This window comes from Lycium ferocissimum, chromosome 6, assembly GCF_029784015.1.
Source record: "Lycium ferocissimum isolate CSIRO_LF1 chromosome 6, AGI_CSIRO_Lferr_CH_V1, whole genome shotgun sequence".
Taxonomy (NCBI): domain Eukaryota; kingdom Viridiplantae; phylum Streptophyta; class Magnoliopsida; order Solanales; family Solanaceae; genus Lycium; species Lycium ferocissimum.
In genome coordinates this window covers 960857-1032945 of record NC_081347.1, presented here as the reverse complement: position 1 = coordinate 1032945, position 72089 = coordinate 960857, and the positions used below count along the sequence as shown (strand labels likewise).

Here is a 72089-nt window from a genome sequence, read left to right as displayed (position 1 = left end):
ACGATATGACCCCACTTCATATTCTTATATTCTGAAATTATGTTTGAATTATCGTGGAAACCAACGGAAATTCTTCAACGCGTGAGGAGCGTCATTAATGACATTATCAATTAAAAATTATTACCGCTAAAAATATATTTCTCATGATTCAATAAGCTCTTTTGACATAAATTAAAAGTAGAAACAACAAAGAGTCTGTTATCGTAGAAAAACCAACAAATTGAAATAGTGAAGAACAAGTTTGTTTATATATCTCTGAAGAGAGAAAACAAAACCTGGATATATAGGTAGAGGTAACTACTGTGTTGTAATAGCTAGAATATATAACAACTGTAACACCAATTTGTATTAATGGATTTAACGGTTAGGAAAAAATAATTTCCATTAAATTGTATGAATGTGGACATATTCTTTTATAAGCATGTCTCTGGACAGTTTTTGATAGACTCAAAATGACAAAAATAATTTTCACCAAAACAAGATTTGAATTGGGTCTTACGTATATAAATTCATTAGTTTTGCCTTCAGATTCATTTCTCACGTATGTGAACCCAATTCCTTTTACTATTTTTTTACATACAAATCTAAATAAAAGACAGCTCATGATTATAAAGCAAAAAAGAGTGTTATTCCCGACTAACGAGGGATCTTTTCTATTGAAATAGCAATCACATTTTTCCTAACATTTATGGCAGTATACTATCAAAATTTACTTAATCCAACTCTTCACAGAAAACTAGATTGCCTTGGTCATATCCAAAATATAAAAATTAAAACTCTTTCCAAGAAACCAGATCTCCTTGATCATGTGCAAAATTTCTTTCCTAATACATATCCTAAATTACAACAGCCTAATTATTTTATGTGAAACATGCCATCTTTCCCCAACCCCACTACCACATGCTACCTAAGTCAACAATATTAATATATATACTCTTCAACAAAAAATAATAGGTTTCTATTAATTCCATCAATCTTTCAAGAAGAAGATACAGAGAAGAAATGGAAGGGGAGATCCACAATTTCATTGTTGTATGGGTTATTGTCTTAGCAAGTTTATGTTACTCTCACACCATAGCCAAATTCCTTCCAAAAGGCAAATCAAGATTTGTGGCTATAATTCCAATAGTTTGTCTATTTTTCATTCTACCTCTTTATCTGACTTCCATTAATCTTGGTGGCAATACTTCATTCTTCATTGCATGGTTAGCCAATTTCAAGCTTCTTCTTTTTGCATTTGGTAAAGGCCCTTTGTCATCAACACCACCCCTCTCACTTTCAACATTCATTCCCTTGGCTTGTTTGCCTATAAAGTTTCAACAATATTCAACTAGTCATGTTGAAACCACCAAAAAGACCACAAATTCAACTTTGAATATTGTTACCAAGATTTCTCTTTTAGCCATGTTGATAAGGGTGTATAGCTATAAAGACTATTTGCATCCAAGAATCATTCTCTTCTTCTATTGCCTACACATCTACTTCATGCTAGAGATCATATTGACTATGGTTAGCGCCACGGTTCGAGGGGTGAGTCGAGTCGAGCTCGAGCCACCCTTCGACGAGCCTTACCTGGCTACCTCGCTCCAGGATTTCTGGGGCAGGAGGTGGAACCTCATGGTAACTAATATACTTCGTCCGACCGTTTATGATCCTGTCCGTTCGATGGTGGCAAACAGGATCTCGAGGAAGTGGGCTCCACTTCCTGCCGTGCTCGCCACGTTTTCCGTCTCGGGGCTAATGCATGAGCTGATTTTCTACTACATTGGAAGATTGAAACCTAGTGGTGAAGTCATGATGTTCTTTCTCATTCATGGGGTGGCTTTGAGTCTTGAAATTGTCATCAAGAAAGTTTTCAATGGCAAGTTTTTGGTTCCTAGGATTATTTCAGGTCCATTAGCACTAGCTTTTATAATTTTCACTAGCTTTTGGCTGTTTTTTCCTCCATTTTTGAGGGGTAACACAGAGCTTAAAGCATGTACTGAATCTCTTGCTTTCTTAGAATTTATTAAGTATGGTAAATTAATTAGTCCAATCAATATCACATGTCCACTCCTGTAAGATTTATTCATAGTGAACTCCTTGTCTAGCTAAATTTCACATGTATGATTGTTCTTCTCCTTAACATTAAGGTTGTAAGAGTTGTGATAGACTTAATTTGAATGCCATGTGAGATTTCATAGTATTTTTCTGGTACATTGGAAAGGCCTAAAAAGGTAATTAACTTACGGTCTTTCAAAAGCCGTAGCTTAAGTCTACCGGGAGAAAAAATTCCATATCCTTAAGAGCTTTCCCGTATTATTAAATAATCATCATGCATGTCCCCTTCTTTTGCCAGAAAGTCAGCAGATCGATCGTCTCTTCAGATGTGTTTAATAGAGGCCTTGTTGACATTTAACAAATATCGACAGTCTTCAATAAATACACCAAGAGGAGTACGTTGGATGTCAACACCATCTGTTATTCACGACGTGTTGATAGGTTCAATAACAATGTAAAAATGTTGGTCACTAGTCCATTCTCCTAAACTTGAAATCACTCCACTAGTGTGACTATTCTGAATTCGCAGCGCATAGGGCTCATTAAGAGAGAAACACTCCATATCATGATTTTCTTTATTCCGGGGTCGCAGCTCAGACCCTGATTAAGTGTGAAGTGATTCTATCCATCTCACCACACCCATCGGTGATATCGGCTATCTTTTCTTGAAAAGTAACATTATGAAAATAAGTCTACTACGACTGCTTATGAGTTTAAGAATTTATGTATATCATTTAAAACTATGATAATGAAGTAAATATTCCTTCAAAGTTCAAGCATGTTTATCTATAACAACTAGACGTCCTAGGCCCGTGCTGCGCACGGACCCAACACTTTAAATTACAGTGCATCTATGTGTATGTAATTGTCTTTGAATAGTGATTATATATATATAGACTATATATTATGTTCAAAACACGATTAATATAACATTGTAATTTGTGCTCCGTATCTAAAATTTTATTATATTAATGTTTGCTACGAATACAAAATCGGCAAATTTATTAATATTTTTTAAAAGAGAAGACTTGTTTAAAAGGAAACTATTTTCCTCTCTTTGAAATAAAACAATAGCAATATTTAAGCATCGAGATATTTTCAATTTTAATTCGATTAATTTAAAGGTGTAAAATACTTATTATTTTTTATCAAATTTTGATTTGGATAATTCTAATTCAAATTATTAAATTAATTTTACATGTTTAAAACGAAACAAAATAGAAATTGATTTTCTATTTAAATGATGAAATACTATTTTTTAATTTTTGATAAATATTCTCGGTTTAGCTCATTTTACTTGTCATGTTGTCTTTTGCATGGTTTTTTAAGAAAACGTCGATTAGAATTATAATTTGACTAATTTACTTTATTCATTATTTGATGTCTATTTGATTTTTTTTTACGACATTAATCTCTTTTCACATTATTATATCTTATTTTAAAATATAAATATTTTAAGTATATTTATTTTAGTGAACATAACAAATAAATGACATGGCGGAATAGCAAATACGACGGTTTAATATTTAGATTAGATCTCGGGCTAATATAAAAAAAAAAAGCGTATGGTTTGACTTTAACTTTTTGAAGAAAAGCGATTTCATTTGCTCCCACTAATGGATTAATACGCACGTGGCAATAAATCCATCATTATTGACTTAATGAGATACTTTGGAAATTAGTGTTTACTACGAAAACAAAGTCCTTTTTTTTTTGGACATTTTTTTTTTTTTTTAATATGGGGTTCACTCTTTTTTTTTTTTTGATATTCTTGATTTTGTTAATATGGGGTCCATTTTTTATATTGCTTGGTGTTGTTTAGTATAGGGCCCACCCTTTTGGACATTATTAGTTTGCACTATTTTTATGCATATAATATATATATATATATATATATATATACACACACTATGTTCAAAACACGATTAATATAACATTGTATTTGTGCTATATCTAAAACTTTATTATATTATTTGCTACGAATACAAAATCTATTTTTTTTGACATTGTTTGTTTTTTTAATATGGGATTCACTTATTTTTTTTTATATTGCTTGATTTTATTAATATGGGATCTACTTTTTTTTTCCCCGTGAGTTTGGAGATAGTGAGTTCCACCTTTTTTACTTTATTTTTTTTAATGTTCAAAACACGATTAATATAACATTGTAGTTTGTGATCCGTATATAAAACTTTATTATATTAGTATTTGTTACGAATACAAAATTTGCACCTTTTTTTTGACATTGTTTGTTTTTTAATATGGGATTCACTTTTTTTTTATGTTGCTTGATTTTGTTAATATGGGGTCCACTTTTTTTTTGCCCGTGAGTTTGGAGACGGTGGGTTGCACTTTTTTTACCTTTTTTTTTTTTTTTTAATATTGGTTGGTTTGTGTTTAATATGTGGGCCCACAACTAAATTGTAGTTTATGTTCCGTATCTAAAACTTTATTATATTAGTGTTTGCTACGAATACAAAATCTGCACTTTTTTTAATGTTCAAAACACGATTAATATAACATTGTAGTTTGTGATCCGTATATAAAACTTTATTATATTAGTGTTTGTTACGAATACAAAATTTGCACCTTTTTTTTGACATTGTTTGTTTTTTAATATGGGATTCACTTTTTTTTTTATGTTGCTTGATTTTGTTAATATGGGGTCCACTTTTTTTTTGCCCGTGAGTTTGGAGACGGTGGGTTGCACTTTTTTTACCTTTTTTTTTTTTTTTTTAATATTGGTTGGTTTGTGTTTAATATGTGGGCCCACAACTAAATTGTAGTTTATGTTCCGTATCTAAAACTTTATTATATTAGTGTTTGCTACGAATACAAAATCTGCACGTTTTTTTTGACATTGTTTATTTTTTTAATATTGGTTGGTTTGTGTTTAATATGGGGACCTAATTTTTTTTTTTTTTTAAAATATTAGTTGATTTGTGTTTAATAATATGTGGGCCCACAAATTTTTTTTGGGGGCCCACAGACGGACGACCAAAAAGTGCACCAAAGTGGTGCTTCTATATAGTAGTAAAGTATTGTTTGTTTTTTTAATATGGGATTCACTTTTTTTTTTATGTTGCTTGATTTTGTTAATATGGGGTCCACTTTTTTTTTGCCCGTGAGTTTGGAGACGGTAGGTTGCACTTTTTTTACCTTTTTTTTTTTTTTTTTTTTAATATTGGTTGGTTTGTGTTTAATATGTGGGCCCACAACTAAATTGTAGTTTATGTTCCGTATCTAAAACTTTATTATATTAGTGTTTGCTACGAATACAAAATCGCACGTTTTTTTTTTGACATTGTTTATTTTTTTAATATTGGTTGGTTTGTGTTTAATATGGGGACCTAATTTTTTTTTTTTTTTTTTAAATATTAGTTGATTTGTGTTTAATAATATGTGGGCCCACAAATTTTTTTTGGGGGCCCACAGACGGACGACCAAAAAGTGCACCAAAGTGGTGCTTCTATATAGTAGTAATTTATGGGTTTTTGACATATATATACATCTTAAGGAGAAATATTTACGAAACGTGACGATAGTTTTATATTTACAAAACATAACATTACAATACATCTTAAGGAGAAATATTTACGAAACGTGACGATAGTTTTATATTTACAAAACATAACATTACAAATCCTATACAAAACATGCTTTATATTTAAAAAAAAAAAATAATAAATTATTTTTTATTTTTTAAAAATCATTTTTTAAAAAATATTTTTTTATTTTTTTAAAAAATATTTTTTTTAAAATTTATTTTTATTTTTAAAAAAAATTAATATATTTTTTTTTGCTCAAAAACTTATGTATGAAAGTTGTATGAAATGTGTATATCTCGCTTAAGACTTAAAAAGTTTGCTCAAAATTTAGTGTATGAAAAATGTATGAAATGTGTATATCTCGTTCAAGGCTTAAAAAATCCGCTCAAAATTGTGTGTATGAAAACAATATGAAATTTGTATCTTGCTCATGTCTTAAAATTTCGCTCACATTTTCATGTATAAAGTTCATGTTGTTAGATTTCTGTAAAATTAATACAACTACAACAACATTGTATATAACTTTGATACAACATTCAAGACTTAAAATAATCGCTCAAATTTTTGTGTATGAAATGTGTATATCTTGCTCAAGGCTTAAAAAGTTCGCTCAAATTTTATGTATGAAGAACGTATGAAATGTGTATATCTTGATCAAGGCTTAAACATTATGCTTAAAATTTTATGCATGAGAATGGTATGAAATGTGTATATCTTCCTCAAGACTTAGAATTTCATTCACATTGTTTGTATATAAATTTCATATTAGGTTTCGGAAAATTAATACAACTACAACAACATTGTAACAATTTTCATACAATATTCAAGGCTTAAAGTTTTCGCTCAAAATTTTGTATATGAAAATTATATTAAAAATTTTGCTCACACATACACATTTCATACAACTTTCATACATAGAAATATGAGGTAATTTTTTAAGCCATTGAGCAAAAAAAAAAAAAAAAAATTAATATTTAAAAAATATATATAAAAATTATTTTTAAAAAAAATAAAAATATTTTTTAAAAAAAAAAATATTTTTTTTATAAAAAATATATATATTTTCTGGAAAAAAAAATAAAAAAACGAAAAATATATGAAAATCCGTCATGTTTTATAATATATCGTTATGTTTTGTAAATAAGGAAAACTATCGTTACGTTTCGTAAATATTTCTCCTTAACATGTATATATACGTAGTTTACCCTTTTAAATATTAGTTGATTTGTGTTTAATAATATGTGGGCCCACAAATTTTTTTGAGGGCCACATGTTGACGGACGACAAAAAGTGCACCAAAGTGGTGCTTCTATATAGTAGTAAAGTATTGTTTGTTTTTTTAATATAGGATTCACTTTTTTTTTATGTTGCTTGATTTTGTTAATATGGGACCACTTTTTTTTTTGCTCCGTGAGTTTGGAGACAGTAGGTTGCACTTTTTTTACCTTTTTTTTTTTTTTTTTTTTTTAATATTGGTTGGTTTGTGTTTAATATGTGGGCCCACAACTAAATTGTAGTTTATGTTAAAATGTCTAAAACTTTATTATATTAGTGTTTGCTACGAATACAAAATCGCACGTTTTTTTGACATTGTTTATTTTTTTAATATTGGTTGGTTTGTGTTTAATATGGGGCCCTAATTTTTTTTTTTTTTTTTTAAATATTAGTTGATTTGTGTTTAATAATATGTGGGCCCACAAATTTTTTTTGGGGGCCCACAGACGGACGACCAAAAAGTGCACCAAAGTGGTGCTTCTATATAGTAGCAAAATAAAAAATAATGGTTATTAGCTGCATATGTTACATTTTATAGTGTATAATACATCATCAAGATCCACAAGGGATTATATAAAAACAGAAGACTTCTTGAACCGCTGACCAATATTGACAATAATACATCTATTATAAAAATAAAAAACAGAATTTATATATATTATGTATTTTTTAACTAATTTGTTCAAATAATGGCACATGAAAAATATATATATATATATATATATATATATATATATATATATATATATATATATATATATATATATATATATATATATTGTAAAGCACCCCTCAAAGTCAAATTCACATTTTCTTCTAAAGTAAGCCAACTTAGGAGAGACTTTTTCTTGTTTTGCTTTTATGTGATCATACACGTTGATTGTGTGAAATATTTGTAAGCTATTATCAATATAGTTTAATCTGTAATCGCTAGCTATTTACATTCTTTCCTGCATTACCGATAAACATCAGTATACAAAATTATTAGTAAATTTAGGCGTTTGGACATGAATCGGGTTAAATTTGAAAAAAAAAAAAAAAAAAAAATTTGAAGTTAAGTTAAAAAGGATATTCAAAATTGAAGTAGTCTTTGTACATGAAAACACAGTTGAGGCTTTTGTTAGTGAAAGCATGAAAAAACTTGAAAAACTTTTAGAACCTATTTTTAAAATTTTACATTTCGTATTTCAAATTCGGAGTTTTTAAATAATTAGCCAATTTGAAAACAAATCTTTATTTTAAACAATCTTCAAATATTATACAAACGGGACCTTATAATAATCTAATAATGAAAAACTTCTTTACACATATTAGATCCTTTTTGTATCCTACTGTCATTTGACATTAGCATCCGGCACCATTATAGTGGGGCGAAAGAAATTACTTTATCTTTATCTTTAACTATAAGTTTCGGATTCAAGTTCTGAGAATGAAAAAACTCTTGGTAGAGAGTAGGCTCTCTTTAATTGTACACCACGAAGGATTTGGATTAATCGAGCCAATAAACTCTAAATATTAAATAATTATAAGCCCAAAAAAAATGAGAAAACATATAAATTTTGAAATTAAAAGTTATACAATTTGAGACCGCTTTATTTCAGTGTGAATAATTACCTAGTCTTACAAGAATGGACACGTGATGTAAGCAGGACTAACTAGTTTACCATACCTCACAAATTCTAAAAAAGCAAGACATTCAGTACATCCTTTAACATCTGGCTGACCCCTCAACAAAGGTGGAAAAAACAACCAAAAACTGGTCAAAATAATAAATCCTAATGCTAATGGACCTGAAATAATCCTAGGAACCCAAATTTTGTCATTCAACAATTTCTTGATCATAATTTCAAGACTCAAAGCCACCCCATGAATGATAAAGAAGCATGTGACTTCCCAACTAGACTTCACTCTTGAAATGTAGTAAAAAATCAGTTCATGCATTATCCCCGAGATGAAAAACGTCGCGAGTATGGCAGGAAGTGGGGCCCACTTCCTTGTGATCATGTTCGTCATCATTGACCTTACAGGATCATAAACGGTTGGACGAAGTATATTAGTTACCATAAGGTTCCACCTCCTTACCCCAGAAATCTTGAAGCGAGCTAGTCTTGTAAGGCTCATCAAAAGGAGGCTCAAGCTCGACTCGACTCACAACTCGAACCATATTGCTAACCATGGTCAGTGTGATTTCTAAGAACAAATAAATGTGGAGGCAATAACAAAAGAGAATGAATTTTGGATACAAATGGTTATTATAATTATACACCCTTATCAAAATGGCTAGGAGTGGAATTTTGGTGACAAGATTGAAAGTTAAATTTGTGTTCTTTTTTGTGGTTTCAACATCACTAGTTGAATATTTTTGAAATTTTATAGGCAAACAAGCCAAGGGTATGAATGTTGAAAGTGGTAGAGGTGGGGTTGATGACAAAGGACCTTTACCCAAAGCAAAAAGAAGAAGCTTGAAATTGGCTAGCCATGCAATGAAGAAAGAAGTAGTAGCACCAAGATTAATGGAGGTGAGATAAAGAGGAAGAATGAAAAATAGACAAATTATTGGAATTATAGCCACAAATCTTGATTTGCCTTTGGGAAAGAATTTGACAATTGTGTGAGAATAACATAAACTTGTTAAGATAATAGCCCATACCACTATGAAATTGTGGATCTCGCCTTCCATTTCTTTGTTTCTTCGTCTTCTTCTTGGTAGATGATTTTGGAATTAAGAGACACTTTTATTATTTTTCTGATAGGAAAAAAGAAAAAGAACACATTTAATGATGATGGGCATAGGGGAATCTCGAAGTGGGGTTGGGGAGGGTTCACATAATTAAATTAGTCTTCATCATAGATACATTTAATTATTAGGACAGAGCTGTATTTCACATATAAAGAGGTATATTATTATACTGACAATTCAATATGAACAAGTTTGAAGAAATTGCACGATTTGTCCTTCAAATGAGTTGGTCTTTAATTTTTACCCTTCAAATTGAATTCAACTTTTAACTTTTCGCCTTTAAATAATCATATAAGATGCTAGTGAGATATAATTAATTTAAGAACGATATTATTATTAAAAATATAAATTTATGTCCAGCAAAAAAATATTTGCCTCGAAGAGCAAAATTTAAAGACCAGCACAAAATAGGGGAAAAAGTGCAAATGACCTAACAAGTTTTTACTTTTTGGTCCAAATGTAATCAAGCTATTGAAAAACCAACCATATATTGGTAATCTTCTATGGATTCAACAAAAATCACATCATTGGTATGAAGAGTTTTTACATTATTAATGTATTCTAACACATTCTAACATGTATTTTGCCTGATTTCAACTTACTACATCCAAATTTATGAATGACAACGGCGATAGTTATCTTTTTATGCTTTTAGTGTATAGAAATTAAACTCATCTTCTGTATATTGTAAGTATCGATCAGTAAACCGTAATAACTTACTATAATATGTTAAACAATCAAATCTCTCTATAACAATCATCGATATATTTCACTGTAATAGTCTATTTTTCTATGGAACCAATTTTCAGTTTAAGTTATATTTTATGTTTTTTTTAACAACGGAAAAGGCTCATAAATACCCCTAACCTTCTATGGAACCAATTTTCATTTTAAGTTATATTTTATGTGTTTTTAACAATATTTGTTGTAGCAGTTAAAAATATTTAAACAAACAATATTAGTACTTGTTGTTCCAACTTCTTCCTTAATCATGAAAATCTTGTGAGATTGCTAAACTTTTCAACTTTTTGTTATGCATGACGTGTTTGTTGGATCCAAAATTAGTGTGCAATAAAAGCAACGTCAGTCTAATTTGGAAGTTTGTTTTTTCTGCTTTATATTCTTCGCCTGAATTTGGGGTCCGCCGCCTTTTCTTGAAATTGACCATAAGTCTGACGATCATCAAAGCGGCAACATTTTTGTATTCATGTGATTCCAATATCAGCACACCAAATTCATTCTTGACTTTCTCCCCACAAGATAATTTCAACTTCAATATAATTCTGCATCCCTCCAAGCAACTCTTCCATCAGCTAATGGTTGTTGAATATTACATTTAACTTTCTTCACCTTTTCCAGTAAATTTAAAATGTTTTCAATTTACATGAATTAACCTCATTGTTCTTAAAGACTTCTTCCATTTTTCCTTACACATGTTTTGTTATATATATATATATATATATATATATATATATATATCTTATATAATGAGTGGATATAATAATATATAAAAGGGCCATTTAGAATAATATTAGAAAAATGTGCCATTTCGGGTAAATATTTTCTCAAAATAAACATAGAGTGTTATTTTCCCTATCTTGTATTCTTATATTGTACTATATGTAATCTAAAAAACTCTCATTGGTATTTTTTACATTATTAATGTATTCTAACACATGCTAAAATTTTAATCCAAATTTTATGAATGGCTATGGCGATAGTTATCATAGATATCATGATAGTGTAATTTTTATTTTTATTTTGCTTTTAGTGTATTGAAATTAAATTTGTCTTCTATATTATATTGTCGATGAATATTGTATGTTAGCTTTGGCAAAATAAAACTCAAGGTCCATTTTCTGAAGATGATCCTTTTTATATTTTTTAAGTTTATTCTAATGTATTGTTTATATATCAGTAGAATAATTTTTGATAGTTTTGAAGATCGAATTTTCAATTGATTAATTTTTTTTCTCTCCTTTATATTCTTCCCCTAATTTTTTTTCTTGAAATAAAATGTCACGTCATCAAATATAATTTTACTATAGTATCCAATAAAAGAGTATATTTTATTCTTATATTGTATATCATTTCTGGTTTCTCATACCCTTCAAATAGAGGAACATAAATCTTTGACCTCTTACAAATATCAATTAAGAATAATTATGTCCAAACAACTATATAACATGTTAGCTTAGGCAAAATAAAATCTACTCCATAAAAATGATTTATTTTATTTTCTTAAAAAACTATTCTAATGTATTTTTTATATATTAGTAGAATAATTTTTTGATAGTTTTGAAGATCAATTTTTCAACCTCAGTCTAGAACTTTAATTATTTTTTTCAGTAAAATGGACATGTGATATTCATTTTTCAACTTCAAATTTATTTCCCCCCTTCAAATATCACTTGATTAATGTGCCATTCCTAATAAATTCTAAAAAAGCAAGAGATTCTGTACATGCTTTAATTTCTGCTTTAGTTATCAAAAATGGTGGAAAAAACAACCAAAAGCTTGTGTAAATAAATGTGAGTACTATTTAATACCGCTAATCAAATATAGTACTATATTAATTATGTACAAGTGATTATTTTCATTATGCATCTTACCAAATAATGTATTATCTTATGTAAAATGCTCGGTTGAGATTAATACAATCAGCCAAACGATGCCTTAAGGGGCCATTTGGTTTGGATACACGTTATGCATGGATTGTAATGTAGAAATTATTTCTTATGAATATTTGGTTTGATATATGTACAAATTAGTATATACAGTGTATAATTTAAAATATTGTTTATCTGTTAACAAAATAAACGTTTGTTGACTAAAATGGAGGTGACATCCTAATTTTATTTCACTTAACCAGATTTCCATGCCCTTTTATATGAATGTTTTACAACGTACTTCACGGTACGTTTATGGGTAAGAAGTAAACAACTTATGGTATACTAGTTAATATTTGTACATGTTTAATGAATTTTTTAATACAAATAAAAGTGAATTTGTTTCGCTAGATGAGCTAGGCTTCAAAAATTAACCCATAAAAACATACAAGTGTATGACGTTTATGCCTAATCAAATAAAAGTGAATTTGTTTCAAAGGTAGGGGTGGCAAAGTTAGCCCATAAAACATGTCCCGACTAATCATCCAAGTTTGGGTGGGTTAATGACCCGTCCATTTTGACCCATCCAAATTTAATCCATTTGACACCCCTACTTAGATGGATTATCTCAAAAATGTTGATTTCACAGCCTTGGTGATATCCTTAAAGAATGCACCAATAGCTTCATACTCTCCAAATGCACTAACATCAGAATTACACCTTAACAACTGTGGAAAAAACAACCAGAAACCCGTGATCATAACAAATCCAACGGTCAAGATCGTCCCGATTATCCGTGGCAGCTTAAACCTGCCATTAATCACCTTCTTAACACATATCTCAATGTTTAAACACACCCCATGTAGCAAAAAGAACCAGGTGATTTCCCAAGTGGGCTTGACCCGACCCAAATAGTAAAATATCAGCTCGTGCATTAGGCCCGATACTACGAATGTAGCCATCAGGGCAGGAAGTGGGGTCCACTTCCCGCCCAAAATGTTCGTGGAGAGGCTTAGAGTTGGCTTGTATACAGTGGGCCGAAGGATTTGAGAGACGATGAGATTCCAACGCCGGCCCCAGAAATCTTGTAATGAGGTAGATAAATATGGTTCATTGAACTGTGGTTCGAGCTGAAGCCTGAAAAGCCCACGGGCCAAGCCCGAAATAATAGCTAGAATGATTTCTAAGGAAAGGTATATGTGGAAGCAATAGATGACCAATATGATATGGGGATGTATATATTCACTATAGTCATAAACTCTAATAATTAAAGCAAAAGGAAGTGTCTTTATGCCATAATTTAGTTTCTGGCCTTTGTTGGACTTTGCATAAGATAGATATAGGCTTTCTTGAAAGTGGTCATTTTGTGCAAAGTCCCTTCCCATTTGCACGCTAGAGCCTTTTTCAGATGATTTTCGAGACAGGATTTCATGAAAATGTCCATCTTGAAAAGGGTTGTTTTCAGTTTTATCAATTGAACTTGGAAATGGGATTTCTTGAAAATGGCCATTTTTTGCAAAACCCTTTCCACTTTGCACACTAGAACCTTTTTCAGCTAAAATTGGAGATGGGATTTCATGAAAATGTCCATCTTGAAAAAGGTTGTTTTCAGTTTTATCAACTGAGTTTGGAAATGAAGTTTCATGAAAATGGTCATTTTTTGAAAAACAATTTCCACTTTGTACACTAGAAACTTTTTCAGCTGAATTTGGACATGGAGTTTCTTGAAAATAACCATTTTGATGAAATTTACCTCTGTTAACCCCATTTTGCACATAAATTTCAATTTTTTCTGGACATTTTTGCTGAATCTTGATGGGTAGGCAAGCAAGGATTAGAAATTTAGTAATAGAAAGTGAAGAATCAGAAAGTGGACCTTGGTCAAAAGCAAGTAAAAAAAGCTTAAAATTACAAAGCCAAGAAATAAAAAAACCAGTGTTACCACAAAGATGAACAGAATTAATTTTGAGAGGGACATAGAGGAAAAAACATATCACAGGGAGAAAAGATAAGAGACTAAATGAACCCTTTGGAAGAATTTTGGATGCTAAATAGCAATAGCATAGTGATGCATAAATTAATAACCATACCTTAATAAAAGTTTCAATTTCTCCTTCTATCCAATATTTGATCACATTCTTGATATTTCCCTCCATATTACAACTCTGTTCTTTATTTCTATTTTTTTTTTTTTCTACCTTTTATTCCTTATGGTTTGGATGACAAAATGTGAAGATAAAAAGAATAGCACAAAAAAGTTGTATGAAGGAGACATTTGATAAAATTCTCTGCCTTAACTTCTTTTAATCAGTCCACAAAATTAGAATATACTGTTTGTAGGAAAACCAATCGATTATCGACACGTGTCATTGGCAGTATTGTGTTCCAATTTAAATTCCTTAATGTCGTCAGAATGTTTTGGAATAATAATTTTCAACGTTTGGCACACTATTACATTTATTTTGAGCCGATGGTCTATCGGAAACAATCTCTGAATTCCATAAATAGGGGTGGGCATGGTACGGTATGATACGGTATTTGAAACTTCTGTATGGTAATTTCGATTTTCGATTTCTAAAAATACTATATCATTACCATACCAAATTAATTCGGTATGGTTCGGTATTTTACGGTACGGTAAATCGGTAACCAAAGTTTGTTCGACTTTGACGAACATATAATCATATCTTAGAAATTATCTTAATTATATCGTATCACATATGAAAAATTCAAAAGAAATTATAATCAATATCTTCGTAAATCAATTACACCAATAAAAACATTTCAATCAATAAAGAGTAGTCAAAGTTCAAACGTCTAAACAATTAGTTTTGTACACTAGTTAAATATTTGTTAGTATTATAATATATATACTAATATATTATATATGTACATATATTCGCTGTCTTTTCGTTTTCTTTTTTCAATTGAAAAAATACCGCACCAAATACCATAATACCGGTTTCGATTTCGGTATGGTAATCGGTATATACCATACCATACCCAGGAAATCCAAGTTTGAATGTTGACTTGAATAGGATAACTTCTTCAAAACTGGTGGCATAAGAGAACACAGATAAAAAAATTCACTTAGTGTTCTTACATCTACTACACAAACGTCTTTGTTGTTCATTTTTCAATTGAAAAGTTGGTAAGGGGAAACTCCAGAGAAAAATTACTTTCAATTCCTTTTCAAACAAGTATTCCAAAGTTTGAATGTTGACTTGAATAGGATAACTTTCTTCAAAACTGGTCGGATAAAAGAATAAGCTGTGATAAATTATCAACCCACCAACCCCACTCTAATGATCATTATTAAATTCGAACTAAATTATTCTACATAACGACCAATTAATTTTACCTTATTCTTTTTCAGTAGAATGTATGTAAGAACAACCCAATAGTCATTAGACCGTGACAGAAATCCAATCTGCCTCATGTCGTTAGTTGCAGGAAGAGTTTAATTAATATACAGTGATAGTTTAAATAATATATCGTTATCAAGTGATCACTAAAAGTAAATGTCCATATAAAGGGAGATAAAAAACCTGCAAAATAAGAAAAGTTATCCGCTAAATATACTGATAGCATAAAAGTTATTTATACTGTCAGTATATGTAAGTTAAATCCCGATGAATAACCTATTCTATGAATATTGAAATTAGTGGAATGCCCACTGCCATTGGAAGAAGCAAACCAAGTGGTCTCCATTTTGGTTGTTGGTACTGAACTATCAACCTCAAAATTTTCTTTTTGACTATTTTATTCTGCGATTCTTTAAATATTTTGCTAAAACAACCTACACATCACATGTTGCACTATTACCACTAGACCAAAGCCTTGAAAGCTAACATTTTTCTTATAACAAGAAATTCCTGAGACCAATGGCCCACAATTTGAAGCTCGGTGGATAATGAGTCTGCCCTTCTACCCTTTTCCACTTAGAGGCTTTTGTCTACGGTGTGGTTCGAGCCCGATCTTGGAGGGGAACATTCAAATCATGAGCAAACATGCCAATGCATAAATGTCAAGTTCAATTATGGGGAAAAAGAAAGTGGGAGAAGTGGTTGAGAAAGCCAAACGAATATAACAAAGTGACTAAAGTCAAGGGAGAAAAGTAGCTAAAGAACCTAACTTTGACAAACTTTGGTTTTAAGGTAAGTAAAAGGAAGACATATCATAATTGAGAAAATGGAAGAAAAAAATAAGGAATTTGATGAACAAAATCTCTAGATTCTTGAAAAGATTACTTCACAGTTTTACAACATTCAAAAAGCACACCTATGCACATGAAACTTGATTGAGAGAAGGGCAAAAAGAGAGCTTTGATCACACAATCAATTGTAGCAGGTTGTTTTCTCTTTTCCCCCTCCTTTTTCTCTTCTATAAAACTAAAAGACTCAGATAATTACGAAGAATGGAAACAAGAATTAGTATGGAAGCAACGATTCATGTCATGGCGTCTTTGTTCATTTTTCCTGCCATTCTTTCTTGATTTCAAATGTATAGTTGATCTCCAGATAGCACTTGTTATCATCATCAAGAAACTGCAGACAAAGCAAACAAGAAGAAAAAGGACTTAATTTGGTATGCTTAGAAACTCTGTTCACTTTCTCACTGAAGCGTGAACGGAAAAGTTAATCAAGAGAAAATCATAGCTATTATTAGATGTTCCACTCGTTTAAGAATACTCATACAGTCTAATAAACTAATATGCACTTTTTAGCTATGTCTTATCTACTAGGACCAAAAGGATATAAATTTGAAAGCGTCCATCAACGTAAAAATTCCAGCCAGGGTGATTGCTTCAATGCAAATATTAGGTACAAAACTCTAACCAATCTAATAACTTTGCTTCATTTAGTATTTTAATGTAGTGGTCCTTCAAGACAAGACTTAAAACTAGTAAAAAACAAAAGATAAAAGAAGAATGAAAGGAAACAAAAAGCGGTCCCCTTGCATTAGATGTAGGACCATATGCAAAGTTCTGCAACCTCACTATCAGTCTATCAGAGGTTCCAAATACTTTTCACTTTACTTGGATATATGAAGTTGGAGTTGTGTTTGGTTATACTTTTTGCAAAGGAGAGAAGCGAGCACTTTATTTGGAATTTGTAAATATTTAGTTGGAAAACAGGCTTGGAGCACTTTTCCAAATTCGGAATCCAACTCCATGTTGGATTTGGAAATTTTATAACCAAACACTAATTTTGCAATAAATTGAAAATTATTCAGGAAAAAAGTGAATAATTCTCATGGCCAAACGGCTTCTTGAGTTTTGCCAAATTCAATGCATGATAAGATTGCAAATTCACTTGTAACTAAGCCGCTGCACGAGACTAGATGCTACATAATTCAGTTTCTGGCATTTTATAGGATTTTAGTACTTCTGTTGAATGGTAGATAAAGAATATGTTAAGAACATTAAAGAGAAAAAGAAAAAAAATCACCTTTGTCCTTGCCGAGTAAGATCCTCTTGCAAAAATGCCAGAAGGCGTGGTGTCTTCTGGCATTTCATGTGTATAAGGCTCCAATTGAGGACTGAACGCCCCTATCATTTGTTTCGTGCTGTCCACTGAAATAACGTTCGTGCAAAGGGAAAATGTTAATTAAAAACATAATGAATTAACTACTTAGGCCTAAAAAGTGACATATTCATATATGGGTGGAAATGTGAAGGGACAATATAGTACCTTTGATACCGGTTTTCCAAACTGTGTTCGTGTACTTAAGACCAGTCACTATGTTATTGTTGACCTGGAATGAAAATTTTAGGCTGTATTTGCTTCCTTCTTTCAGGACAAACCACGGGCTCTTGGGATTTCCATCCTCGGGGATAGGGAGAACAATATCAGATCTACCGGGGGACTTAATTTCAAGGCTCAAGATCTTCACTTCCGGATCCAGGGATTCTACATTATTCAGCAGTCACGAGAAGTGTCAAGATTTATACCAGCGCAGAAACAGAAATGCTTCTCATATGTATTTAAAGGCTCATCAAGATATTACCAACCAAATAATCCTACTGAAAAGTTCCACGTTGTGTCACATAAAATTGAATATGCTAATAGATGAAAGTCGAATAAAGAAATTTTTGGAGTTACTCACATTAACATATCTTGAAATTGAAAGTATTAACATTACACATGAATAATCAGTCCATATCAGGTGGTCTATTAGTAGTTTTCTATTCTTTACCACTGGAGTTAAAGAAAAATGATGTTCTTCTGGAAGATTCCACCAAACAGTTTACGAACTTATCAGCCGATTGAAAAGCTCAGATGATGCAAAACAGAACCTATCAGGTGGTTTATTCGATTCATTGATACTCAATAAAAGGGCAGCTGGGTGCACAAAGCATCCCCCCTTAGCAGGTTTCGGGGAAGGGCCCTCACCTTAAGGGTGTGATGTAGAAAATGAAACACAAAAGAAGCTGTTCACTCATCATAACTTAAATAAAATGACTTACGACACAAATAACTGACTGTAGGTCACACCGAGACAACTTTACCATTGATACTCAATACTCAACCCGAAGCAAATTTCTATTTAAGATCCCACCATAAGCGTGAACCAACTGATCAATCTGGCTGAAATATTTCAATGAATTAGGATCCAAGACCATTTTCCTTGTTTTCTCTCTTTAAGATGCATTTTGAAACTTCTTATATAGGAATAGATCCAGTTTTCTGGCAAGCTCTTCTGCATTCTATTTCAAATCACACCCTCACTAACGAGACAAAAAGTTTGGGCTATGTTTTCTTCAGAAGAGAAGTCTTCAGAAAAGAAGAGTAATGTGAAAGATATCAAATTGCAGTCTGAACTAATCCATAGAATTTGACAGAAAATATTTTTACCATATATTCTTGCAAACTAAGAGCAGTAATGCTGGGGGTGGGGGGGTGGGGGCTCTGGGGGGGGGGGTTGATTATTACTGTAACATAGGCAAGAACAGCAAAAAGATTCAAATTTCATGAGCTTATTATAGAAACAAGATGAAAAATCCCCAATAGGAGGAAAACAAAGCTTCAAAATTGCACTCCCTCCATCTCAAAATACTGGTCAATTTTCGAAAAATTCCCAAAGGTGGAAATTTGATTAATCTTCGAAGCTAAATTAGATTAATCCATTATTTAAAAATTCGAAAACTATATGAAAAGTATTATAAGTTGCAATTTTTCTCATATCAAAAACTATATCATAAAATGTTGGTGAAAGTTCATATACGTTGAATCTCGCGAAGCGAAAAGTGACAAGTATTTTGGTACGATGGTAGTATATGCATATTAATCTTTCCTCAATAGAAGGGGAACCGGGCTGCCCTTGTTTATTCTTTCCTCAAAAACCAAAAATCACAAATTCAAGAGAGTTTGACAGAGCAAAAATCTTGAAGCAAAAACAATTAATATTACCTCCAACAGCATTGATATCCACACTTCCAAGGAGCTGCTCCTTCCACCTTCTCAAACTCTCATCATCCTTAAAGCAAACATTAAATCAAATCAAAACAAACAGCACAAAACAAACATTAAAAAGGAAAAAAACATAGCATTTTTATAAGACATTTCAAGAAAATAAAAAAGGGGAAGAATCAAAACAAACAACACATTCAAAAAAACAATTAAGAAGGAAGAAAGATGCAATCTTTTTTATCTTTTCAAGAAAACAAAAAAAGGAAAAAATCATGAAATGTTATCTTTTGATTTCTCATCTAGTGTTCGTGCCCGTATTGCGACACGACTAAATCTTGGATTCACATCACACTCTCTAACAAAGGTGACTCCGTAACGACCAACATTAAATCAACTCAAAACAAACAACAACAAAATAAACACTAAACATGAATAAAGACAACATTTTTTTTTCTTCATTTCAAGAAAACAAAAAGGGAAGAATAAAAACAAACACCACATTCAAAGAAACATTAAACAAGGCAGAAAGATTCAATCTTTTTAATCTTTTCAAGAAAACAAAAAGGAGAAAAACCATAAAATATTTTCTTTCTTGGTTTCCAACCAGTATCTCGTTATCCGCATTGGTGCCCGACTAAATTAACTCGAACTCGAGACATGTTAAAAGGAAGAACAACACACACCTTATCCTTTTCAAATTGTTCTTTGAGGGAACATTGAGGACCTAACTCAATCTTGTTATTAGTTTCATCATCATCCTCTTCTTGATCAGTAGTATATATTGAACTTTCACTCATTTGTCTATTAACCTTATTCTCAACAGGGCCAATATTCTCAATTTCAGGGTCAGAATCAGCAACAATTCCTTTATTACCCTCACAAATTGTTACCTTGTTTTCATCAAAACCCATGTTGCTGCTACTTTCAGCAACTCTAACGGCCAATGACATTAACAAAAATAAAAAAACCAGTGTTTTTAGCTTAAAGAAATGAATGAAAGAAAGAAAGAAAAGAAAAGGGCTTTTACCAGTTTTGTTCTAGCTTGATATTATATGTATGATATGATATGTATGCCAAGAAAAGAAAAGAACAGAACTAGAAAAGCCCAAAAAGAATAAAACAAAAACATTGAGGAGAGGCTAAAAAGAATCACCCTTTCTAAAAAAAAACAAGAAAATTTTGGATTAAAAAAATGATTTTTTTAAAAATGCATGGTTTGCTGAAAATGGTTAAAAAAAAAAAACCAAGAAAAGAAATACCCTGAGAGTATTATTATTATTACTACAATGATAAGAAGAAAAAGAAACCAAGAAAAAAGAGAGAGAAAGAAGGAGAAAAAATTGTAGGCGGATGGTTCTTTTGAGGTGCAAAAAGGAAATGGTCTTGTGGTGATCCAAATATTTTGAGAATTGAAATTATTAATAATAATAATATAGTAATTTATTATATAACATACTAACAAATAATTATAAGAGAGAAGAATGGTGGAGAGATCGTGAAGGGCACTTGAGAGACAGCTTAGGATTGGGTGGAAGAGAGATATTTTAACTATTTTTTGGACCTCTTCTCTCATTGAACAATTATTCCTCTATTGAGGACTACGTGTATCTCTTCTACTGTATAATACAATGTCCGACTAATTCAAATTCATATAGTAAAATTTATTGAAGTGGAAAACGCTCCCAACTTATCAGGTTTTTCTTATATAGAGGGGCTGAATATAAGACCTTCAGTTAAGGTTGGAGAGATCATACGCATCCACCAGAACCCTTGCTAGTCCTTCAACCTAACTATTTTTTTTTCCACCTAGTACGCGGTATTCGTGTCGAGGCCCGATTAATTTGAATTCGCACCTCCGCATAAGCCCATTAAAGAAAAAATTGACCTATCATGAATTTTTTGTATCCAGTATTCAAACCCAAAACCTGAGTGGTGAGAAATGGTACCCACAACCCACCCTTGATAGTCCTTCACCCCAACCTTCACTATAACTGTTCCTGGCTTTTGTTTTGTTTTCAATTTTTAATCTTTTTCTTTTGGTATAATAATATATATTTGAAATTTACTGACTCGATTATCAAATTCGCTTCCTATCATAAAATACATTTGTATTATTCTTACTTGTCAAGTCAACCCGAAAACTCTTATCATCATTCCACCACACACCTTAATTGTCATGTTTTCATGATCACATGAAATGACAAGGTTATATTTCATGACAAGCATATTTCATGATCGATCACATGAAATGCTCAACTTAATTTTTGGCCTCAAGTATAAGGTTCAAGTCCTAGTGATAAATCTTTTTTTGGTCATCAAACGTGTGAACTCCTTCTGTTTTTATTTTTTTTCTAACTTGTAACTAGGGCAACAGTAGATAAAGTCACGGTCGCAAGTATGGTTTATAATCTCTTCTTCTTTTTTGTTTTATTTCTTAAACTTTTGAATATTCACTCCTAATGATTAATATATATCAAGCATTGTTCAACAGCAATGGTAGTTTAATTTTAGTGGTTATGGAAGGAAAAATAACATTTTCAAGAAGTAGAAAATAAGGTTTCTTTTTATTTTTGGGAAAAGGGTTTCAGTTTTCAACAAATAGAAAGGTGTATTAATTGGCAATGACATGGACTCAAGACTAAAATGTTATTGTCAATAGATTGAATATTTTTAAATTTATGATCATGGTCATTTATTTATTTTCACGTGACTCAACATAAATGGCTTCAAAGAATTTATTATTGACCCTGACATATGCATAAGGGGTTTTTGAAAGATTTTATCTAAACCAACATTTTATTATTATTAATCATTATTATTATTATTTACTACTTAGTGGTCGTTGTTATTGTTGTAACACGACAATGGCATACATGTTTTCGCACCGTGTTATTCCATTGGTTGATATATGCACAACAATGCCAATTAGAACAGGTATGAGGTTTTACCGTTTATTGAGATAATACATATTTTAAGTGGTTAACCTATTTATGTAATGAACGCTTGAGAATATTTGCATAAACTTTTTCAAATTTGAGCTGAAAGTGTCTAATAAGAATACCGTATTATGTGTTCAAGTGCTCAATCGGAACAAATCGTAATTCGAGTGTCTAAATAAAATTTACTTGATAAGTTTAAGGGATTGTCAATATATTTCGCTTTTAATATTTGATAATATCAACACATACAATTTAATGGATAATTCATGTGAAATAACTTGTTGAGCAATTTATTTAATTATATTTTTGTTGCAAAAATCAATAATCATGAGCTTGGCACTGGATAAAAATAAATGTTGGAGAAAGGTATGATGAAATAATTTGTAGTGTAGATGATTGATTTTTGCAACTAATTACATCAACAATAATATTGAGAAGAAGATAGGATGAGGAATATTTTTACTTGATTCAAATAATTAATGGGGCCATGGAATTTATTTCTATACGTGTTATCATGATCTTCGGGTATATTCCCTTCGATTTAATTGTAATTAACATGATTAGTTAGAGTCCTAGAGGAATATTAATTATGATTCATGATTTGTTAATCCTTTTGGAAAGAATCACGCTAACATAATTAAGGAATATTGTGGAAACCTTTTTTTTTCTTTTTCTTGTTTAATTTATTATTTCCCCTATTAGATAAGAAAGTCTAGAGAAACTTATTTTTATTCTTCACTCGGTGTTTGATATTTGCATTGAGGTTCTGATTAATCTAGATTCGTATCGCATAAGATCCATTTAAGTGGAAACCTTCTCTGCTGGGTCTTTTTTCATACCAAGAACCTCGAACCCATGACAATTGATTAAAGGTGGAGAAATTTTATTCATCCCATCGTAACTCTTAGTGGTGAAAGGTTACAAACATTTTTTTTTATTTTTCACCCGGTATTTGATATATGTATTAAATACGGTCCGAGATTTTTTATAAAAAGTAAAAAAAGTTATCCATCTCACCGCCTCACCTTGACGGTGAAAGTCTAGAAACTTTATTTTGCTTTTTCTTGCTAATGATGATGTATTATGTTGTTGCTGGTCAAACAAGTACAGACATGACAAGTTTGCTATCATAACGTTGTCGTTAATGGGATATAATTATTACCATGAACCGATTCAAATCATGGCTGTTCTTCATCTTGCAAATTCGAAAAATGACATGAGTACTACATGTCAATCCTAAATGAGTTTTTTCATCTAGCAAATATACAAGTAGAATAAAGTTGGCTGCACGCTCATTAAAATATTTATCTCTATCTGATTTATGATTAATTGATTTAATAAGGGGATAATGTGTCAATTATCTAAGTCTAAGTTGATAGAAATTTATGTGCCAACATATGTCATGGATATATTGGTTGATATAAAACCCGGGTGAGTATTGCCAAGTATAGTTTAACCTGTGATAATGAAATAATTTTTTTACACTATCAATACACAGATTGAGCTGTTATTTTTTCATACGAACTGACTAAAGTAGACCTATAGCTAAACATGCTTGAGAACTATTTTTTTCATTAAAACTGCCATTATGATGATTTTCTGCGTCATTCAATTTCTTGGAAGCATACATTTATCTTAATCACTAGATGGTGTATGCCCGTGCGCGGTGTTTGTTTTATTTATAAGTAATAATTTCCCATTAATACTTAACTTTAATTTGTAATAAATGTATTAAGCACATGTTTCTTAGTAGATGACTTTTAGTTTATGTAATACTACATTTTATTTCTCTTATGAGATAAGACTAGATGGCGTATGCCCGTGCGCAACACTTTGAATTATAGTGTATCTATATGTATGTAGTTGTGTTTGGGTAGTGATAATATATATATTTTATATTGCTAATAAACATACATAAGTTTACACTATTTATATATATATATATACATACATATATATATATATATACACACACACACACACACTATGTTTAAAACACGATTAATATAACATTGTAGTTTGTGCTCCATATCCAAAACTTTATTATATTAGTGTTTGCTACGAATACAAAGTTTGCAAAAATTTATTAATACTTTTTAAAATGGAAGACTTGTTTAAAAGGAAATTATTTTCCTCTCTTTGAGATAAAACAATAAAGAATATTTAAGCATCAGTTGATACTTTAATTTTTAATTCGAATAATTTAAAGGTGTAAAATATTCTATTGTTAATGTATGTAGATTAGACCTAAACAATACTTATTATTTTTTTATCAAATTTTGATTTGAATAATTCTAATTCAAATTATTAAATTAATTTTACGTGTTTAAAACGAAACAAAACAGAAATTTGATTTTCTATTTAAACGAAGAACTACTATTTTTTTAATTTTTGGTGAATATTCTTGGTTTAGCTAATTTTACTTGTCATGTTGTCTTTTGCACGTTTTTTTTAAGGAAACGTTAATTAGAATTAGGATTTGACTAATTTACCTTATTTATTATTTGATCTCTATTATTATTTTTTCTTTTACAACATTAATCTCTTTTCACATTTATTAGAGTAAGAATAAAAATGAAAAAGTAATTAAATTCTATCTTATTTTAAAATATAAATATTTTAAGTATATTTATTTAAGTAAACATAACAAATAAATGACATGGCGGAATAGCAAATACAACAGTTAACTATCTAGATTAGATCTAATATAAGAAAAGAAAGGAAATTGTATGGTGAGTCCGGAACCAAAATGCCCCCAAAAAAATTATTTTGAACCAAAATACCCCAACAAAAAAAAATGTTACAAAAGTACCTTTAGCGCAGTAAAATACTGCGCTAAAGCACTTAACCGTAACGGCTCCGTTAAGTGCTTTAGCGCATTATTTTACTGCGCTATATAAAGCTTAATCGGAAGGACCTTTAGCGCAGTAAAATAATGCGCTATAGATAGTTGGTTTTATCTATAGCGCATTATTTTACTGCGCTATAGTAGTCCACCATTTTCCTAACTCTTATTCCATTTTCACTCCTTTTTACGTAGTTTAGCCGTATATTAATCATGCTTTGAGACTCCGAAACTTCAATATTTTATATAGAACCCTACTTATATTTATACAATTAATAAGATAGGCTCAATACATAAAGAATACGCAATACTTTGGATTGTCGTTTTAGTGGTTAAAAAGTGCTCGAAGTCCTTTTTTGTTTGAAGACTTGTAGTCATTAGCTTTACGTTATTTATCTTTTAGGGTTTCGTCTTATTTTTAAATTAATGCTTAACTTTATTTCGAACGTGTCACCTTTTTTTTTTTTTTTATCAATTTAGGATGTGAAACTATAAACAATAATAAAAATTAAGATAATATGTATAAATATGCAAAAATATATAATATTTACGATAAATTGTATAACACTAATGTATATACACTATCGAGGATGGGTCCCACATGTAGTATGCCGGAGACTATCCCTAGGCCTAAGGCTCATGCCATCCCCACCGCTCTCGCCATCATCTCCATCGTCCTTCTTCCTCTTAATAACCGGGCGCTCCAAGTCATGATCATCTCCTCTTCTCCTGGCCCGTGCGCCCTTGACTAGAACGTGCTTCTTCTTGGGATCCGTTCCCGCCGGCACGCCGGAACCTCGGCCGAGCTAGGTCCGGAAACTCGACCTCTTCCACATCGGGAGTCGCCACCTCGGGCGTCGAAGGATGAACTCGAAAAGTATATAATAATTAGTACCATTTCTTATTTATATTGAATACATTAACGTTATTTATTTAATCAAACTCGTGTGTCAACGGCGCCCGAGTAGGCTCCCGAGATGGGTCCGTAGGCTCCTCGAGATGGGTGTGGTGGTGAATATGAGGTAGTCTCCGGACGAGATGCTGTTCGAAGTCCAAGTAAAGGTTATAAAAATTAAATAAATATTTACCTTATATTGAATAAAAGTAGTTTTAAGTAAAAAACTTACATGCGCCTCGGTAGTCTCATGAGAAAACACCTCTGCCTCGGCAGGCTGACGAGAATGCTCCTGAATGGGTCGCTCCTGTGGACCCACTGGCGCCGAATCCTAAAATATCAAAATAACAAAATAATAAGTAACATACCTATTTAAAATTAGTACTTTAAATAATCAAATATATATATTAAATATTGACCTTATATTGAATAAAAGAAATTTTAATAAAAAGCTTACCTGTGGCTCAGTGGTCATATGGGAAGACACCGCTGGCTCGACGTACCCATGAGAAAACGCCGAGTGGGTGGCTCGGTGGACCCGCCGGCGCCGAATCCTAAAATATAAAATATAATATATATATAATATATATATATATATATATATATATATATATATATATATAATAAATAATTTAAATGAACAAATAAGTATTTTAAATACTAACCGGAATCAAAAACTCATCGAAGTCAAGAATCCTGGGTCCCTCTAAATTCCTCACAGGCCGCTCATCAGCTAATGAAGCGCGTAACGCCGCCCAATCAACGTTATCACGCTCCTCCATGTATGCATTCTGGCTCGGCTGTGATGACGACCCGGGTATCTCAGCAAGTAAGAGCGCCGGCGTAAACGTAGCGAGTCCCCGGTGAGCCGCCACCGCCCGGGAACGGCCGGATGGACTAGACCGTGAACGCCCTCGGAATGGGATCGGCCTCATCCGCCTCATCTACCGTATGGTGTCCTCCACCACCAGGTCCTCTGGCAGCAGCACCGCGGCCTCTACGCGCACGGCGTCCCCTGGCAGCACGGTGTCCTCTGCCGGCACGGCCGCCTCCTCTGGGAGCACCCGTTCCTCCTCCTGGCGCTACCTGATAGTCAGCCTCCAGAACAGGCTCCTCCCTGCGCCTAATCTCGCCTGCCTGCCGGATACCATCCTCCGATATCCATACCATCTCCGCCGCAAGCCCCGCAAGCCCAGGATAAGGCATATGCTCTAACCCCAAGATGCGTAACCACTGTACGGCCACCAGCTGCATTTGTGTTCAACAGAAAAAAAAAAAGTTATTTTTTAAAACGTAACAATCAATGCAATTAAATAAATCTAAATACGATAAACTTACCAATGCCTCGTCGCCCGGCGAGCGCCGAGTATCCTTACATCCCTGGGGGACGCAAAGCCGGGTTGCCATCAATCGGCGTGTGATCCGACGATGATACCGGCGCATGTAATGCTCAATGGGAGTCAAATGGCCGACCACCGCTAAAATGCCCAACCTCGTTCTCCCAACGGTGAGCCGAACATCCATGAAAGCTAGAAAATCATCATCAACGGCGCCGATCGTCCCGCCGGTAAGTAGTGTCGGAGCTCATGACGGACGTCGTGGGTATACCGTGTATGCCCAAACTATCGTAAGACACGCCGGGCATGTGGTGCTCTACGATGTCCGGAGTGTATCAATGGACATCGCGACCTCCAAACCCCCGACCTGCCCTACGTAAGGCCGGCAAACCATCTAATATAGCAAACGTACGGCGTCCATATAAATAGCCGCATAACATATACATACAAATCGTTGATCACCAAGTCGAAAAGACGTTTAATTAAATTATTAATGTAAATTTAAATTGTTTTACCGCATCGTCCGTCACGTGATCAAGCCGGTCCCGAATGGTAGAATACCGTGGCGCGTATCCACATCCCGATCAAAACCCGCTGTCCACCTCCTCGGCATAAGGCATGTCAATCTCGAGGTGATGCCTGGACGGGCCGAAAAGGCATCCTTCCCATGCCCATAAATGTAAGCGATATTAGAAAATACGATTTTTAAGTCGTCATTTCAAGGTTTGTCTACATTAAAGGAAGGCACACTTAAAATATTACCCGGAGAAGAGCAAAAATCCACACACATCTCTCGACAACACCAATAGACGCTCGGCACAGTATCCGTAAAGATACGCCAAAACCCCCCCCCCCCCGTAGTCTCCGTGCCGTCCGTATGCTCCAAGAAAACCAAATAACGTAAGTCGACAAAGGCACCCGATGAATTCGGGAACAAGATGCCCCCGAATATAATAAGCGGTACAAACGGGCATGACGATCAACGTCCGCGGGGTGCCGTCATCAATCGGATCAAGACCCTCCAAATAAGTGCAGTGCACTAATCCGAACCCGACTCGTCCCGAAATCCGGCCCTGGGCAAAAGCACGAAGTGGGTGAGCCTAGTCAACTCTGTCGCCCACGTCTGACCAGGAGGAGGCTCGTACCGAGTGTATAGTGGCTCTCCATCTACCCGCAATCCAAAGAGGACCTCCACATCCTGAAGTGTAATCGTGGCCTCACCAGTGCGAAGATGGAAGGTATGTGTCTCTGGCCTCCACCGCTCAACCATGGCCGTGATGAGCGCCCAATCATGCTGTACCCGACCAACGGACACGCAACGGTAGATGCCGCCCTAAACAATATCTCCAAGACGCGAGGGTGTGGGGGGTGCTCGCGTAAAAGACCAAGCTCTCTCTGCGGCCCTACGGGGGCGAGCCTAGTAGATATCCCTATAGTACCGACCATAATAAGTCGACCTATGATTGTCTTGCAAAGACACATGCGATCTATCGAGAGGGTCCGGGTGAACGTAGGCCCCGGGTAATCATCGGGCCCCGCGTGAGCATCGGGCCCCGGGAACATCGGGCCCAGGGGGAACATTCGGATCCATGAAAGAGTCCGGTTTGTACAAAACTAAATTAGTCATTATTCTTGAAATGAAAGATAAATTATATTAACTAATTAATAATTTGTAGGGAATATGTGAATTATGTAGTATTATATCTTGTGAATAATTAACATAAGATATGATTTAATATGTGATAGTAAGGACACATATGTGATGGCAAAGACTTTTAAGTTAATTATTTTTGAATTATGTGATGGCAAAGACTTGTTAAGTTAATTAGTTTGAGAATCTAAATTTAGCAATAATATTTGTTTAGAATTCTATTTTGAATATGTGATATATTTTTAGTTGACCAAATAGCCAACACAACTACGATAAAATTAAACTAAAAGAGTATATTCGTCGACCACATATTTTCCTACAAACTTTACATTTTTTTTGCTAGCTTATGCATTTACGAAAAGAAGAACTTTAACTATTCTTTTTAAGATAATCTTTTTTTGTTTAACATATATATATTCACGCTTTTAAAATTATATAGATAACAATTCATAATCATTTACAACTTGTCTGGATGATTGTTACCTATTGTATTATATTATGTTGTTAATTTAAATACAATGTTTGTTTTGATTGTTACTTTAATATTATTTTTATGTAACGACGAAAAGGTCCTATTTTATATAACCACTGATTTGGTCCTATACAATACGACACAATACGAAAAATGTCAAAACAATACATAACAATCATCCAAACAAAGTGTTAACAACATAATAATTCATTACCAATCAATTTCTTTCAATTCATAAACAATATTTAACAACTAATAAATTCATAATCAATATTTAACAAAATAATAATTCATTAACAATTCATAAATAATTAACAAATTAACAACTCATAAACATATAACAAATTAACAATTCATAAACATTTAAGAAATTAACAATTCATAAACATTTAACAAATAATGAATTAAACCAAAAAAAAAAAAAAAAAAAAATCGGAATAGTGGCAAAAGCCACCGCCCAAATCCGAAAAGAACCAAAAAAAATTAATTTTTTTTTTGGAAAATAGCAAGGATTAAATGTTAAGCATGCTTAGAATATAATGTATATAACAAAATAATAACAAAAGTTCATAGTAGAAAACCTTAATCGAAGATTTTTTGTAGAGTTATTTTAATCGAGTTGTACGCCGCTTTTCCCCAAAATTTGAACTTAGAATCTTGCTCCTCGACTTGAATATACCGAGAATCTAAACTTTCCGGACGAAATTTAATAGAAAATGACGTTTTTGGATGTGGGACCACCTCATTTTTTTCGTCAATGGCGGTTTCTATTTTTTTTTTTAAACCACTGGAGGGACCAGTGGTGGAACCCGATGGGTTTATGTCGAAGGATATAGCGCAGTATTTTACTGCGCTATAGGTGAGAGAATAACTGTTATAGCGCAGTAAAATACTGCGTTATATGTGAGAGAACAAAACTACTATAGCGCAGTAAAATACTGCGCTAAAGCACTTAACGGTGCCGTTACGGTTAAGTGCTTTAGCGCAGTATTTTACTGCGCTAAAGGTACTTTTGTAACATTTTTTCTTTTGTTGGGGTATTTTGGTTCAAAAAAAATTTTTTTGGGGGCATTTTTGTTTCGTGCCCTTGTATGGTTTGGCTACTTAACCTTTTGAAGAAAAGCAATAATATGGGGTCCACGTTTTTTGCTGTATAATAATTTCATTTGCTCCCACTAATGGGTTGATACGCATGTGGCAATGAATCCACCATTATTGACTTAATGGGGATACTTTGGGAATTACGTGAATATTGTTTGATTTTTTAATATGGGGTGTACGTTTTTTTTTTTTTTTTTAATATGGGGTCCACTTCTTTTTCTTTTTTTTTACATGAGTTTGGAGGTGGTAAAGTCCACTTTTTTTTTTTTTTTTTTTTTTTTTTTTTTTTTTTTTTTTTTTTTTTTTTTTTTAAGTTGGAGGTGGACGACGAAACCACCCCCAACACATGCTTCTAATATAGTAAAAATATAGTGCACCACTTCAAGCAATGACACATTTTTTTTTATGACAAGAAAATCCCAGCCGCTACTCTTTGGGTGCGCACAGGGTATACCTCGCTCATGTGATACCACAATGGTTTTTAATAACACGGGTCCGGAACTTTTTTAACCCAACAAATAACTTTTGGAACAAAACTAACCCTTTAAAAAAAAAAAAAAAACCAAACTATGCTTCACAAGATAACTGTATGCGTGAAAGGACCAAACCGTAACTTGTTGAGTTTGGTCATTTCACGTGTATTCTGCGCGAGAAAGGGGGTAATTTTTTTTTCTTTTTTTAAGCTATCAAAAATCACGTTTTTTTCATACTTTGAGCAAATATTAGTCATATTTCAAAATATCAATATTTTATATAGAACTTAATATATTTTTTTGCGTACAATAACGTCGGCTCATTACATCAAGTATACCTAAACAGTTGGATTGTCGTTTTAGGGGTTGTAAAGTGCCCCGAAGTAAGTTTTGTTTGCTTGAAAACTTGTCATCTTTAGATCTAAGTGTCATATTTTATAGGATTTTGATTTAAGTGTTTTGAAATAAAAATATTATATTAAAAAATAATTCATCAAATATGAGAGGTTCAACTAAGGTATAATATATCTCATTCAATGCTCCCACCAAGGTTTGATCCCATGTTGTTGGCATAAAAAAGAAGTAAGTAAAAAAGAGAGGTTAAACCACCAAGCCAAATTGGTGAATGCAACAAAGTAGACACTTTTTACTTTTTATAATGTTCACTAATGCTATCTAACTCGTTTTCATAAATTGAATTTCGAACCTCGAAATTGACATTCAAAGCATCATTACCACGAGATTTTCATCTTGAAATCTACTTTTTATCATCAAATTTTCACCAAGCAAGAATGAAAATTGTGCACCAATTTGGGGAAAAATTCAAATTGAATGGGATAACGGGCCTTTTTTGGAAAATCGGCTCGGCCAAACCGCCTTGCGACCGTTTGGCCGCGTAGATCTCGAAAAAAATACCTTGAATCAAAAAAAAAATCGCGTAAATCGGACATCCGAGCGCAAAGTTATGACCATTTAAAGTTTCAACAATTTACAATTAGTTTTCCACCTATACTCCTATCGTTATTTTTTATTTTACGTGAGTGAAGAGGCATATGTACACTTGATGTAATGAGCCGATATTATTGTACGTTAAAAAAAATATTAAGTTCTATATAAAATATTTATATTTCAATGTTTTGAAACGTGACTAATCTTCGGTCAAAGTATGAAAAAAAAAAAACTTAAAGATAACAAGTTTCCAAACTTACTTAGAGGCACTCTACAACCCCTAAAGCGACGATCTAAACATATATGTATACTTGATATAATGAGCCGATATTATTTTACGCTAAAAAAGATATTAAGTTCTATATAAAATATTTATATTCCGGTGTTTTGAAACCCGACTAATCTTCTGTTAAAGTACGGAAAAAAGCTTAATTTTGAGTTTGATTTCCAAAGAACAAAGATGATAAGTTTCCAAGCAAACAAAACTTACTTCGGGGCACTTTACAACCCCTAAAACGACGATCCAAACGTTTAGGTATACTTGATGTAATGAGCCGACGTTATTGTACACAAAAAAAATATATTAAGTTCCATATAAAATATTGATATTTCGGGGTTTTGAAACATGACTAATCTTTGCCCAAAGTATAAAAAAAACGTGATTTTGATAAATTTTTTAAAAAAGGAAAAGAAAAAAAAAAATACCATGCAACAAATGGGTTAGTTTAGTTCCAAAAGTTATTTTTTGGGTTAAAAAAGTTTCGGGCTCTAATAACTTTGCACTCGGATGTCCGATTTACGCGATTTTTTTTTATTCAGGGTACACTTGATGTAATGAGCCGATATTATTGTACGCTAAAAAAATATTAAGTTCTATATAAAATATTTATATTCCAATGTTTTGAAACATGACTAATCTTCGGTCAAAGTATGAAAAAAAAAACTTAAAGATAACAAGTTTCCAAACTTACTTCGAGGCACTCTACAACCCCTAAAGTGACGATCCAAACATATATGTATACTTGATATAATTAGCCGATATTATTTTACGCTAAAAAAAATATTAAGTTCTATATAAAATATTTATATTCCGGTGTTTTGAAACCCGACTAATCTTCGGTTAAAGTACGGAAAAAAGCGTAATTTTGAGTTTGATTTCCAAAGAACAAAGATGATAAGTTTCCAAAAAAAAACTTACTTCCCTTTTACAACCCTAAAACGACGATCCAAACGTTTAGGTATACTTGATGTAATGAGCCGACGTTATTGTATGCAAAAAAGAAATATTAAGTTCCATATAAAATATTGATTTTTTTTTTTTAAAAAAATGAAAAAAACGTGATTTTGATTGCTTAAAAAAAGGAAAAGAAAAAAAAAATACCCCCTTTCACGCACGTTTAAATGTTAGTTTAGTTCCAAAAGTTATTTTTTGGGTTAAAAAAGTTCCGGGCTCTAATAACACAGATTGGAAGTTACGTGTATGACAATATGACACAATTACTCGTTGAAGAGAGAACTAGTATTCATAGTTGAAATAGCTTTAAGGAGCTAAATTTCAAGTTCCAGCACTGCTCGCGGATAAGTTTTTATCCCTCTATGACCTCCATGTAATGGGAAAATCAAATGCAAAAAAAGCCCATTTCTTTCTTTCTTCAGCAGTCAACATACAGCATATGGGAGTAGTAATCTCAAACAGTACAAGCAACTCCACCATGTACACCTCAAAGTATTACAAAATTTTATATATTTCCATTTCAAATGTTAAGGACATATAAACTCGAAACTAATGAATCAATTTTCACCTATGGATCTCTCAAATCTCCTCTTCCTCACTGAATGAAAAAGCAAGCTAACCAAAAAGCACTAACAATATTAGAATACGAGAAGAAAAGCACGTGCTAGTGACAAGTGATTAATCGCTTCCCCATTTTCTCGCGACGCTGTCTTTGGCAGAAACACGAGAAGGAACTTCCTCCTGAGAAATGGTACTAAAGTTGTCTCCGCTAGCAGGATATACCTTTCTCATAATCTGTGATGTTACAAAGGTAAACCCGTTCCTTGCTCCTCGCAGCGTGAACAGCAGAGGGTTGAATATGACAGCAAGTATCATGTCTCCTTTTGTAACTATTAAGTACTGCAATTTTCAACACAAAGTACTGATATAACAAGTGGAAGTGCAGAATAACCATATTAATCAAAATCTTAAAGCTACAAAAGGAACTCCTACGCCACCGATTCATTCTAGTGTTTGACTAGGCATAGAGTTTAATAAGTAAAAAAGAATTTTTAGAGCTTCCTATCTTAAACATTCCATGAGATTTATGCGACTATATAATCATGTCATTAAGGATAGAATGGGGAACTTTAAAGTTTAATTGTTTCTAAATATAGAGAGGTATCATTCTTTTATGGAAGAGACTAAAAAGGAGAGAGTTCATGTAAAATAGATTAGAGGGAGTATGAAGAAGCTTATGCAAATGATGAATAAGAGACAAGTGGAAGTGAGGAACGACCATATTAATTGCACTTTTAAAGCTAGAAGCTTATACAATTGCTCACCATGACAATAATACCCAAAATAGCAAGGCTTGCTTGTTGGGCTTCCTGCCAGAAACGACCATCGTCGGAGCCATCAAACCATCTACGCCAATTAAACCAACCGCCTCCCCCAGAATTGTCTCCGCCACCTGCTTCCTCCCTTCGTTTAATTTCTTTATCCCATTTCTCATACTCACTTTTCTTTCCTCCCAAAGCACCTTCTAAAGCTTTTCTAGCCTCGTCCTGTAAAGACAAAACAGATAGGTAAATGCCCAGATAGAAATTAGAAGGCGCATAAAAAGAAAAGGGAAGTTCCATTTCATAAGTTTCATGTTGAATCACACAAATTGAATTTTACAAGCATGTGATATTACTGCTACATCTAGAAGCCTTTCCTTGTTCCCAAATATGGCTAAACTAGAATTCTATTTCCTCTGATAGATACAGACATCAATTAAAAGTAAACTACCGTGTCTCTTCTGTTTTCACCCAGATGTTGCAAATAGGAATTACCAAGGTAATTTTTTTCTATTTCATAAGTCCAAGATTTATCACCAAAATTCATAATCCAACTGAGGTAATGCCGCCTAAAAGTCTGTGTTGAAGTATGATATAATTAATTAAAAGCGTAATCTCTCTAAAAACTGAAACTTTTAAGATGAGATGGTCACAATTTTAACATGGTATCAGCGCAAGCAGAGGTTGTGGGTTAAAGTCTCTCATCGTCACCATTATCGAAAAGAATTATCAGGTGCCTGGCTCATGAAAAAAAAAAAAAAAAAAGAATCAAGCCCGCGCATGAGGGGGTGTGTTGGGACATAATTAAGTAACTAAAAGTGTGTTCTCTCTAACTACTTAAGCTTTTAGATGAGATGATCACACACTTTAAGGGAGGTGCATGAACTAGAAATTGAGATAGGTAATGTAAGGTTAAATATATGGCTGAAGAAACCTGTATACCTAATCTCATGGACTCCTCCTTTGAAGGATCCAAAATCCAGTTCATTTCAAGTGAAATCTCTGGAGTTTAACTTCAGTATGTATAAGAGTGGTAAAGTGTAACAATCTTCATGAAAGCTAGACTATATCAATCAAACAATCTGTTCCTCCCCATTATAAAACACCTCCTAGAAAAACTTGGCGAAAATGAAAACGTAGCAAAGAAAAATCAATCATTACTATGATGCTAACAATAATCCGAGTCTCATTTAACTTGTGAATAGGAAAAAATGGATAACTACATTTAGTTGAAATAGTTCTATTATTTGGAGTCATTTTGAAATAAAAGACAAGTTATAGACATTTATTAGTCAATAATGATTATGGTTCTAACAGGATACAGAAAGTTGCAACTTCAGATTAACTAAATCTTTTACAATTCAATGCAAGAGTGAAAATTAAATGTCATTTCTATGGTCCTATGTAAAGCTTCAGTTCTTTTTTATGGTGCCTTATGCCGCTTAACCGAAAAATTCTAGTGGCATTTCTGACAGTTCCCATTTCAAACTGTCTCCTTCACAAATCAACACCGCGTATTTCTTCTTATGTATCCCAACAAGTCCTTACCCTACATGGAAGCCCTAGATGGCTAAACCAAGCTAGAGAACTCCTAAAATCTTCTAGTTCTGATTAACTAAGCAAGGGGCTGAGAATAGTGAAATAACTCGGTCTCCTATCTTCCTCCCCCTGTACAACTATCCATCCAAAAACCATGAAAGCAAAACCTTTTCTGAATCTTCTCACCACTAATATGTGTATTAATGATCAGCGAAACCTTTTAAAGTTCCTCGGGAAATTATAGGCTAGCGGATCTCGCCCTTATCATACATCAAACTCACCAACCATGGATGGAAGCAAAAGTTTGAACCACCACAATGTGGATGGCTGGATATGGATCTAGCCCCAATGGCTGCGCTCACTAGTCAATACTTCTTCCACACATTTTCTTGTTAACAAAGCTCTGCCTTTTAGGCAACTTAAATTATAATAACCATCCATATTTCCGAAGCTATCATAAATAATGATCAATTGGCGTTTTAAATTCCTCCTCTCACTAGTAAAACTTGTAAGAATGCAACATACCAAGGAGATCCAGACCTATTTCATAGAATTACTCTTCCAGTAAGCTCAACTCCATGTAAAGTCAAAAATGTAAGCTTGCAGAAAATACAATTTAGGATGTAAAGACCTAAAGGTCAGGATATCAAAAGCATTTGAAACTAATGATCTTGCGAAAAGTTGAATTCTGCTTTTCCATTTGCTGCATCACTACTACATTTAATAGACACCAACAAAATTCAACAGCCTAGCCATTTTGTTTGTTAAGTGCCTCCTTAATTCTTATGGTGCTACTCCAGTCCCAAGAGGCAGGAAAGAGGATAGGAATGGGAGAGCAATTTTATACAGTAAGAAAAGCCAGAGATACTAAAGAATAACAATGGAATCACAATCGTAGAGCAACCTTAGAAAGTGGTGGTTACTCACCTTTGGGAATGATGGCAATAGTAGAAGCCATGCTAAAATGGCCAATTACAAAAAAGATCAGAAGCATTTTGCTTTCTTCTTCTTTTTCTTTATCCTGGACGGGAAGAAGTGTGCTTGGGCTGAGAGATAAAAAAAAAAAAGGGCGAAAACAGACGTTTCATGGTCCTTTGATATGTACTATATGTATAAGGTACGGTATCGAGTGGAGACTTTGTTCCCAAATTTAAAACTTCATTCGCATTAAGCCATTAACTTGTGGTATCCTCTTTCGGTCAATCAAATCCTTTATGAGTTTCAGATGGATTTAGAATAGGCACCGTTAAATTAGTACGCAATAGGAGAGAGACTCGCTAGATAGGACGCAATACTCATGCCTCCCAAGCGTGCTAGAGGTTCTACCTATGGACTCCAGGACTATTTTGTGAATAAGCACCCAAGCAGAAGGTTATGAAATTGTTTACACACCATAAAAATCTCTTTCTAGGCTTCTAGTCCTCAAGCTCACATCAAGAATTAGTGAAAACAGTTTGTTCACCTTAACTAATGCACAAGTGTAACCATTTGCTCGCGTGTTCCTTTATTGGATTTAGCAAAAACAATACCCAAGTTGATAACTTTTATCACATCTAGTGGTCAATGAAGTGGGGTGATAACCATGAGGTTTCAGGTTCATCCAGCGGAGGAGTAGAAGATGTTTTGATGGCACCTCAACACCTGATCATTCTCTAAAAGCTAAATGTTTATTTAATCTTTTTTTGCTGGATACATCTGTCCCCTGTAATTACTACTGATCTTTTTCTGGATTTTATCAGTACCCTTACTTTAGAATAGCACATTGCATAGGAGCCGGGCTAATTTCTCTTTTTGTCATTTCAGCTCCTTGTAACGTTGCCTTATGTAATTTTGCATGTAGTTGATGCTTTCTTTTTTAATGAAACTCATCACTTCATCAAAAAACAAAAAACAAAAAACTAGGTGATATCTTTCCATCTGTCCAGGCCTTGGTGGACATATTTACCTGGCATAGTGCTGGTATGAGGTAGGAAATACTCTGTGGAATTAATCTAGGTGTATAAAGAAAACGAAATCTTATCTCCTTACTAGACAGAACCCCACAAGTACAAACACTATGATTAATCAGCAGGAATAACAATTACTAGACAGAACCCCACAAGTAGAAACACTATGATTAATCAGCAGGAATAACAAAAAACCAAAACAAATGCAAAACATAAGACCCCCTTTGCTATTTTAGTACCCATGTTTTCTTCTAGTCCTCAAATTATTCAGTGGTATATGCAAAATCAAATCAAATAGTACTACCATCCATTATCCTCCAGGATACTCTTTTAAGTTCAGAAATTTTTAAAAGCTTAAAACTTGGCAGTACCTGTTTACGGTTGTTGGAGAAAAGGCAAGTGAATCTGCCATTACACTGTAGTTTGTGTTGTAAAGAACTAAAGCTCTTTTTGGCTGGCCGTGTCAAAGATGAGTTGTGGTGATGCTGCGGTAGTGCTGCGGTTGACACTCGTAGGCTCATCAGTACCTGCGCCATAGATTTTGGGTTTTGCGCAAATGGCCTAAACGAGCGTCCTTTGCGGCAGCTGAACTGATAGCCAATTTTAGGACCCCCAGTTTCAGGGAGGTAGCCGAAATTCGTATAAAATGTTTGCAAGAATAGCCGTTTCAAAATTTAACTTCAAACGGGTAATTCGCATGAATGTCTGTCTTTAATTTTTATCCCTCAAATCAGTGGTCTTTAATATTTGCGCTTCGACACTTTAAATAATAAAAAAGTAATTGAAAATATTCTTGACAAAGAATTTGGATCTATGATCTAATTTTGCAACACAAGGTTTCATAGAAACTATGCCTATTTGAGCAAAGTTACATTAAAATTATGTCTTGTCCAACATTGTTCTGTAGAATAACTTAATTTATATAAAACTATGCCGGATAAGGCAATGTTTCGATGTGATTTTTCCCGATTAATTACATATTACTACACAAACTTATGTCGGATAACTTAATTTCTATATAACTATGCCAGACAAATAATAGTTTTTATGTAACTTTGCCCGAATAGGCATTGTTTCTATGAAACCTTACTTTGCAAAATTATTTTTATTTTTTACTCTGTTGGGGATCGAACCCAGAATCTCTAATTTTGTAGATCAGCGAATAAAGATATTTTCGCCCACAAATTTTCATGAAATGAAAAGCAAGGACAAAAATTATAGAGCAGCGACTTGGGGGGTCAATATTAAAGACCAGTCCAAATGAAGGACAATCTGCGCAAAAAATTGACTTCAAACGCATTTGTAAAAGCTTTAGATATATATATGTCCGAAATTGAGTTGTCTGAAGTTTGATTGGGCAGCTCCAATCTTCAGATTCATATGTGTGAGTTTTGAACTATTAAACTTAACTTCAGATTTAAATAACTGAAGTTGGTATAGTAGAGGACCATCCTTTTTGAAAATATTAGCAAAATCATTTTACATTGAAGGCCAATCAGCGTTAATTGTGTCAAACTATTTAAGGGAAGACAAGAGAGAATTTTGCAATCTCATTATCACTTTTAACATTCAAACATTATTGATGATGTCTTGCTTATTCGAAAATGACAAAGTAACCTCAAATGTCCAAATTCATGACGGGACATTAAAAATTAACTATAAATATGTTCTACCTGATCATCAAAAGTTATGATAGATGAGCTTGCCACAACTCCTAGCAAATCACCACGAGTTCAATACAAATTATATTTATGTAGGTTATCCTTCTTCTAATTGGATCAAAAGTTAAACACTTTAACCTTTCAAAGGATATTAGGTGGATTTCTCGTATTTTAACCTTTCACAAATTATTTCTTGTTACAAATTTATATTTATAAAATAGAAGGAAAGATTAATAGATAAACTTGGAAAAGATACTATAGTCAAACTTCCTTATAATAGTGTCGTTTGTCTGGATATTTTTTAGATGCTATAAAATTAATTGGTATAACCTATAAAGAAAATGTAATCTAATATAACATGAAAATCAATTCTATAAAAAATAGGCCGCCATATTGTGTATAGTAGTTATTAAAGAGATCTCTGATTATATTATAAAAAATAAATTTTGGAACATAATGCTGTAGTAGGTATTAAATACATGGATATGATTTAATACGAAAAATCTTGTTTCACATTACAAAGATCGTGAACTTCATCAAGTTGTTGACCAAACCCAATCTTAATCCAACGGCATATATTTGTGACACGCAAACAATCCTTATTTTCCAAAATAACCTCACTTTCTGTGTTAGGACACATGCTTTTCGTGAGGGTATTTAAGTAAACTTAACAAAAAGAAAGAGTAAATAATAATTCAAAATCTGTTGGCAAAGACAAACAGTTCCAATTTCAAACCAACCTCTTTTGGTCCCACCACTTTATCTTTATCCTTTCAAATCCTTTTATTTTCCAATTTTTAAAAAAATTAAAGGTCCCCAGTTCTCATAATTACATTTATACCCTTGCTTCTTCTCGATGCAATTGGCGCTTTATCCGTCTCATCCATTTTTGGAGAGTATTTGATTAGACGCAATGTTTGAGAGACTATATATTCCCAAAAAAAAAGTTAAAAAATTTAATTTTGGTGAAATTTTTTAAGTTTTAAAAGTGTGTTTGATCATAATTTTTCAAAATATATTTCATTTTTTATTTTGAAAAACATGAAACATTATATCCATAAATTCTAAAAACTATCAAGGCTATCAAACCATACAAAACATACATACTTGTTAATTCAAATTATATAGAACATGATATTTTAATAACAATTGTTAATAACATACTTATTAGGCAATAGCTACTACAATTCAAATTACAACACAAAGGTCCATCCGTTCAAGAGAAAAAACACGATAGTAACTAGCTTAGCTTATCTTGTCATTCACTTTAAAAAGACATTCCTTTTTAATTGTGAAAATATAGTAGATCATCACTTAACCGGAAAGAACATGCCATCCAAGTTCTTACTTCCCCGGGTCATAAATAGATGATTTTTTTTTTATAAAATATAAAAGTTTAGGGTAGTTTTTAAAAATCTTGAAAAGACCAAAACATAAACCTTGGCTCAAAAACAGATTTGAGCCAGAATGTGAGATTTGAAGATTTGTCTTCAAAATTTGTCAAAATTTTATGGCCAAACAAAGATTTGTTTTCAAATCTTTAAAATAAGCTCCCAAAATCTATAGCCAAACGGAACCTAAAAAAGGTTTTTGATATGTAGGCCAATATGATTTTCGTGACAAATTAAAAAGATAATGTGTATCGTACTGGATACTTGAGAGTGTCACCTGTTGATTAATACTTAACAAAATGAGTTGAGAATTATGAATTCTGGTATTTAAATGTTAGGAGACGCAAAAATATTGAGTGATTTCTTCTTATTTGTCTACGTCTTGATGAATAAATTATTTGATATCTACACTACTGGAAAATAATAGTTCTTTCGTTTTACTTTGTTTATCTTGTTTTGGGTATTTAATTAACGAAATTTAAGAAAATAAATATAACTTAAGTTTAAAAACTTTTTCGTTTTAAACTAAAAATATCAAGACTATCAAAATACCATTCAATCTTATATAGTGATCTTAAACAATGTCAATAACACACTGAAAAATTAAAATTAAAACGTTGCAAAGAAGAATTGAGACAGTTTTTAAAACAAATTGAAAAAGAAAGTAAAACAAACAAATTGAACGGAAAAATAAGTACGTATTATATAAAATTAAGGCTTAATGCATATGCGGCCCCCTAAACTTTGTCTTCCTTTTTTTCATTTTTTTCAAATCACCTCAACTAAGCTAAAAAGGTTTTTGATATGTAGGCCAATATGAACTCCAAATTAAAAAGATAATGTGTATCGACATAATCCAATTCTTACAAAATATTTCATCTTTTAAATGTTAGGAGACGCAAAAATATTAAGTATTTGTCTATGTCTTGAATATATATTCTAATTGGAAAATAATTATGTTATCTTTTAGCTAAGATTAATATCAATTGAGAGGGAAAAAAAAGTATCTTAATTTCAATCTTGTGATCTTAAAAATGAAAAAATTAAAATTAAAAACGAAAAATCGATACATCTATTGAAAAAGAAAGTAAAACAAACAAATAATAATACGTATTATATAAAATATTATTCCACCTTTATTTTTCAATTTAATTTGATATAATAAACTTAATAATTTCAAGAGTATATTCTAATTTAATTATGAGCTAAGATTAACATCAATTTAGAGGGAAAAAAGAGGTTAATTCAAAATTAAAAAATAGCACATTTAATTAAGACACACTGCCAAAAAAAAGAAAAAAGAAAAAAAAAAAGAGAGCAAATTTAGAGTGCTTCATATGCATTAAGCCTAAAATTAATCGAGATGCGCACAAACTATCACGAACATCAAATTATCCTAAAAAAGAAAAAGAAAAAAAAAAAGAGAAGGTCAGAAATGGGACCAGAAGGAGCATGGGAAAAGTGCAAAAAGTAGTGAACAAACTTTTAAACTAAGCTAAGGGTATATTCGTCATTGAATGCTTATATAGATAGAGAGAGAAGAGACACAGACAAAAAAGAGAAAGCTTAAAGAGAGAGAGAGAGAGAGATCAAAGAAGAAGAAGAAGAACAGAGACACACTGTGAGAGTAACGCCGTTAAATTTTGCATATGAAAGCGCAAAACCATGGTATCTGACCAAGAAATAGCAAGAGGTGTTGAGATTTTGCTCCGTCAATTAGACCCTAACGCCGTTACATCATTAAACGGCGTCGTACAACAACTTGGAGCGAAACTTGGACAAGACCTTTCACACAAAACGGAGTTTATCAGTAATACCATCAGCCTTCTCAGATCACAGTCACAACAACAAAAACAACAACAACAATATCCTTCAATGGTTAAAGACCATTTTGCCCTCTTGAATCACCCCCAGTTTGCTAATAACAGTCAAGCTCAACAGCAGCTTTATTCCCATTTTGCCCTTCAACAACAACAACAACAACATTACCAACAGCAACTCTACTTTCAGCATCATGTGCAGCCGCAGCAGCAGCGGCAACCGCCGCCGGTGGTGGTGAGAACGGCTGCTGCTGCTCCAGCTCAGCATGTGTCGTCAAATGTCGCTTCTACCCCTAAGGAAAGGTATGGTGTGGCGAGGACAAATTTGTCTTTTTATTTCTTTTAATTTCATTTTGTCTATTTGTTCCTCACTCTATCCCAATTTAATTTAAGTGGCTTAGGTTGACTGGGCACGGAGTTTAAAAAATAAATAGAGACTTTTGAATCTCGTGATTCTATATTAAATATATGTATAATGTATTAAAATATTTTTTTGGATCTTGTGGTTAAACATGTTATTTTTTAATTTCATTTTGTCTATTTGTTCCTCACTCTATCGTGTCCTAGTCTGACTGGACACGAAATTTAAAAAATAAATTGAGACTTTTGAATCTTGTGATTACACGTGTATAATGTATTAAAATATCTTTTGAATCTTATGGATATAAATTTACCATTTAGGATATTTAAATTATCAATTTTATGAGGCACTTTTTTGGGACAAACTAAAAAATTAAAGTAACACTTAAATTGAGATCGTTTGTCTCAATTTATGTGGCACCTTTCGGGTTTTAAGAGTCAAATAATTTTTTTTTTTGACAGTGAATTTTTTATATGTCTTGTAAATATAAATATTCTATGAATTGTCAGTTATTGTTACTTATATAGCACTTTTTATGTAATTTTTAAATATTTAAATTTTATTTCAAAAAAAGTTAAAAATTCCAAATCTGAATTCACCAATTCACATTCAAAATTGAAATGTTTGACTCTCGAAATTTGAACTTTTCGCATAACTTGGGATAGAGGGGTGTAATATATTTGCATGGAGAAAAATTGTTTTACTAAAAAATTCAACAAAAAAATTACTTACTACATGATTGTTATTCCCCCGTGAAAATTCGTAAAAAATGCATTAGTTTTTTCTTTATTTTTTATTTTTTAAAATCGTTATTCTAATATTTTTTGCCTATTAAGGGGCCAGGGTTGAGGATTTGGTGCTGGTGGTTGGGAAAATATAGGTTGAGTAAAATGCGGTTATGTTTTGTTTCTTTAAAAAAGAAAACTTTTTTTATTTCACTATAATGTATAAAGGTCTAGTTAATTTATCCCATATAGCTAGTTAGCTAACTGGGATTAGCAATTTATATGGTATTATCTTTTGTTATTTTAATTAGTCATTTCCCTGTTTGTGTTCAAAGTTGGTTGCAATTTTTGGTCAGCAAATTCGTCAATAGTTGCTACATTTCGTCGCATATATTAACATGCTGATACTATAGGCTGTTACCTAGCCAAGTCAGGATCTTGTTACAATCTGCAAGAGTAGACAGAAGTTTAAATTCGCCGTAGTTGCTCGGGCTAACTGTTTCTTTTAAATATTTTTTTGATAGCGGTCCCCACTTTTGGGACTACATTGGGTATGTTGTTGTTATTGTTGTAATTTTTTGATAGTGGTGGTGTCTGAGCACTTCGTCTATTCCACCGGGTGTGTTTAGGTTAACCATACTTTGGCAAAAAGTAATAGAAGGTGAAATGGATAAAAAATGATTTTTGCTTTTGCATCTGCTTGATGCTAGGTCAAAACAGTATTAAATTGTATCAACTACCTACTTTAGAAAGATAAAAGTGATCATTAGAACATAGAATTAACTCTTTATAATTATCCATTTTACCCTTTCTCTTTTTTTCTTTTTTTGGTTGATGAAGTAAGTTGATCTTTGGGGAGGAGTGAGTTCATCTTGATTTGAGTCTGGACTTTTCTTTTAAGTAAGTTTCAACCATTTTTGGGGAATTTTAAAATACTGTCTTATGTTGCATAATGATGACGAGGAATGCATTGCACGTTATACTGGGAGCTTAAGTATTCCATGGTTTTAGACCAATTTTGTTTCCTAATCAGTGTCTGAAACTCAATAATAATTGATTTTGGTTCAGTTAAGTAAAACATGTTCCCTTAGTTATATAAGAGTTGAGCCACTTGTTTGTATGGTTAACTATCCAAACCTTCTCGTATTTGATCCTGTTTCTATTTTGTCCAGTGCTACTTCTGGAACAAAAAGGAGAGGCGGACCAGGCGGTCTAAACAAAGTCTGTGGTGTTTCACCTGAGCTTCAGGCCATTGTTGGTCAACCCGCGATGCCCAGGACAGAGGTATGACTTTCATATCAAAAGAAGTTCCCGAGTTTTAGTTGGCTGTTACTATATAGATCATAAATATATCTATCTTTGCTCGATCAGATTGTGAAGCAGCTGTGGGTGTACATCAGGAAACACAACTTACAGGATCCTGGTAACAAACGAAAGATTATCTGCAATGATGCTTTGCGAGCACTCTTTGAAACAGACTGCACCGATATGTTCAAGATGAATAAGCTGCTGGCTAAACATATTACGGCACTAGATCCTTCAAGTATGTCAAATCGAAAAAACGCTTTCAGTTTGTAATATATCTCTTATTTTTCACACTTCCCAAAAGTATATAGAAAAGGAAAAAATCGACAAGTAGCTACAGTTTGAAGGGTTTATAACTATTTTATTTAAGACGTTCCCCTCTCCAACCCCTGCAGAACAAGCTGAGCAAGCTAAAAGATTGAAGGTTGAAGCTGATTCTGTGGCTGCTAAGGTTGAACAACATGGTTCATCCACTGTTACAATATCTGATGCGCTCGCCAAATTTTTTGGAAGTGAAGAAAAGGAGATGCTCCAAACAGAGGCTGTGAAACGTATTTGGGAGTATATAAAGCTTAACCAACTTGAGGTAGATGTCTATAATCTACTTGTTTTCTTTTGGTTATACAGAGGCGATGTGTTTGTGTTTCTCTCCTCTTAGTTCCTTTCTGGTTTTCTACCTCCTTCCCAAGCAACATAATCACATATCTTTGCATCTTTAGCATATCTTTTCTGCTGGCAGGATGCTGTAAATTCTATGGTGATTGTGTGTGACGCAAAGCTTCAAGAACTCCTACAATGTGAAAGCATTTCTGCTGCAGAAATACCTGAGATGCTGGCACGTCGTCATTTTGTCTAGCAATGACTATGTGTCTACGTCACTATGATAGGTAAAAAGATCATGTTACATTAACCCCTTCATACACAGAAAGGCTAGTTTACCATTTTGTCCTCGAGGGAGATTGTATCAAATCAAGAAACATAACAAATATTCCATGATATTTTTACTGGTTTTTTGCAATTAGTGGTGTAAATATCTTAATTTTACAATTCTTATGCAAGAAACCTACAGATAGGAAGGTTCACAATAGCTATCACTTAATTTAAAGGGTAATTAATAGAAAATGTACAGTATGCTTTCTGAAGGAAACTGAAAGAAAAGTTTTGCTGTTTCATTTAATGCAAGCAAGAACTTTTCATTTTGCCAATGTCAAGACAAACAGATAGTTAACATTATCTAGAACTAGAATAAGCTGAAGTCATTCTAGCTCTTGTATGAGCTATAGTACCGGAGCCTTTTTTTACTGTTTCTTCCTCTTTAGTTCTAAGATGAATTTTTTTTCTGGTCTACAGAAGTGTTCTTAGTGACATGACAAAATTGTTGCCCCTCAAGTAATCTTCTAATATCTTATATTACAAGATTATGTTCGACTTGAACGTATGAAAAAAGATTATGTTTGACATTAACTTTGATCTGTTTACGACCTTTTTTGGTTTGATCCGCAACCTCCGGCTGTGTTGTTTTGGCAGGTATTTCAGGTCATAGCTGTCCAGTTGGTTGATGACACACTAATGTTTCCGAAGATGTATCTTGGTTTTTAGGTAATTTTAGTTTCTTAACGTAGTTAGACTTATGGTATGTAATTAGAAATCTGGATTGATCTGCCCCCGGGCTTATGGCAGAAGGATGTTTTTGTAATTATGCCACGGCCTCAGTCTAGGTTCACTAGTTCCTTTGTTCTTGTAAAATCCTGGCATTCTTAATATATGGATAGTAGGAACATTAACAGATTCTTAGCTTGTTCGAACACTTTGGAATTAAGATGTACATGTCAGGTCTACAATATACATTGGAGGGTATATTTCTTTTTCGTCTTTGATATAAAATTTCCGTCACTTATTGCTTTCTTTGACCCTGTTGAGGAAATGTCCCATGACCAGTTACAATTTGAATAGAATAAAATGACCATGCAAAGATCTTCTCTGTTTTATGTACGAGTGACATTTCAAACGTCGGAGTTATGTCACTTTCTCAATGCTTATAGCAATAGATTGAAAGTTGCTTCGTCATTGAAGATATTCATAGATGGAAGCAAAAATGCTGCTTCAATTGCTACAAATTCATTTGAGTGTTCTCGTTATTAGTAGTATTAGTTAGTAATCGCGTAGTTTCTTTTCTTTCATGTGTATTACTATCTGTTGCCTCATTTGCTTTTTATCTTACTAATTTGTTGTCATATTTTTCTTGATTGCGTACTTCAAATCCTTTTCTTTTAGTTTAGTTAGTATCTATCGGTAACAACTTCTCTTCCCACAAAGGTGTGTATTATTATATTTTACCTCATTTACTTTTTATCTATGTTGTTTGTTGTTGTATTTGATTATAGATAAAACACATGTCAAATCCTTTGATTTTCTTTTCAAAATTTCTATGATTTTTGTAAAATTCTTGTGGAATGATCTCTCTCTCTTGAATAAAAGTCGAACATGTAAACACAAATGCCGACGTGGCACATAATTTTGTTCGGTGTTATGTCACCCCACACATCACTTCATGTCGATATGTGTTAATATGTTGTTGTATTTTGGCATATTTAAGTTCCTTCTTATGCACTAGCAAAGTTTAAGTTATTGCTTTCTCCTTGTTGAAATGATCTCTCATTTATGTATTGTGCCTTGATTATATACTTACCTTGTTTCTTTGATGTAAAATTTCAAAATTTCTGTTTTTGCTATTTTTGTTCTTCTTGTGGAAATGATCTCTTATGATGACCAATTACAATTTGAATAGGAAGAAAATAACCATAGTAAGGTGTCAACAAACAAACAACATCATACCCAGTGAAATCTTTGTAGGTCAAAGGGCTAGAAGTTAAGTACGGGGGTATATTTGAAAAATATAATGAAGGTAGAGAGGTTTGTTTCCGATAGACCATTTTTACAAGGACATGCAACCATACTAAGGTGTCTCTATTTTATTACCGATCTCCTCTTAAAAGGGTCATATAACTAAATGTCCTGCTGATTAATAGCGTAGCGATTGTGAGTTGCTTCTTCTGTGATAAATCTTCATAGATGGCAGCAAAAATTGCTGCTTCAATTATTATAATGTTTTTAGTGAATTACATAAAGTTCCTAAAGTTCTTGATCAAGTACAACAGAGCTGCAATTAGTAGAACCATAAACAAGATACTCATTGCCTGTTTCTCCTTTCCTTTGAAAAGATCTGGACTCATCTTTTGAACTGCTCTCAAAAGGAAGGATGATATTTTCTAGTGAAGTAAAGAAAAATAGAAGGAATAATATTAGTACTAGCTAAAATTGTAGGTCATGTATCTATAATTTTGTTGTCATAATGTATTACTATTATTACTCAGTTACTCACCAATCTAACTGGCTCAATATGAAGGAGTGGCTCCATGAATATCTCCACATTCCTGTCATTCAAGGGGAAAATTGTCAGTTCAGACTGACATCCATTGAGTTTCGTATTGATGGGTTCGCTATTCACCGAGTTTCGAATCGTGCCCCTGACCTTTCTTGGCTTTAAACGAAATTGTATATTTAGCTTTTAGATAGGTTTATAGACATATATCGTGTTTTCCAGCTTCAAATAATTTTCTTTTTAACTTCAACCGAATATTGTCCAAATATCTACATAATTTTCTTGAACTGCATGTTTTCAATGTTTTTTTTGTTTTGTTTTTTGATGTTTAATATATATACACACACACATATTAAACAAGGATAGAGGAAATCTTGAAATTAGCATTCTTTTTTTCTCTTCACCTTATCAGCATCTTGCCCTGGTAATGATGGCAGGTATAGATGCTAAAACCTTTTCCAACTGGAATATGAGTGTCACTGCATGCTGCAAAAAAAAGAAAAAAAAGAAAAGGCAATGAAAGACGGACTAAACTTTTTCCCACCTACTAATTAGAAGAATTTGAATTAATCGGGTCATATTGATGGGCGCTATTTGCACGATTTGCCTTGTTCGGGGGTGGTCTTTAATTTTTTCCCTTCGTCTAATACTCCGAGGTTCTGGGTCGAACCCCGGCTTAGTTAAAAAAAAAAATACAAAAAATCGCAAGGCAGAGGTTCGTAACAAAATTAGGACTATTCAAGCAAAAGCTCGGCCTTAAGGTAGAGGTTTGCCCTAGGACAAACTTCTTCTTAAGGCCTAACTTTTGTCCGAATTGTCCTAATTTTGGGCAAATGTTCGGCCTTAAGGCAGAAGTTTCGTGAAAGGCTTTCCTTGCGATATTTTTTTTTTGTTTTTGTTTTTTGGTGCAAAAATTAAAGACCAGCGCCTTTGAAGGGCAATCCACACAAAAAATGCATATTAATCAGAAGAGAACTCAAATTAGTTGGGTCAGCGAATTTCGAATATTGGACGATAACAAAAAACAAAGTTGGAAGAATAAGAGAATAGAACAATGGGCTAACCTAGTTCCCAAACAACCTCAACGGTTGTTCCATCATCTGTAGTGGGTTTAATGACAAACTCAACGTTATTATTCTTCAGGATCTTTATGATTGAATTGAAGAAATCCATTACTTGCTGCAGGGAGAAAAATAAACCAAAAATATATCATCAAACTTGTTTGTATATAGAACTACTAGGACCAGGCAAAGGGAAAATTTGTTTAATATATACTCCATTACAAATGTTACAGGACATTAATTAATAAAAAATAACACATATTTAGATTTATAAATAAACCACAAGAGATTTTCATAAATGGTCATAGAAGATCATTTCCATGAAAATATTTGAGCCGTTTACAATCTCAACAAAGCCTTCCCTTCCCTATTATACATGGACCTCATATGTATATTATCTGTTTTAATTTTTTTTTTTCGCAGCCTTTAAAAAGGCCATGTAATTGCACTAATTATACAAGAATTTGTCTAAACTACTTTTTATCTCTCTCACGAATGTCTTACTTTATAATTAGTATTCCACTTGCCGGAGAGGTAAGGATAATGTTCTCAATAAAAAAAATGAATATGAATGAATGGCATCTTGTTTTTCTAAAAACGTCTAGTATTTTGAACAGAATCAGTTACCAACACGACTAATATTTGAGATCAGAGACAGTGATAAATAGAAGTTTAACATATCTCATTCGTTTAATATTTCGAAATAAAATCAGTTTGTCAACACGACTAAGAGCACATCATTTGGATGGACTTAAAAAAGGGGCGAAACGCTTATAACACTGGGACCTCAAAACGAGTTTATAAGCCAAAAAAAATAATAAGTAAACTGCTTTAGATAAGCTAAGCCAAACAGACTAAATTATCTTTTTGGGCTTATTTTAAGCACAAAATGGCTTTAAGCTGTCCAACCAAACACTCAAAAAGCAGTTTTCAGCAACTTATAAGCCAATCCAAACAGGCTCTAATATTTGAGATCGGAGATAGTGATAAATAGAAGTTTAACATACGTCACTCTTTTAATATTTCGAAATAAAATCAATTTGTCAACACGACTAATATTTGAGATCGGAGACAGTGATAAATAGAATTAGTTTAGCATACCTCATTCGTTTAATATTTCAAAATAAAATCAGTTTGTCAATACGACTAATAGTTGAGACCGGAGAGAGTGATAAATGAAAGTTTAACATACCTCCTTGCCATAGAAAGTTTGTAAGGAGGAGGCAACATTGCTAATGCATCTACATTCTTCTCCAATTATATCAGATAATTCAACAAGATTTTTATTTCTAAGTGCATTATAAAGTTTTTGTACTGTTTCCATAGCTCTTTCGCCTTCTTCTGGAGTATTTTCTGAATTATCTCTAGCATTACATTTCAAAGGGTATAATAGACATTTGCTTTTGGATATATAACTCAAAGAAGAAACTTGGTTTAAATCGATAAAACTAGAAACATATTTTTGGTCATGAAGTTGTATTTTTGGATGGAGAGAAAAATATTGGGAACTTTTTTCTTGGAAAATTATTGGGAATTTTTTATTAGAGATCAAGTTAGAAGGGAAAGTTAGTGAACTCATTTTCAAGAACACTGGATGTGTATGAATGTGAAATGATTTGGCAATATATTTATAAGGAGGATTATATGGTACTTTTGCATAACATGAGTTTCACACATGAATAAAATAAAGCATAACCTGCTCATTAAGATTGCAAGTATTGCAAGATTGGAATAGTTTTTTGCAAAAGCACTTCCTCTACATGTTGAGTATCATGGCCTAAGGAATAGATATAGCTATATTACCTTTCGGTATACTTCCAATTGAAGCCATTATAAGGCAAAAATCAAATGATTTGTTTACGATAAGAGTATGATCATCCAAAAATTATTAGAATCTATCTCCCAAAACCATCCATAACAATTTGTTTCTTTCAAACCATTGGAGAGGACTACTGATTGCAACTTTCATGTGACTTTTAGACATTTTCCAAACATCTAATTTTTGGTACCAATCAGTAATCAAAAGTTGTGATAGTTAAAGCATTACTATGTGATGAATGACATTTCCTTTGGAAATACGTTGTTGGATTTGCACGAATGTTATTTAGTACTATGTCCATTTGGTAACAAGTTCACAACATATCATTTTATAGGCACCAAAACATGTTAACATAACCATGTTTTAAGATAAATATATCGGAATGTAGGACTTCACAAGGATAGAGGTTTGGGACAAAGTGTATAAAAAAAAAAAAAAAAAAAAATAGGGATCTTTACACAAATAGTCGGCTGAATTAATTGTTTAATATTCCTTGTCGGTATACATAGATTATACACTTGTCGGATATTTTTTGGTGTAAGCAGTTGGGTGAACGATTATTTATGTTAATTTTTTAATAAAATGCAGGTGTGATTGTGTATGTGAATAAGTAAAACTAATTGACTATTGACATGCAATGAGCCGCTCCTATCCATAAACAAATGGCAACTCATCTTTCCTATAGTGATTAGAGAAAACTCTGAACATAGTCTGCTACATGGCTGAGGTGTTATTATTTGACTACCCATTTTCATCCATTCTCTAGCGTTGTGAGAACTGAGAACATGATATTCGATAGATCTGGTAATTGGTCTTCGACTTAAACGTCAATTGATGTTGTTAATCAAGAAGTTAAATGATATGTCTATAGTTATTTCCTTTTCAATTTTGATCATGAATTCTTTAGCCATCTAATCTCTTCAAACATCGTCACTACTACTAGGAAAAAAATAATTAGCGACGCACAAAGTTCCATAGCTAAATAGCAAAAAATCATGTTAATCCCGTTTAGCTATGGATTAGCGATGTATTATAAGAAAAAATAATTAGCTAGGAGCTATTTAGCGATAGATTAGCTGGAGATTACCGGTAAATTCTGTAGCTAATTCCATATTTTCTAGTAGTGCGTGCTCCTGAATGTTTTCAAAATGACACTCTTCGTGATCATCATACACATGCAATTTAATCAGTTTGGTATAGAATATAACAACATACGCTAGTTAACGAGTGAGTTCTTTATTGTTTTTTTTTGGGTGGTACCTTATAGAATTTAATGCATTTAGTTAAATATCAAGAAGTTACATAAATACTAGAAAATGAGTAGCATATTTCATAATCTACAACTATTTATCATATTACATAATCTACAACATATGCCTTATATGTATATAGGGTATATATGATTTTATATCATAATTCAAGAATATTGCTATAAAAGGCTAAAAATAAGGAGTTTCCTATATTAGAGATAACGAAATTCAATATATATTAAAATACATTAATTACTTTTCTAAATTTCTCCATCATATACTCAGCAAATAGTTTAAATATTGTTATGATATATATTATACTACAATTCTTTGAAAAATTATATATATAATTTTACTTATATATTACATATATTTCACTATTATATACTATTTATTATATGATTTGTTATGTATATTAACTATTATATACTATATATAATATTATTTTTTATGTATATTACACAAAAGTATTATATATATATATATATGGGTGCGTGTGTATTTTATATAATATACAGTATATTTTAACTCAATGTAAATTGTATGTAAATTAACTCATTTATATACTGTATATTATATAAAATATACACATTTAAATTTACATTGAGTTAATTTCCTTTTTATAAAAGAGAGAAAAAAATTGAAGAATAAATATGTGATGGCGAGTAAAGAAAGTCAATCCTGAAAGTCATGTTTAGAATTTTAGTATGGGATGGGGTGTCATAATGTAATGGTTAAAAATTAGTATAAATTTATATTACTGTAAATTTTTAAAGGGCATTTTACTAGATCCTTCAAGTATGTCAAATAGAAAAAACGCTTTCTGTTTGTAATATATCTCTTATATTTCACACGTCCCAAAAGTATATAGAAAATGAAGAAAAGGGAAAAATCGACAAGTAGCTACAGTTTGAAGGGTTTATAAATTATATAGGAAATGCTTAATTAGATTACCAAAAAATAGTCTACTCACAAAAAAAAAAAAAAAAAAAAAAAAAGAATCTGGTTACCCTCCTCACGCCATTGCTTCAACTAAGTGCAACACACACATTATACTTTCATATATATATATAGTTAAAATGATATCTAATACACAAATATTTAGTTTAAATTAAATTATAGCTGTGGGTTATATCATGTAGTTATTCAAAAACATATTCAATAGGTAACAAACGAAAGATTTGAAGAGTTTGCGAGTGTCAAATGAAACAGACTGCACCGATATGTTTAAGTGAATAAGCTGCATGAAACTCAAAATAAACATATTTGTACAATACTAGATCCTTCAAGTTTAAAGGTTTTCAGTTTGTAATATCTCTTATTTTGACTTTTGCCTATATAAAATAAGAAAATTGGGCCAAAATTCTATTTACAGTTTGAAGGGTTTATAACATTTTAAAACATCCACTTTGTCCAATATAAACAAGTGACACAACTAAAAATGAAGGTTGAAACATCAAACAGACTGCTAATATGTTAACAACATATATCATCCTTCAGCACAAAAATTCTGTTTGTAATATATCTTCAAATTTTTGCAATGTACAGCTCCAACAATTTGAACAAAACAATTTAAATCCACTTTGAAATACCCCACATTTACTTCAGACATGTCTCCTAATATTGTTTTCTTTTGGTTATACTTAGTTCCTTTTCTCTCCTCTTAGTTCCTTTCTGGTTTTCTACCTCCGTCCCAAGCAACATAATCACATATCTTTGCTTCTTTAGCATATCTTTTCTGCTTGCAGGATCCTATAAATTCTATTGTGATTGTGTGTGACGCAAAGCTTCAAGAACTCCCACAATGTGAAAGCATTTCTGCTGCAGAAATACCTGAAATGCTGGCACGTCGTCATTTTGTCCAATGACTATACGTCTACGTCACTATGATAGGTTAAAAGATCATGTTACATTAACCCCTTCATTCGCAGAAAGGCTAGTTTACCATTTTGTCCTCGAGGGAGATTGTGTCAAATCAAGAAACATAACAAATATTCCGTGATGTTTTTACTGATTTTTTGCAATTAGCGGTTTAAATATCTTAATTTTATAATTCTTACGCAAGAAAGCTACAGATAGGGAAGGTTCACAATAGCTATCACTTAATTTAAAGGGTAATTAATAGAAAATGTACAGTATACTTTCTGAAGGAAACTGAAAGAAAAGGTTTGCTGTTTCATTAATGCAAGCAAGCACTTTTCATTTTACCAATGTTAAGACAGACAGATAGCTAACATTATCTAGAACTAGAATAAGCTGAAGTCATTCTAGCTCTCGTATGAGCTATGGTACATGAGGCATTTTTTTTTTTTTTACTGTTTCTTCCTCTTTGGTTCTCAGATGAATTTTTTTTTTCTGGTCTACAGAGGTGTTCTTGGTGACGATGACAAAATCGTTGCACCTCAAGTAATGTTCTAAAATCTTATACTGCAAGATTATGTTTGATTTGAACGTATAAAAAAAGATTATGTTTGACATTAACTTCCATCTGTTTACGACCTTTTCTGGTTTGATCCACAACCTCCGGCTGTGTTGTTCTGGCAGGTATTTCAGGTCATAGCTGTCCAGTTGGTTGACACACTAATGTTTCCAAAGATGTATCTTGGTTTTTAGGTAATTTTAGTTTGTTAACATAGTTAGACTTACGTTATGTAATTAGAAATCTGGATTGATCTGCCCCCGGGCTTATGGCAGAAGGATGTTTTTGTAATTATGCCACGACCTCAGTCTAGGTTCACTAGCTCCTTTGTTCTTGTAAAATCCTGGCATTCTTAATATATGGATAGTAGGAACATTAACAGATTCTTAGCTTGTTCGAACACTTTGGAATTAAGATGTACATGTCAGGTCTACAATATACATTGGAGGGTATATTTCTTTTTCGTCTTTGATATAAAATTTCCGTCACTTATTGCTTTCTTTCAGGGCCGGCTGAAAGGGTAGGCAGGTAAGGCAATGGCCTAGGGCCCCACCTTTTTGGGGGCCCCAAATTTTTAACACCCTATATGTATATATTTACTACTTTTAAAAAAAAAAAAAATAGTGTAAGTTGAATTGGAAGTTTGAAGAGATATTGGGATGAAGTACAACAGTTATTTCTTTCTTTTATTATAGGGGTGGGGTCCGCATTGGGAATATTTTTGGGTAGAGAATGGTAACCTCTTCCCTTTTATGTGTGTGGGGGGGGGGGGGGGAGTGGATACATTGAGCATAACTGGGGGAATGGGATACTATTCTTGGTAATTGTATATTTATAGTATCCTTATTTATTTGGGTAAGTATTTTATTATCTATATTTACTTATTTTCTTCTTTCTTTCATCATTCTTGTTTTTTATTATTATTAAAAATTCTCAGTTCTCCTAAACATTCTGCTGCAAAACTTAGTACTTACGAAAGATTAAGATTTACTTTTTGGCGTCTTCTTCAATTATCAAGCATTGCAACAAGCAATCATTATATTGAAGCAGCGCAACACTATTTCAATATCTTTGTATTAGCTTATCAAATTCTTGAACCAGGTTTTATTGTTCTAACTTTATCTTATATTTCATTGAAAATTTGTCATTGTTGATATTCTTATTTCATAAGTAAATATTTTTGTTTTAGTTATTATTAGAATTTGTTCAATTTAAATATGTTAACTAGAAAATATGAATCCGGTTATGCAAAAAGAAAGATTGAATGGATTAGCTATATTATCAATTGATAAACAATTGTTAGAACAAATAGATTATAAAACAATAATTAATGAGTTCGCATCTAAAAAAGCTAGAAAAATAGACTTTAAATAAAAATATATATGACGATCTTTTCTTCTTCTTCTTCTTCTTCTTCTTCTTCTTCTTTTTAAAAATTAGGGCCTATCTATGAAGTTTGGCCTGAGGCCCCCAATCTTGTTGAGACGGCCCTGCTTTCTTTGACCCTGTTGAGGAAATGTCCCATGACCAGTTACAATTTGAATAGAATAAAATGTCCATGCAAAGATCTTCTCTGTTTTATGTACGAGTGACATTTCAAACGTCGGAGTTATGTCCCTTTCTCCAATGCTTATAGCAATATATTGAAAGTTGCTTCGTCTGTGAAGATATTTGTAGATGGAAGCAAAAGTGCTGCTTCAATTACTACAAAATTTGTTAGTGGATACATGAAGTTCTTACTGTTTTTTAAAAAGTACAGCAGGGCCGCAATAAGGTCTGCGCATATTTTACCCTCTCCAGACCCCACTTGTGGGACTTCACTGGGTATGTTGTTTGTTGTTGTATTTGATTATAGGCAAAACACATAAACAAGCCCTTTAACTTGGCGCGAGCTGGCAACTATGACCTTAAACTTTGCTAGTACACAAGTAGGCACTTAAACTTGCCAAAAGTCGAACATATAAACACAAATGCGGCACAGCGGCGACGTGGCACATAATTTTGTTCAGTGTTATGTCACTGCCACATCAGTGTCACGTCAGCATATGTGTTTATATGTTCAACTTTTGGCAAGTTTAAGTTCCTACTTGTGCACTAGCAAAGTTTAAGGTCATAGTTGTCAACTCGCGCCAAGTTAAAGGGCTTGTATAAGTATTGTGCCTTGATTATGTATTTACCTTGTTTCTTTGATGTAAAATTTCAAAATTTCTGTTTTTTCCATTTTTGTTCTTCTTGTGGAAATGATCTCTTATGATGACCAGTTACAATTTGAGTAGGAAGAAAATAACCAGACTAAGGTGTCAACAAACAAACAACATCATACCCAGTGAAATCTCACAAAGTGGGGTCTGAGAAGGGTAGAGTGTACGCAGACCTTACCCCTACCTTGGGAGGTAGAGAGGCTGTTTCCGATAGACCCTTGGCACAAGGACATGCAACCATACTAAGGTGTCTCTGTTTTATTACCGATCTCCTCTGAAATGGGTCATATAACTAAATGTCCTGCTGATTAATAGCGTAGCGATTGTGAGTTCACTACAACAGATTTCATTATTTGTGATGAATTATTTTGTCACTTAAAAGTCATATTTCCATATTTCGTCACAAAAAATCTTTCGTGACAAAAAAAAAATTCGTCAGTCTTTCGTCCCTAAAAGTGGGTTGCTAAAAGTTTACAAAGACAACTTAGTGTTTCGTCGCTGAATAAAGTTATATTAACTATAAAATAAAATTTCGTCCCCAAATGAGTAGTATTTATGACGAACCTATTTGTCATGAATAGCGTAAAAGATTTGTAGCTAAAAATAATGTACGTCGCTAAAAAGGTGGTTATTACCGACAAATCTAATCTATCACTAACTATAATTTTAATTAGTGACGATACAGATTGTCTTTAAAGCTATGCATAATTTGTAGTTAAAAGAATGTGATTACGTCACTAAACACTATATGCTTTGTGTACGAAAGGAAATTTTCGTCTCTAACTAATTAAATTAGTGACAGATTTGTTTGTCTAGGAAAGACAACAATTTCGACGTTAATCTTTTTTTTTTTTTTTTACAACATAAATTTGTCACCATATGTTATCTTAATTAGTGACAATTTCAATTGTCATCAAATATTAAGTTAATTTGTATTAAAAATGTAATTATTTTATTAATATGAAGGCCATTATGAAATAAATTACTTTTTTCACTGTATTTAAAATTTCAGACCGAATGAAAATGTATCATACAATTTACTTTCCGTAAATAGATACTTTTGTTAGCCAAAGCGTACTAGGGAGTATTTAAATCTGTAAATGAAAGACATCACAAAAATTCAAACAAAATCAACTACTAATTACATCTATAATTATTCTGAGATAACATGGGTCCAAACATTGAGTAAATAAAGTGAAATCACTCAATCATAAAAAGTCTAATTGAAATACATGAATAATGGTAAGCTGGGGAAAAAAAAAGTATGTTGCTTCCTTATGTGCTAATGCACAACATCTTTAAATTAAAAACTTCATTCTTGAGACACTTTTTGCACCTTCATGTACCTGTGTGAAAAGAAAAATATAGCATAATTTTAGTATATACTTTTTAATATCATGATTTAAGCAAAATATATCTTCAAACGTTAATCATAAAACTAACATTAATTAGTGAAGAAAACAAAAGAATGAGAAAGAAATAGTAATTTCTATATAAAATCGTTAACTATTTAATTGTAAGGATCAATAAAAACTTACCTCCTTATCAAAAGAATGTTAAGAATTCCTCCATTAAAACAAATTATGTGCGGGAGTTGAAAACTCCATAGAATAATTGTTCCTTGTGCTAACTGAAATAAATATTCAAATAAAAATTCTAATAGAAACTTTTATTAGGTAGAGATATCGATGAGTAAAAACTAGACAAGAAAGGGGTTAATTTACAGCGATTGTTGGATGACAATCAGGTGGGGAAATAGCAAGACGTTGATAGAAAAAGAAAGGAAAAAAAAAAAGCATGTTATAAATATTATTTATTATTATGGATGTCTATCTTTAGGAGAAATATTAGGGTTAGTGACTTTGGGATCAAGTCACTTTTTCCCTATAAATATAGAGGTTCTTCTCCATTGTAAATCAATCCCGAACAAGAGAAATAAGAATTTTCCTCTCTTCTCTCTTTCTCTACAATTATTCTTGTTCTTTGCTTTATTATTTTATAACACGTTATCAGCACGAGACTCTGCCATTTTAAATTTGATTCTCTACTTCAAGTGCAATTTTTGAAGTTACACGAGTGCAAAGATAAGTATTGTATTTTAATCCTTCACTGTGTCAATTGTACTTTTTTGGTATTTATTCACTCCCATTATTAGGAATTTGATATGCCACCCGTTACATGGCATGCTCGAGATTAGTAATAACTTCTCTTTGTTTTGTTTTCTTTTGCCGGTTGTGAAGAAATCAAATTAAAGCTCGGATCTGCCCCCTGTTAACATGCTACTCCAGAGAGGGGTTAAGGTAATTAGGTAAGTGGTGACTTGAGCACCAACTTTTAAAAGTTTACAAACCTACGAAAGCATTAATTGCTCCTGAAGAGCAATACGAAATAAGGCATCACAAATATGGTTGATGCATTTTTGGTGACTGTTTATCAATATGTGGAATTTATTCTACAATTATTTTATGAATTGGATATATAACGATGCTTCAGATTCGCTCTTAAAGTAACAATTGCTTTGAAGCCAAGTATATCAAAGATATGTTAGAGGAAAATTATCTGCATTATACGTATACCGCGATTCGCTCCCTAAGTAGTAATATCTTAAAAGATGTTCTAAGCTATCACGATTTGTTATGCTTAAGGCACGTTCAGATAATTGTTCCATTCCTAAAGAATGAGAATTTTTTATAAATGTTATAAATACAGATCCATTCCCTGAAGTGAATGTGATAGTACGTAGTAAAGCTTATAAATGCGGATGTGAAGTTATCACGACTTATCTCCAGAAGAGATAGAATTATTGGGAAAAAAAATTCTAAAAATGATTGACTCCCGAAGTAGTAATTTCATAATTCTGCTTCCGAAGTAGCAAACTCAGAAATCTGCTCCGAAGTAGCCTATTTTTTCACTTTACTATTATTTTTGCATATCCATTTAATTATTGTTTATTTCATGACATCAGCAGTGTTCAAAAATCAATTAAGGGCTCCAGAAGAGCTAACTATTTATCTAGAAGACCATGTCACTAGTAGTGTCCAAACAATATGTGATTATGAAGAATAAATTAAAGGCTCCTGAAGAGCTTATATAGTATTATGTAATTCATTCTATATTGTAATATATGAAGTTGTTATGATCAAAATACAAGTTGTAGTAAACTCGAAGTTTACTAAAGTAAATGGCTATCATATCGAATATATGATTGGAGGATTAAATATCTCCAAAATTATAGTGGGTAAGAAATATGTATGTGAATGGTTACCGTCTTTATTCTCCAAATCGTACTATGCAAATATAAGCATGATGAAATCACATGTCATGGTAACCAGAAGTTTATCGATGCGGAAAAGAATTCATGTCATAGTAAATCAGAAGTTTACTAAAACAAATAGCACATGGCATGGTAAACTTTGAAGTTTACTAGTATAGATAATTTTATCGATTGGCATGAGCAATTTGGCCACCCGATTCAAATATGATGTGCAGATTGAATATTCGACATATATTGAAGAACCAGAAGATTCTTTAAGAATTTATTTTTGTTGCTTTTTCTCATTATAAGTGGATTATACTAGCTAATGTTGGGATTGAATTTTCCAAATTCTGAAAATATAGAAAAGGTGAATATGGGCCCATTCACCTGTTATGTAATGTCTTAAATAGATGCATCGATAAGACAGTCACATGTGCGTTTATTGTCAACCTGCAGTTTGACATATGCAAAGTTACTTGCTCAAAAATGATTGAGTTGAGAGCGCAATTTTCAGATTATGTAATCAAGATAATTCATCTTGTGAATGCTAGTTTATATCCAAGTTGGTTTGGCGTTGAATGCCTCCAATAAAAAGCTAAACCATTGCTTATGAGAACAATGCTTCATGTGCTAAATTATGATAAATTCTCACCTCATAATTGGTTCAGGGTTAGGAACCATATATTTCCATCTAATAGTTTTTATGTGTGGTATATGATTAATTAATCTACCATGATGCACAAAGATGGATTCCCCCAAAGAAGATGGGATATATGTTAGTTTTTCTAACATAGGGGGGAGAGAATAAGCAGCTGAGGAATATGTTATGAATTATCATTAGTATGATCCTCATTCAAAAGATAATTCAACTCAAATGCTAGAAGCATTTGCTGACCCAAAATTAATTTCTAATTTCAGATGCAAAATGCTCCTATTAAATTCATGTCCCTGAAGGATAGAGTCTATAGCATGCATGAAGCGTGGTAGACTAATCGGTTCCAAATGCAATAATCATTGAAAAGAAAGAAGAGCAAATGATCAATGATCATTATATGGAGGTAATGTGCTCTTGAAGAGCCTACGACATAACACTTCATGAAACCTTATGAGAGGTTAGGTACCTAAAAATAATGGAAGTGATGAGATCTCAATAAGTTATTTCCTATTGCAAACCGATACAAGATAATATATCGTCGACGATATCTTTGGTACAATATAGCACAATATTGTAAAAGATTGTGAGGATCTAAATTCTACGTCTATTAAAGCATGCTAACGTAGAAATTATTATCAAGTGAAATGATGAATCTTGGTAATCGTAAAGCTTATTGGACCTACTTTTGTCCGGACACCGGAAGATTTCATATCATTTAAATAGAAATAGATGTTGTCACAGCCTATATGAATTACTTGACAAAATTATATGAAAATTCTTGAAGAATTTTAAATGCCTGAAGCATATATAAATTGTAGAAATTTGTTCATAATTCTTATATGAATTAAGTTAAGCAAGGTGAATGCTATTTTATCACCTTAATGAATATTTACTGACTAAGGGTACAAATGACTCTATTTATCCTTATGTCTTTGTGAAAATCAAAATCTGTCATATTGTTGGTGCAAGTTGATTACTTGAGAATTATTGAAACTCTTGAAAAGTTTTCAAAAGAAATAGATTATCTGTTGAAAGAAGCTGAAATGAGAAACTTGCAAAATTTTTGGGTCCTGAAGTGCCATATCTTTATGCAATTGATGCATTTATATATTTTGCTATGACTATGAGGGATTATAGTCATACAATGTTGTTCTACATGACAGTCAAATCATATAAAGATAACATCTGTTTATAAAGCAAGTCAAGAATGCACTTGGAGTGATTTCAACAATACAACTCTATTCAAAGACTGAAGATGCACTAGCATACATAGCCCAACTAAGGAGAGGATTCATAAAATCACAAGGCATGTTTCACCAAAGTTGTTCTTCACACACAAGCTCCAGAAGAATGGTGATATCAACGTGTAAGAGATTTGCTCGAGCGATAATATGACTGATTTATTCACCAAGTCTCTACCAACTGAAACTTTCGAGAAGATGGTGCACAAGATTGAGATGTGAAGATTCAAGTTTTTGGATTGAAGTTCTCATCAGGGGGAGTTAATGCGCGTTGTACTCTTTTTCCCTTTCAAGGTTTTTGTCCCACTGGGTTTTTCCTTGTAAGGTTTTTAATGAGGCAACCAAATGGCGTATTATTAGAAATGTGTACTCTTTTTCCTTCACTAGAATTTTTCCCACTGGGTTTTTTCTAGTAAGGTTTTAACGAGACACATTATCTATCAAATAGACATCCAAGGGGGAGTGTTATAAATATTATTTATTATTATGGATGTCTATCTTTAGGAGAAATATTAGGGTTAGTGACTTTGGGATCAAGTCACTTTTTCCCTATAAATATAGAGGTTCTTCTCCATTGTAAATCAATCCCGAACACGAAAAATAAGAATTTTCCTCTCTTCTCTCTTTCTCTACAATTATTCTTGTTCTTTGCTTTATTATTTTATAACAAAGCAGCAATACACGTAGGGAATTTTTTTTTCTTTGGAGTGTATGTAGTCGCATTTAAGTTGGATACTTCAAGTTTACCTGAGTGGGGCTGGTCGTGGGTTACAGGGAGACAATATGGGGAATGGATAAGAGGAAATTTTACGCCAAAATATTTGAGGGAAGGCAAATTAATTGAAAGTCAACTTTTGTTATTTTACTTTCCCTCCAACATTTCTTGTAAAATTCCCATACTTAAAAAAAAAAAAAACAATTAAACGACTTACCATTAAATATTAAAATTATATTCCTATCTTTGATTTTTGTATTATGAATGATTTCGAAGGCTTTTTACCTCACATATTCACTTTGAAAATAATTTTGTATACATCGATATTATATATGCACCTGAATATTTGTAGTGAAAAAAGTGAAAATAAGGTTTTAGGTGTTTTTCAAATACAACTTCAAGTTGTATTTGTAATTTTCATGGTCAAACAGTGATTTTCAAATAAATTAACAAAAAAACCGAAAAAAAAGTAAATAATTCTCATGACCAAACGGGCACTAAGCTTCATGAATTTTACAAAGAGCATACATATATATTTATTATTATTATTATTATAAAATTCAAAATATTTTTTCATATTATTTTGGTGCTATTTTGTCATTTCATTTGCCAAATTACCTTAATATGTATTGCATGTATATTTTACATAATTTGAGTATTAATTTTATTTATGTAACTTAAATACATATTAATTCTTAAAGTACAAAATGTATTTGATGTTTAGAAAATATACAAATCATTTCAAAATAAAGAATTTTCTAATTAAATACATATTTAAAATTACTAACTTATAAATATTTACGTCTTATTACTATATATTTATTCTATTTACGGTATTTATGTTTATCATTTTTAGTCCAAGAAGTTTGATTAATTTATTTGATACATAATTCAATCTCATTTCTACTCCAATTTGGTCAATTTTTAAAATTATATTTAAATTGGCTTTAATTGTGCAAGAAATTGATATTAATTTAAAACAAATTTATTGTTATGGCAACCAATCTATAATTGAAATGATTATGGCTACGAGTTAAAATGAATTTGGTTATAATTGCAAGGTTCAAATAAATGAAATTGAAAATGATTGAGATAAAATTATTTCTCACCGTAATTCTTACCAATACAGTGACAAAATCATGGAAAATATTTTTAATAATAATAATAATGATGATGATGATGATGATGATGATGATGATAATGCAAATTTATATGATAGAGTCTCGTAAAAAAAATTCTTATCATAAATATTTATCTATTATAATGGGTGCACTAATCATTACAAAAATTATACTGAATATATATTATAGATGATTTTTGAGTTATGAAGTAGAAATTTGAATATATAAAAATCTACGACGTAAAACATTTTTCAAAGTATTTTATTGAACATAAAATTAATATGCATATATATGTTGACATCATATTTTAACTCTCCACATTTACGTTAATTTATTGAGCTCCGTGAATTCTAAACATAGTAGAAATATCTATTGATTACTATTATAAAGTCAAAAATATTCTTCCATATTATTTTGGTGCTATTTACCATTTCATTTGGAAAATACCTTAATATATATTATGTATATATTTTATATAATATTTATGTATATTAGTTACATATTATTTCCTAAAGTACAAAATGTATTTGATGTTTTCAAGTATTAATTTTGTGTGTGCATATTAGTTACATATTATTTCCTAAAGTAGAAAATGTGTTTGATGCTTGAAAATTACTAATCATTTCAAAACAAAGACTAACATACACATTTAGAATTACTAACTTATAACTATTTACGGCCTATTACTATATATTTAGTCTATTTATGGTATTTATAATTTTATCTTTGTTTAGTCCAAGAAGTTTAATTAATTAATTTGATACGTAATTCAATTTCAATTTTACTCCAATTTGGTCAATTTAAAATTATATTTGAATTTGACTATTCTGGCAACTTCATGGCTATGATTGAAATAATTTTGCCTATGAGTTAAATAGAATTTGGCTACAATTGCAAGGTTCACATAAATGAAATTGAAAATGATTGAGATAAACTGTTTCTCGCAGTAATTCTTACCAATACAGTGAAAGAATGATGGCCAAATAATTTGAAAAATAATAATGGCCAAATAATTTGAAAAATAATAATAATGCAAAATTATCTGACAGAATTACGACAAAAAAAAAAAATGTTCATATAATAAATATATTATGTATTGTAATGGATTAGCGATAGATTTACTATAACGATTTTAATAAATGGATTTTAACATAAATGGTCATTAGAGATGTGCAATGTGCTAAACATTAGAAAAATTGTACTGAATATATATATATATATATATATATATATATATATATATATATATATATATATATATATATATGGAGAGAGAGAGAGAGAATAGATGCTATACAGCTATAACAACATTTGACATTATAAAAGTCCAAAATATTTTTTTCATATTATTTTTGTGCTATTTTGCCATTTCATTTGACAAATACCCTAATATACATACATAATATATATCAAATTAATTAGATATTATTTCCTAGAGTACAAAATGTATTTGTTATTTTAGAAATTACAAATCAGTTCAAAAAAAGAATTGTCTAATTACATACATATTTAATCAGACAATTACTAATTTATAACTTTTTACGGATTATTACTATATATTTAATCTTTGTACGGTATTTGTATTTATTTCTGTTTAGTCCTAAAAGTTTAATTAATTAATTTAATACATAATTCAATCTCAATTTGGTCAATTTTTAATATTATATTTGAATTTGGTTTAATTGTGTAAGAAATTGATTTTACTTTAAAACAAAAATGACTAATCTGGCAACTAATTGCTATGGTTGAAATAATCTTGGCTACGAGTTAAATAGAATTTGATTACAATGGCAAGGTTCAAAATTCGGCCTAACTGTCCAACATTTGGCAGTCTAGACCCTATTCAATGCACCAATCCGCTTGTGTGTTGCATGTTTATTGATGAATAACACTCTAACTTTTATTTTATCAGATTAAAGATATTTCTATCATTGATGATCTTTCAATTAATAACTAAGAATATTTTTTTGTAGCCAATAATTGCACTATTCAACTACGAAATTTATGTCGTAGCCATTTGAAAATTGTATTTTCTGTGACAATATTTCGCCGTCACTAAATTTTAGGTTAAATAGAGACAATATTACAATCGTAACTAATTGTTTCAACTATTAGTGACAAAAATAAAGGTCACGATTAAATACAAAATTTTTGTGGCTAAAGTGTACAAGTATTAACTACAAATGCTAATTCGTCATTATTGTATCAATGAATTTTTTGTGATGAAAGTTTTTCGTGTCTAAAATTTAACCAATTTTAGGACGAAAAATGATTCGTCACAAATTGGGTACATCATTAATGACAAAATAGTGTGTCACTAATAATTATAAATTTGTGGCTAATAGTGCCCAATAAATGGCGCCAACCCATTTTTTGGTGGTAAATTTTAGTGGACAAAACTTTGCTACGACTTTTTGTGTTTCGTCATTAAATGTATGTGCCTCATGTATTTAAAGACGAAATATAATTTTCGTCACAAAAAATGAATAATTGGTGACGAATTTCATGCCGTAGCTAGTAATTTCGTAGCTATATATCACATTTGTTGTAGTGGTTGCTTCTTCTGTGATAAATCTTCATAGATAGCAGCAAAAATTGCTGCTTCAATTACTATAATTTTGTTAGTGAATTACATAAAGTTCCTAGAGTTCTTGATCAAGTACAACAGAGCTGCAATTAGTAGAACCATAAACAAGATGCTCATTGCCTGTTTCTCCTTTCCTTTGAAAAGATCTGGACTCATCTTTTGAACTGCTCTCAAAAGGGAGGATCATATTTTCTAGTGAAGTAAAGAAAAATAAAAGGGATAATATTAGTACTAGCTAAAATTTTAGGTCATGTATCTATAATTTTGTTGTCATAATGTATTACTATTATTACTCAGTTACTCACCAATCTAACTTGCTCAATATGAAGGACTTGCTCCATGAACATCTCCACATTCCTGTCATTCAAGGGGAAAGTTGTCAGTTCAGACTGACATCCACTGAGTTTCGTATTGATGGATTCATTATTCACCGAGTTTCAAATCGTGCCCCTGACCTTTCTTGGTTATAAAACAAAATTATATATTTAGCTTTTAGATAGGTTTATAGACATATATTGTGTTTTTCAGCTTGAAATAATTTTCTTTTTAACTTCAATTGAATATTGTCCAAATATCTACATAATTTTCTTGAACGGCATGTTTTCAATGTTTTTTTTTTTGATGTTTAATATATATATATATACATAGACACACACACGTTAAACAAGGATAGAGGAAATCTTGAAATTAGCATTCTTTTTTTCTCTTCACCTTATCAGCATCTTGCCCTGGTAATAATGGCAGGTATAGAAGCTAAAACCTTTTCCAACTGGAATATGAGTGTCACTGCATGCTGCAAAAAAAAAAAAAAAAAAAAAAAAAAGGCAATTAAAGACGGACTAAACTTTTTCCCACCTACTAATTAGAAGAATTTGAATTAATCGGGTCATATTGATGGGTACTATTTGCACGATTTGCCTTGTTCGGGGGTGGTCTTTAATTTTTTCCCATTGTCTAATACTTCGACGTTCTGGGTCAAACCCCGGCTTAGTCAAAAAAAAAAAAAAAAATCGCAATGCAGAGGTTCGTAGCAAAATTAGGCCTATTCAAGCAAAAGTTCGGCCTTAAAGCAGAGGTTTGTCCTAAGACAAACTTCTTAAGGCCTAACTTTTGTCTGAATAGTCCTAATTTTGGGCAAATGTTCGGCCTTAAGGCAGAAGTTTTGTGAAAGCCTTTCCTTGCGAAATTCCTTTTTTTTTTTTTTGGTGCAAAAATTAAAGACCAGCGCCTTTGAAGGGCAATCCACACAAAAAATGCATATTAATTAGAAGAGAATTCAAATTAGTTGGGTTAGCGAATTTCAAATATTGGACGATAACAAAAAACAAAGTTGGAAGAATAAGAGAATAGAACAATGGGCTAACCTAGTTCCCAAGCAACCCCAACGCTTGTTCCATCATGTATAGTGGGTTGAATGACAAACTCAAAGTTATTATTCTTCAGGATCTTTATGATTGAATTGAAGAAATCTATTACTTGCTGCAAGGAGAAAAATAAACCAAAAATATATCATCAAACTTGTTTGTATATATAACGACTAGGACCAGGCAAAGGGAAAATTTGTTTAATATATACTCCATTACAAATGTTACAGGCCATTAATTAATAAAAAATAACACATATTTAGATTTATAAATAAACCACAAGAGATTTTCATAAATGGTCATAGAAGATCATTTCCATGAAAATATTTGAGCCGTTTACAATCTCAACAAAGCCTTCCCTTCCCTATTATACATGGACCTCATATCTATATTATCTGTTTTAAGATTTTTTTTTCACAGCCTTTAAAAAAGCCATTTAATTGCACTAATTATAAAAGCATTTGTCTAAACTACTTTTTATCTCTCTCACGAACGTCTTACTTTATAATTAGCATTCCACTTGCCGGAGAGGTAAGGATAAATGTTCTCAATAAAAAAATGAAGATGAATGAATGGCATCTTGTTTTTCTAAAAACGTCTAGTATTTTGAACAGAATCAGTTACCAACACGACTAATATTTGAGATCGGAGACAGTGATAAATAGAAGTTTAACATATCTCATTCGTTTAATATTTCGAAATAAAATCAGTTTGTCAACACGACTAAGAGCCTGTTTGGATGGGCTTAAAAAAAGCAGCTTATAAGCTGCTTTAGATAAGCTAAGCCAAACAGACTAAATTATTTTTTTGGGCTTATTTTAAGCACAAAATGGCTTTAAGCTAGCCAGCCAAATATAAGCTGTTTTCAGCAACTTATAAGCCAATCCAATCGGGCTCTAATATTTGAGATCGGAGATAGTGATAAATAGAAGTTTAACATACGTCACTCTTTTAATATTTCAAAATAAAACAGTTTGTCAACAAGACTAATATTTGAGATCAGAGACAGTGATAAATAGAATTAGTTTAGCATACCTCATTCGTTTAATATTTCGAAATAAAATCAATTTGTCAATACGACTAATAGTTAAGACTAGAGAGAGTGATAAATGAAAGTTTAACATACCTCCTTGCCATAGAAAGTTTGTAAGGAGGAGGCAACATTGCTAATGCATCTACATTCTTCTCCAATTATATCAGACAATTCAACAAGATTTTTATTTCTAAGTGCATTATAAAGTTTTTGTACTGTTTCCATAGCTCTTTTGCCTTCTTCTGGAGTATTTTCTGAATTATCTCTAGCATTACATTTCAAAGGGTATAGTAGACATTTTCTTTTGGATATATAACTCAAAGAAGAAACTTGGTTTAAATGGATAAAACTAGAAACATATTTTTGGTCATGAAGTTGTATTTTTGGATGAGAGTGAGATTTCATTTTTGGATGGAGAGAAAAATATTGAGAACTGTTATAAATATTATTTATTATTGTGGATGTCTATCTTTAGGAGAAATATTAGGGTTAGTGACTTTGGGATCAAGTCACCTTTCCCCTATAAATATAGAGGTTCTCCTTTATTGTAAATAAATCCCTAACAAGAGAAATAAAAGAATTCCTCTCTTCTCTCTTTGTCTACAATATTTTTCTTGCTTACTTTATTATTTTATAACACGTTATCAGCACGAGTGTCTAATTTTTATTGGAGTTTAATCCACATTAGTATTACTGTGTTTGAAAGCTTGACGGTGCCACCCACTCTTTACTGAAAATAAAGTGAACGATTCACAGAATGTAATTAAGCATGTTTACAATTCTTCATGAGTTATGTGCTTTGTATGTTATATTTTGCGGTAGTAATTCACACAAGTATTTAGTTGTTTCATTTACACATAAACATATTAAAATTTATTGTCAAACTTCTTACTCTTATGTCACATATGGAGGCGCTAGTAAGTGGTGCCTCAACCTTTTTATATTAAAGAAGTACTGAAATTTCGGACGAGTTTATAAAGATATATGACCATCAGCAGTGGTAAATATTTTTGGAGGCTTATTATGACTATAATGGAGAATATGATAGAAATTCTCTGACATTATATATATATATATATATATATATATGTCTGCCTCGGTTTGCTCCTGAAGTAGCAATATGTTAAATGAAGTTCTAAGAAATCATAATTTAATATGATTAAGGCACGTGCAGATGATTATGTTTCAGTCTTGAAGAATGAGAACTTTTGATATATGTTTTAAATACAGACCCATTCCCTGAAGTGAATGTGACAATATTGTAAAGCCTATAAATACGAACATGTACTTGGTTGTGAAGATATCACGACTCACCTCCAGAAGAGGTAGACTAATTGAGAAGAAATATTCTGAATTTCCTTACTCGTAGTAAATCCTAAGTTTACTCCCGAAGTAGTAAGACTCTAAAATTTACACTTGGAGTAGTAAATCTGAAATTTACTCCCGAAGTAGTAAGACTTTGAAATTTGCTCCTGAAGCAGTGAACTCTTAAATTTACCCCCGAAGTTGGTAGAACTTCTAACTTTACTCTCGAGTGGTTAAACTTTGCATTACTCCTTAAGAAGTAAAACTTTGAAATTTTCTCCTGAAGCAAAAAGAAGTTGTAAGATATATGAGAAATAATTTGAAGCAATATCTTCTTGTGGTTTGGGAAAAAAAAAAAAGAGCTATGGAGAATTCTGTATAAAGCGCATCTAAGTGACCAGGTTCATTCCCCGAAGTGAATGAAGAAATACCACAACACCTCATGAAGAGATAAAATAACAAAGAATATAAATGTTATTTTGTGGTATAAAGTCATTGTTGCACGTATTTGTCGTACGCGTAAACATCTTGGTCAATTTTATTTTAAGGCAAAAGATGGCAGATCTTGTTGAATGTTTTCTACTGTATGTTTTTAATTTTCCTGAAGAAAATAACAATTTATATATTTTTTCCCTCGAGGAAGAACACCAATATGTCATGGAGTGCATATTCTTAATAATATGTCAAAACCAAGTGCACAACTATTATTTGTTTGTCGAATATTAAGGTACGTGTAAACCACGACATGTTGTTGTTTTGGATTGAGCCTAAACCACATAGGCACTAGATACATTAATAAGAAATCATAATAATTTCTGTATTTTCATCCTTTGTTCTAGTATAAGGAGATATGGGTCACTACCTGTAACGACCCATTTGGTCGTTTAGCACTTTTAGGCATAATATTCCTAAAACACCCTTTTCGTGGTCAAATCTTAACCTCTATAGTCTCGCGATAACGGTGATTCGGTTATTTAATTGACGAGTTTTAGTCCTCATTTGACATGCGAGGACGAATGTTCTAAAGGAGGGAGAATGTCACACTCCATAATAATCCTTGCTACTTGTATTAAAACAAGAAAGAATGAGTT

At 32.0% G+C, this 72089-nt stretch overlaps 6 protein-coding genes and 1 pseudogene across 8 annotated transcripts; 2 read left to right on the top strand and 5 right to left on the bottom strand.

Annotated features, from left to right (window-relative positions):
• Positions 1 to 652: 652 nt before the first annotated feature.
• LOC132060526 (acyl-CoA--sterol O-acyltransferase 1-like) lies at positions 653 to 2236 on the top strand. The gene has a single exon (XM_059453541.1). The coding sequence runs from the start codon at positions 1003 to 1005 to the stop codon at positions 2059 to 2061; it is 1059 nt and encodes a 352-aa protein (XP_059309524.1). The 5' UTR covers positions 653 to 1002; the 3' UTR covers positions 2062 to 2236.
• A 6185-nt stretch (positions 2237 to 8421) lies between these two features.
• On the bottom strand, positions 8422 to 9726 carry LOC132060525 (acyl-CoA--sterol O-acyltransferase 1-like; annotated as a pseudogene).
• Positions 9727 to 12676: 2950 nt separating this feature from the next.
• LOC132058803 (acyl-CoA--sterol O-acyltransferase 1-like) lies at positions 12677 to 14442 on the bottom strand. Its single transcript, XM_059451159.1, has one exon. It carries the CDS (start codon positions 14366 to 14368, stop codon positions 12836 to 12838), a length of 1533 nt encoding a protein of 510 aa, XP_059307142.1. The 5' UTR covers positions 14369 to 14442; the 3' UTR covers positions 12677 to 12835.
• A 1982-nt stretch (positions 14443 to 16424) lies between these two features.
• LOC132058802 (rho GDP-dissociation inhibitor 1-like) lies at positions 16425 to 21017 on the bottom strand. Its single transcript, XM_059451158.1, has 5 exons — positions 20308 to 21017; positions 19625 to 19691; positions 17906 to 18124; positions 17663 to 17787; positions 16425 to 16759 (listed from the first exon to the last, which is right to left on the bottom strand). Exons 1-5 carry the CDS (start codon positions 20572 to 20574, stop codon positions 16682 to 16684), a joined length of 756 nt encoding a protein of 251 aa, XP_059307141.1. The 5' UTR covers positions 20575 to 21017; the 3' UTR covers positions 16425 to 16681.
• Positions 21018 to 33981: 12964 nt separating this feature from the next.
• On the bottom strand, positions 33982 to 38937 carry LOC132060524 (uncharacterized). Its single transcript, XM_059453540.1, has 3 exons — positions 38698 to 38937; positions 34845 to 35066; positions 33982 to 34419 (listed from the first exon to the last, which is right to left on the bottom strand). The coding sequence occupies exons 1-3, from the start codon at positions 38860 to 38862 to the stop codon at positions 34198 to 34200; spliced, it is 609 nt and encodes a 202-aa protein (XP_059309523.1). The 5' UTR covers positions 38863 to 38937; the 3' UTR covers positions 33982 to 34197.
• Positions 38938 to 42929: 3992 nt separating this feature from the next.
• On the top strand, positions 42930 to 47493 carry LOC132058801 (uncharacterized). Of its 2 annotated transcripts, none has more exons than XM_059451157.1 (6): positions 42930 to 43501; positions 45457 to 45568; positions 45656 to 45827; positions 45985 to 46175; positions 46329 to 46451; positions 47094 to 47493. In XM_059451157.1, the coding sequence occupies exons 1-5, from the start codon at positions 43044 to 43046 to the stop codon at positions 46443 to 46445; spliced, it is 1050 nt and encodes a 349-aa protein (XP_059307140.1). In that variant the 5' UTR covers positions 42930 to 43043; the 3' UTR covers positions 46446 to 46451; positions 47094 to 47493. The 2 variants fall into 2 exon arrangements, with proteins under 2 accessions (XP_059307140.1, XP_059307139.1); XM_059451156.1 differs by having other exon boundaries at positions 42931 to 43501; positions 46329 to 46476; positions 47117 to 47493.
• A 1017-nt stretch (positions 47494 to 48510) lies between these two features.
• LOC132058800 (uncharacterized) lies at positions 48511 to 70125 on the bottom strand. Of its 2 annotated transcripts, none has more exons than XM_059451155.1 (5): positions 69787 to 70125; positions 68661 to 68775; positions 68008 to 68089; positions 48972 to 49023; positions 48511 to 48858 (listed from the first exon to the last, which is right to left on the bottom strand). In XM_059451155.1, exons 1-5 carry the CDS (start codon positions 70096 to 70098, stop codon positions 48709 to 48711), a joined length of 711 nt encoding a protein of 236 aa, XP_059307138.1. In that variant the 5' UTR covers positions 70099 to 70125; the 3' UTR covers positions 48511 to 48708. The 2 variants fall into 2 exon arrangements, with proteins under 2 accessions (XP_059307138.1, XP_059307137.1); XM_059451154.1 differs by lacking the exons at positions 68008 to 68089; positions 68661 to 68775; positions 69787 to 70125 and adding exons at positions 49376 to 49457; positions 50036 to 50150; positions 51225 to 51650.
• Positions 70126 to 72089: the final 1964 nt, after the last annotated feature.

Coding starts and splice junctions, on each gene's coding strand:
- LOC132058803 (XM_059451159.1), bottom strand. CDS start 14,368: ATGGAGGGAAATATCAAGAATGTGATCAAATATTGGATAGAAGGAGAA.
- LOC132058802 (XM_059451158.1), bottom strand. CDS start 20,574: ATGTCATTGGCCGTTAGAGTTGCTGAAAGTAGCAGCAACATGGGTTTT. Junction 18,125..19,624: donor GGATATCAATGCTGTTGGAG/GTAATATTAATT, acceptor TGAATAATGTAG/AATCCCTGGATCCGGAAGTG. Junction 16,760..17,662: donor CTTACTCGGCAAGGACAAAG/GTGATTTTTTTT, acceptor CTTTGTCTGCAG/TTTCTTGATGATGATAACAA.
- LOC132058801 (XM_059451157.1), top strand. CDS start 43,044: ATGGTATCTGACCAAGAAATAGCAAGAGGTGTTGAGATTTTGCTCCGT. Junction 43,502..45,456: donor GCTTCTACCCCTAAGGAAAG/GTATGGTGTGGC, acceptor TATTTTGTCCAG/TGCTACTTCTGGAACAAAAA. Junction 46,176..46,328: donor TAAAGCTTAACCAACTTGAG/GTAGATGTCTAT, acceptor TTCTGCTGGCAG/GATGCTGTAAATTCTATGGT.
- LOC132060524 (XM_059453540.1), bottom strand. CDS start 38,862: ATGGCGCAGGTACTGATGAGCCTACGAGTGTCAACCGCAGCACTACCG. Junction 35,067..38,697: donor TCTCCAACAACCGTAAACAG/GTACTGCCAAGT, acceptor TTGTCTTTACAG/GACGAGGCTAGAAAAGCTTT. Junction 34,420..34,844: donor TTTTGGGTATTATTGTCATG/GTGAGCAATTGT, acceptor TGAAAATTGCAG/TACTTAATAGTTACAAAAGG.
- LOC132060526 (XM_059453541.1), top strand. CDS start 1,003: ATGGAAGGGGAGATCCACAATTTCATTGTTGTATGGGTTATTGTCTTA.
- LOC132058800 (XM_059451154.1), bottom strand. CDS start 51,611: ATGAGTTCACTAACTTTCCCTTCTAACTTGATCTCTAATAAAAAATTC. Junction 49,458..50,035: donor TGAGGTTGTTTGGGAACTAG/GTTAGCCCATTG, acceptor TTTTTTTTGCAG/CATGCAGTGACACTCATATT. Junction 48,859..48,971: donor ATATTGAGCCAGTTAGATTG/GTGAGTAACTGA, acceptor TTACTTCACTAG/AAAATATCATCCTTCCTTTT.